At 41.5% G+C, this 72,089-nt stretch overlaps 1 protein-coding gene across 1 annotated transcript; it reads left to right on the top strand.

Annotated features, from left to right (window-relative positions):
• The first annotated feature begins 39,440 nt into the window (after positions 1-39,440).
• Positions 39,441-71,069, top strand: sema3aa (sema domain, immunoglobulin domain (Ig), short basic domain, secreted, (semaphorin) 3Aa). Its single transcript, XM_020652987.3, has 17 exons — positions 39,441-40,029; positions 52,975-53,135; positions 54,269-54,331; positions 57,685-57,804; positions 58,581-58,671; positions 58,769-58,888; positions 60,937-61,079; positions 61,239-61,353; positions 61,448-61,517; positions 63,657-63,801; positions 63,892-64,111; positions 64,390-64,481; positions 64,593-64,634; positions 64,868-65,025; positions 66,580-66,647; positions 66,741-66,889; positions 67,228-71,069. Exons 1-17 carry the CDS (start codon positions 39,924-39,926, stop codon positions 67,960-67,962), a joined length of 2,598 nt encoding a protein of 865 aa, XP_020508643.1. The 5' UTR covers positions 39,441-39,923; the 3' UTR covers positions 67,963-71,069.
• Positions 71,070-72,089: the final 1,020 nt, after the last annotated feature.

Raw genomic sequence — 72,089 nt, 5'->3', positions numbered from 1 at the left:
AAATCTGGTATGCTGAGGCTGAGACATCCAACAGTTGATTTCATACCCCTTGTGTGATTTAACAAACACAGTCAGTGATGAGCCATGGGAAAAGTAAACATTGTTACTTCTATGAGCCAAACTTTTGGATGGTTTCCTCCTGTCAGGTTGTGTTTAATCAAACTCAAAGCACAAGTTATTTAGACATTGTGATTCATTTATGTGAGCTCAAAAGTGAACCTTTTACAGGTTCAGGCTGTTGCTATATTTACACTGCAAAATATGCACAGAACTCATATTCTGACTTCTTTTTAAAAGCGTAAATTGGAAGTAACAAGAACTAAGAAGCTGGTTAAAAAAACATCAACCTGTAATTATTGCTAAATATCTCAGTCAAACTCTCAAAACAACATGGATCTTTATTTTGAATTAATTTGAAACAATGATTCTGGTTATCAAATATAATAACATGCTGTCTTCTTCTGCTGGTTCATTACTCTTAGCAGAGGGAAGCCCAAATCACAGCTGGAATTGATACACTTTTAGAAGGAATGCTACGCATGAATAGATAATTATGCTCCATAATTACTCTTCAGCACGTGGTTCTAGTTCTGCGAGGGTTGGTGTTAAGATGAGCTGATAATGCCTGCAGAGTCACCGCGAGCTGTGAAACCAAAGTAGTTTACAGACCGAAAATATGAGGAGGGTCTGCTGAGGTGAGGAAACTGTCATCTACCACATTGTGGAGTCAAAGCAACACTGAGAGAACATTTAAATGAAAATGTTCCTGGCCTCTGCGTTTGGCGTGTGGAAGCCTCTTCTCTTTGTTTTATTCTTAAGTGAAAAATTGGTGAATTCTCTTGTGACCACCCTCCATCCCCAGGCAAGGGTGATTAAGTCATAGGCAATGTGGCCTTAGTCATCAAATCTTCCCCCTTCTGTAACCAAACATGGGAGGTATATGCAACTTTTTTGCGATCAGTGGTCAACGCCATGCATCTGTTTCATTTAACACATAACAAGCCAAGAGAATGTCAGCTTAAAACACTGGTCTGATTCCTCTCAGTGTTTTCATGATGCAACCCACCAACCAGAGCATGACGGCCAAGTGCAACCGCAGAGTCCATTACGGGAGAGGAGAGGCTGATTTTAAGACATGGCTCTGCAGTGCATTGATGAAAAACAACCTTTTAGAAGCCATGCGTGTTATCCTTTGGGACCCACTCCACGCCCCCATTGTGTGTGAGCTGGATATTGTTAGGAACAAGAATCAAAGCTCAATTTTGTGCTTGAATTGTTTTGCTTCAGCAGAGCCAGAGTCTTTCCTGTAGGTACATGGGCTCACTCTCCAGCAACAGAGGCCTTTGTGTGTCGTGGACCAACAGCACTATAGCAGATCTCCTTTGGGACACTGATTGAGTTTGAAATAGGGCAGAGGTATCTGAACAGGTTTAATGGACCTGCAGTAGTCCCTTGAGTGTGACGCCGGCTAGTAGAGGCCACAGCGGGGTCATGTTTATGCAGTGAATCTCGGAGTGTGCCCAAAACCACGTGGGCCCTCCTCGTCTCCTTTAGTCCGTTCATCTATCCCCTGCCTCCAGCCCTGACTGACCGAAAGCTTGGCTCAGGACACATGTGGTTGCAATTCCCCTTTAAGCTGATGCTGAAAAAATTCAGCTGAAATCCTTCAGGCAGAGGGAAGTGAGGAGATTTTAATATAACCAAAATGGAACGGAAGACGGAATTGTAAAATGAGGCTGCTATTTTATGTATTTATTTATTTTATCAGCAGACCATGGCGTCTGTCAGCCTTAAATGATTGCTCTTACTGCGGGTTGTCAAATGTGTATGAATTTAGACAAATGTGGCATATTTATATGGATATTCGTAGCCTTGTGGAATTATGGGGATGGAGCACAGTTTTTTATGCTGGGCATGTTTAAAATGAGCCGTCACATTTCATTTAAATCCAACCAGATTTTGGAAGTACCTGCCAATACTTAACTACACTCTCTGTGAATGATGCAATGGAGGAAGCAGAGCACATGTGACAAGCAAAATATGGCAGTGAATGGATGTATGTTGGACTAAACCAGGGCTTACCTACAATAGAAGCAGTGTAAGGTCTTCAGAGAAAGGCTTGGCAATCGTCAAAGCCAACCTCAGTCTATTATACTGTTAACTGTTGCTTAGCTGGTAGAGAAATAGGCTCAAAAAGGGAAATGTGTTCATCATTAAAATGTTAAATACTCCTCAAAGTTAGCTGTAACCTGAAGCTTGGCTTACAGTTTCTCAATGAAATATTTTCCTTGACACAAGCTTGTCTTAAAAGCAGAAATATAATTGATGAAACTCTCGAGGTATAAATAAAACTCACATTTCATTTTCAACTACTGCTAAAAGAACAATGTAGAGTAAGTCGCAAGTAATGTTGCATATTTCAAGGATAGTATGTTGGCTTCAATAACGCTGTGGGCATAGATAGTGCATAGCAACATTTACATACTGTATGCACTGCACAAGTCCATCAAATTCCTGACAAGACAAAGAAACTCCCTCCGAAAATAAGCATATTCTATTTTTTACATTATTCACAAGTCATGCCATTTCTCCAGTTCAATAATTGCCCCATCTTTTACCTGTTTTAAAGCCAATTAGCTGTAGAGAAAGTTACCATATGTATTGGAAGGGTGCTGGTCTATCAGAAAGTTAATTTGAATATTTAAGTTTTGCACATTTTGTCCAAATTAAGCTTTTTTCCCCCATTTGTAGTTTCTCTTGTTGGCAAATATTATTTTAAATGACCAATGTTACAAGGCTGGATTCTCAGAAAGATTTATTAAGAATTATCTTATTAAGTCGTTATTTTGAGCTCCCAATAGGTCTAATATTTAACCAGTCCTTCAGAAGTCTATGTGCTGCTCAGTTGGCGCACACAGACTTGGAGTTAAATTGCTTTTGAAAGCTGTTCATTTGCATTGATGGCCTGTGAACTTCCTTTCACCCTCGGACTGGAGAGCTGAAGAATGTAACTTCCATTGACTTCAAACAGAGGTATCAACTTAAGGTGAAAATCCCTCTAACATGGAAAAGAATATGTGCTGACACCTGTCATGTCCTGTAACACTTTAATGTGTGTGTGTTCACAGATGCTGTCTCCTAAAAATGGTGTCGATTGTTCCTCAGGCACTCTAATGTCAATATGTGTGTGTTTTGCGTCCGTAGTTGTGCACTTGTGCGTGTGTATAATTCAGGAAGATCAATGGTCAAACCTCAGTGGTCTGCTGGGATTTGCGAGGTATCAAATTCTGGTTTTGTGATCCGGCGTAAGACGCTGACTGACCCGCTAAGACAGAAGGAAAACCAAATCCAGCTGGGAGACGTCACTCACTGTTTACTGATATTTATCTGTGACTCACATTGATTACATGAAAACTATCAAGGAATCGTGAGCTGCTGACAGAGAACGAGGCAGCAAGGTAGGGGGAAAAAAATCTGCCAGAAAAGATATTGTGAAATCAACGGTGAGGGAAAAGGACATTTTCAAAGCAAGAGAGAGTTCAGAAGAGAGTGACTAAGAGATTATAGAGTTTATACGGTCCCTTCATCCTAATTAGCCGTGTAGTTTTGGTTTTATCTGCTGATATTTTGAGATTTTTTCCTTGGGGTTGGTTTATTTGTGGTTCTCAGGATTTTAATGTCTCCTTATGAATAGTGCAGACAGTGTGGTCTGTAGATTCTTAGAAATAAGAAAGACTCATGGCTATTAAAATTTAAAGGAGTGTTCAAAATGCTATTAGAACCACAAACATCAATTTGGATTAATTTGTTCAGGTTTGCAGACAAATCCCAGCAGAGAAAACTGTTAGTATCTTTTCTGTAATGAGGAGAAACAAGAGGCCACATTATATATAAAAGTAAAAGCATGAAGTTCAGAGTTTCAACATAACGTTTTGCCACAAAAATCACTCTTTAGACGCCAAATATGAAATGTAGGTTGCCTGCATGTTTTGGATATCATACCACAAATCTTCACCAACACACTGCCACAGTTCAACCTACCTCTTGCTTCTTTTTAAGTTAGCAACAGAAAAGATTCATTCTGGCTCCTATAGAGCAAAAAGTGAATAAGACAAAAGTTATATGGATTCTAAATTAAATAAAATAGCTGATTTTTTTCCAAATCTTTTAGCTAAACATTGACTTTTGCAGCTATACCACATACCTTTAGTCAGGAAGCATCATAGAGCTGAGGTTGCAAGCTGGGAACCACACGCCTCCTCAGCCTCACTGTCTCATCAGATCATGGGGCAGCGAGGTCAGGGGTCTAGTATCACAAATCCCCCTTCCTCCTCCTCCTCCTCCTCCTCCTCCTTTCCTGTTTTGTCCAGACCTCAGCATTATCAGCTCTGTCAGATCCACAGACAGCCGAGGTCTGGGACCCTCTTCCTGACCTGAACATCAGCTCCCAGAGGAATCCCACCTAATGAGACGGTATGGGGAACAGATGCAGAGAGGGCAGCCTGGGCAAAAACAACCTGCCACAGTCACTTAATGATCACACACATGGTTATGTCATACACCGAGGCTCTCAGCACGGCTTGTTTGTGTGTGTTGTGTATACATGCGAACACAATGAAGCAGTTATCGCTGTGTTTTTGTGAATCTTCTCGCCATGTGTGCTAACCATACTTACTCATTCAAAATGTGAGTTTTTCTTCTTTTTGATAACAAATCCTTATTGTTTCTACTCTTTTGCATGTCATTTCCTCACATTTGATTCACCATGTGTCCAGCCATTGATACACCTTTCATCTGTACTTTCATTACTACTGGCTTTCCTTTCTGCACATACATGGCAGGCGAGATGCCCTCAGAATCTGGTGTGTAATTTCAGGAATAAACCACTCTATCCATCCTTTCCGGAGAGATGAAAAGTTTTGTTATTACACTCTGGAAGGAATAACAGATGCGATGTGTCCACACGCCAAGACTAATGCCTCGAACATGCCTTGAATCACACATGGTCACTCGGGTTTTCATTCACTCCGCCTGCCTTTGGGAAACGGCTCTCGGTCTGACTCTCCAGGGTCTCCGGGCCTTGACTTCAATCAGGGCTGTAAATGTTAGGAAATGTTTGTGTTTGTGCAAGATCCTGATGTACACGTCAATGCCCTGTGTTGTTTTCATCAATTTTGGTCAGAAAGGATTAACGGGCCAGTTTATAAAAACAAAAAAAGTCTGCCAAGAGCAAACAAAAGCATGAAAGGAGGGGCATCCAAGTACTCGCAGACAGCAAGGAGTCTTTAGAGAAGTTATGTAATTAGCTTCGCTTAGCTTTATTTCTGTCTTCTTGATCAGTATCTTCTGTAATGAAGACTGACTGCACTGATATCAAATGTGTTTTCTTGTTTAGATTGGATTACTGTGTAAGAAGGGGAAGGTGGAGGAGGAGGAGAAGGCGGCGTATCCGCTCCAGATGTGTGTTGACACGCCGTCAGGTTGTTTGATCAGGTACCGTGAGGCCTGGCCAGGCTTTTCTGTCTGCCTCTTTTTGTCTCACACTTGCCCCCTCTCTCTCCTTCTTAACTGTTACTCTCCTTACCCGCTCCACTTTAAATTCTTGCTCTCCATCTTCTCCCACTGTGAAACTTTACACGTCCACCTTATAAGCCCCGCTTTTCTTCTCTTACCGCACATCCAACAGAGAAAGACGATCCAGACAATAGAAATAAGCACACACCAGCTGTTGGTGGCGATCAGCTCACGCTTACCTCAGTCCCAGATCGGAGCACAGATTAAATACAAAACAGGGACTGGTGCTTACTGCATCTGGATGCTGATTCCATCTCATGAGAATCCAAATCGCTTTTGGCACAACATCAGCAGAGGCCCCTCTTTCATGTACATATGGAGATTTATGAAGTTCCAGCACATGATAAAAGCTGATTTATAGACTTCGTCAGGTACACTATGTGAAATGCAGAACATGGCTGGCTTCAAATATGTAAAGATTCTGTTGTCTTTAAATGTTCCTTCCTGTTCTTCCCTGCATCTATTTTTAACAGGGCAGGGCTGAAATTGAAGGAAACACAGTTGCTTTTTATGACACAGATTATTCTTATTAAGCACACAAAATGTTATAGCGCTCTAAATCGTATCAGGTTTAATTTTACTCTCTATTTCCACAGCTTATCTTTACGGTTTATGTGTCTAGACACATTTATAATTGTTCGCAGTACCTTCCATTACAACTAGCCTTAGCACTTTCCTGGCAGGAAACAGGAGCTGAAATGCCAACTCAACAGTGTGGCGCAATGAAAACTGCCCAAAACAACTGGGCCCACCCAAATCTAAACACTTTAACAATGTGACAATAGGAATGGAACACAGAAAGTGCTCTGTAGCTCCAGCGTTGCTAAGTGCTAAAGGTCTTTAAATGTCTCAGGGGAAAACAGAAGCTGGCCTGAAGTAGGGAGGCCAGCTTCTGTCTCCCTAGAAGCTGGCCTCCCTGCTCAATAGGAGCTCAATAAATCCAGTGACTGTGGTTGAACTTGCACAAACACGACAAGTTGCCCCTGATTAGCTTCCTGCAAAATCCCTGAACGTTTAGCGAGTGAGACTTCAATGACTGACAGCCTTCTCAGGCTGCCCGATCAGCACAATTGAATTGGAACCTGGCAAGTCTTAACAGATTTTTCACAACCCTGTAATCATATTGATCGGCCTCCAGGTCTGAGGGTCTCCATTGATTGAGTCATAAATAAGAGGTTCGTCTTCATGAGAGGGACTGTACAACAAACAGCCCATGGATTTGAGCGTTTGAAGAGGTCCGGTGAATGTGCCGTGAACTCTGTGGAAGATTGACCTGAGGGGTTGAAGCTGACTGACTTTAAAACTATAATCTCCGCACCAAGGGGCCGCTGGGGTTGCCTCCTTGATTGAATAATCGAAGTTGCTCCAGGAGGAAATGAGAGAATCAGTTTGGAACGATTGGGTTATCTAAGTAGAAAATTACACTATTGATTTTCATTAAAAGATGGGAGAGAGAATTCTTTAAGAGGAATTCTTTGGGTCCGTCGTCGGTTTCCTTCTGCACACTGTCTGTTCCTCTTGTTGCTGCTCTGTTTGTTTTTCAAGTGGTTTGGTTCAGCAAGTTAGCAAAGACGCACATAGAAACACTTCACTGACTGGCAAATGATTTATTCCTCAGTTAAATGCTAAAGAAAATGGTTTATAGTATTGATACATTTTAAAATATCCTTTTAAAATAATGAAAATGAAATAAAGCACTTTATTCCATAATATATGTCAGAAAAAAAAATCTGTTGATAAAAGCAGCGTACATTTTAGGGGTTCAAGTGGACAAATTCTGATCCCAATATTCAGTCAAGTCCAAAACTGTGTTTACTTAAAACTGTCTACGTAAAGTTAAGTCTCAAAATCAAAATGAAAACTCGAAAGAAGCTCATATAGTTTGCAGTGCTCCTGAGTAAGAAGAAAGGATACTTCAGTTTCTAATCTTAAAGTCTAACCTTGCATTCCTGTGTGTTTTTGAAGAATATTTCATCCTTGCAAACATTCCCACCTCTGTCCGGTTTCATGTTTCCTCTATTATGAAACCTCCCTCGTCGCTGAACATGACTGACGGCGAGACAGTGCCGGTGTGAGGTTGCTCATACTGAAACTGCGCTGGAGAAGGCAGATCAGATCTCACCATGTCATAGAGGGGACATATTACAACACTGAAATGTATTCATTGTACAGTTGGACAGATGATTATCAAAGACTCATAAGATGAAGAGCTTTTACAAATACAATGTGCCCTCTATGTTCTCACCTGCTTGGAAAGATTCACTTTTAAGCTGATATCAGTTTCACAGCAGGTTCACTTTGCATGCTTCGGATTCAGTGCTAGAAATGAAGGTTATGAGGTGCTTTTTAGTGAAACTGATCTTCCTGCCAAGTAGATTTCTTTGACATAGATTTTGTTTTTTGGCAGAAAAACAAAAGCTTTTATGTGTTTTACCTCTAACCCCTGTGAACCTTCCGCAAAGTGTTTCCTCTTAAGCCTTCGAAAACCAATAATTGAACTTAAGTCAAAGTGATAGACCTCTTAAGCGGAATGATGAAACGGCACCTTCTGACCTATGGGATTGTCCTGTTTTAGCAGAGCAGCAGGGTGTAAGTCATATTGTCAGCTTCCCTAAGCCGGCATTCATGTATCTTCCTCCAGACGTGAGCCTTCCCCTCTCAAACCCGTTGACCTACGCAGTACTAGTATAGCTTCGGTTGTAGGTATTGGTAAGAGAGCAAAGCAAACAGAAAAGTGCTTGGCTGGGGCAGGGGAATCAATGGGTTGGTGGACAGAAGGCCAATGCAATCAGGGAGCTGAATGAAGCAGAGTCAAAGCCTGCTGAGCCAGCACCCATGCACACACAGGGAGTCATTTGGATCTGTGCGCCTTTTACTTGTCCTCTGGGCTGCGAACATAACAAAAGCTACGAGCATTACAAGCAGCACTACAAGCATGACATTTTCTAACACAGTTCATCCCCCTTCCTGCACATACACTTTAATGCAACATGCTCTCAAACCATAGCCTGGCTGTTTTTATTAATAAGAGCTCGTGAGACAGAGATGGATGAACTCCATTTTGATTTCGATGCAGTTTTATTTGAGGGTCCCGCAGAAGGAAAGGATCACATTTTTTAATAAATTACGCGTTCATAGAACTGCTGGTGAAGGAGAAAACCTTGATATATTGCAGGTTGAGGTCACTTGGACTTTTGTGCAATGTCGTCATTTCTGTCCTTTCAGATACGGGTTTAGCTGCGTGTTAGTTTGCATGCTGTTTGCGTACATTTTTGTGCATGTTTATGTGTTTGAATATTGTGGAGCGCTCTGCAGAGGCTTGTTAAAAGTTGTGACAGCGCTCTGCTGAATTTTCAGGGTCATACATATAAACATCAGAAACACGGATGTTCTGCAGCTGCCTTTATACAAAAAATGGTGTATCAATATGGGAATTCTTAACACAGGCCCCTGATGGGAGGATTTGTTTCCTATGTGGCCTCAAACTCTGACACTTTGATTTTCCTTTGGAGTTTTCACTTAAGGGTGGTCTTTGTTGAATGCAGTGAGGTCACTTCTTTCATTCATCTCCAATGAAAGCATGGTGGTGTGGTTATTGTGGACCACGAACAGTAGTAGTTACTGTAAAATCAGCCAAAGATAAAACAGTTCTTGCTGCAGAAACAGGCGAAATGGCCAACATGGGCTCCTCGGGTTGGAATAACACAAGGCTGTTTTCATTGTGAGAGCTCTGCTGAATGGCTTATGGGCTGGCACGCTGTTTTCCTGTTCTATCTCGGCTGAGGTCTCTGTCCTCTGGCTCTGTTGTATACTCAGCTTCATCTGTGAGCACAGTGGGAGTTTTTCATAAGCTGTGCACTGTGTTTAGAGAAGTTATGTGCACTGCAGAGAGTACGTGTGCACGAGTACATGGCCTTAAAAATTTGCATGCACAAGGAGAACTATATATTTGTGAGAATTGCACTGTAGACCAAAGGCTGACCCTGTGCAGGAAGAGCCATTGTTGTTTTGACATTTTCTGCGGAAATTGGAATTTATGAGAAAAAGTTTGAAGTGAGATAACCTATAATGATTCAGATAATATGGACCAAATTTAACCTGAATAACGTTTTCCTGACAATGTCACTTGACACTTTGACACAGGAAATTCTGCATGTTTTTATTTAACATTTTTATTTTTATGCTTTTTGTAATCCTGTTACCATCACCCCTCCTAGCAGGATATTGCAAAAAGCACAGACTCAGAAAAGTCATAAGATTTAGTTCTTCCTTAAATCTGGAACCGTTGTTCTTATAGAGTGTTAACATATTATTTCGTCTAAAAATAAAACTTAAAATTGACTTCTGAAAACAATATTTATTGAAAGTTAAACTGCAAAAAGAATTAAGCAATTTAAAGCCCTTACATTAGCTTGTCAAATATAACTATCCACCTGCATTTTTTATTTAAATCTCAATAAAAACTCCAACGTCAATGTATTTACTATTTTAAGCTAATTTGTTATTTGACCACTACATTACTGATACACAATTAATTAAATATTGTAAAGGTAACTGAACCCATTTTACTTATAATTGAGATCAACTTCGACATTATTTACTAAAATAATGCTAAAATACTTAATAATGAATAACTTCTCAGTGAAGGTTTTTGTAAGAGGAGCTTAAACTGTGTCAGCCTAGTTTCATTTGTCTTGTGTGTAAGAGAAAGTGCTTGTGTGTGTGTGTGTGTGTGTGTGTGTGTGTGTGTGTGTGTGTGTGTGTGTGTGTGTGTGTGTGTGTGTGTGTGTGTGTGTGTGTGTGTGTGTGTGTGTGTGTGTGTGTGTGTGTGTGTGTGTGTGCGTGCGTGCGTGCAGGGTTGGATGACCGACTGGGCAGTGTTAAAGCACATTGTGGTAACTCTACTCAGGTCAAACTCTCTCCAGGGACGGTGAGTGGAAAGTAAATGCTGCCAGTTTGGACATCGGGCTATGACAACAGCTCTCAGCAGCATCTCAACTGATGGACCTATTAGCAATGATGCCAACACACATGCTCAGAAACGGCTAACAGAAACACACGAGTAAAGAGAAGCCATGTTTTAAGGCGACTTTGAAGTCTGTGCATGACTCACCAGACACACAGTGGGTATATACAGTAAGAACACCAACAGGCAGTAAAGAGCACATTTCATATTATGTGTCCTTAAACACATCACAAATCTTGAACCACAGGGTGAGAGACATTTGTGTTTCATTTCCGTTCACCTACTATTTGCCAACAGCCACATCATCCCCACAAAGAGGAAATTGAAACACGGAACCCCTGCGATTATTCAGAATTTAATTATTTGCAATTGATGTACAAAAACGAGATTGGTTACTCTTGGTTGAGGTGCAATTGGGTTTCATGAAAACTGAATAAATTAGGACGTATCCTGTTACACTCTTCTAAATAGCTGGCAACTTAGTGCAGTAGGTGAAATTGCCCGTGGCACATAGAAATCTTTTACCTAAAACACTTCCTTCCTTTAACATGGCAGAAGCGTTGGAAACTAGCCGAGGATTAGACAATTGCTGGCACTTTTGATTGTTTTACATGGGCGTCCCTCCAATGACCTCAATCAAATACTGTGCTGTCAAAGCTAGGAAGAACCCAGTGTCCCATTTAAATAATTTACAGCCCAGAGAAGAGATTGAGAGAGGGAAGGAGTGTCATTTGGAACTACAGTCATAGATTAAATGATGCAAGCAGTGTGTAGATTGCATTTCAAAGTGACTTGATTGTGTTTGTGTTTTGTGCTCTTTAATGTCTCCCCATGTGTTGCATACAGTCACTTTTGTTAATATAAAGTTCTGTGTGGGTTACAGTTTGATCTTGGATATTTATACATCCTTCCAGATGTTTATACAATGTTTACTGTTAAGAATTTGATTAATTTGTTAATATATATAATTCATATTTTGTTTCTTATGTGTCTTTGATGGTCTGTCTCAGGTTTCCTTTCTGCCCCCAACCATTCAGCCTTTCTTGGACGTTTTTTTCCGTAGTTCAGGACTGTTTGATCAGAGGTTTTGATTTGTGCCGCCTCACTTTCAATCATCCTCTCTGGCTTTGATTCGCTTGGCTGACGTCGTTGCTCAGACATCCAGGTGTTTCTCATCAGTTCCGAAAGAGGGAGTTTACTGCTCACCTAAACCTTTCCATACGCAGAGGTGCCCTTTTTCGTCTGCTCGGGTTTCAGCTCACTGGCACTGATGCTCTGCTCGCTCTGACCTGGAGTTTGTTAAAGCTTTAAAAATACATCCAAGATAGAAGCAGAAGCTGTTGAGAGTTGTTGTGTTCTGTTGGTTTGTAATGAGTCCTCCACTCACTGACTTTGTTGTAGTCTCTTACACAGCTGCTGTTATATGGTTCACTGATACTGCAAAACTCTACTGTTGCTTACTGCAGCAGTCACTATATATTTGTGAGAAATGAGCCATGATTGATGTACCACTAATTTCTTCTTCTTAAATTAATGTCTTGTATTCTGATTTCCGTAAAATTGTACAAGACCAATTTGAAATTGCCATGTGTTATTATATGCAACAGACAAGTGTCGATATAACACCCCCTAGCTAAAGGCAACCTGCACAGGGGCCACTGGTCAGTGCTTTAAGCCATTACAAAGCCTGGCTGAATTCACGCCTCTCTGTTTAACAGCTCTTGGCCCCACTTTTAGGAAATTGGCCCGTAGTTTTCATTGGTGCACCTGGAACAATTTTATTTGGCGTGCCTGGAAATATTCAAGGTGGAAGCAGAGAGGACGTTTGTGAAGCAATGGTTGTATGAGTCGCTTGGCTTTTACTGTCCTGATCATTGCCAGAGTCCCTTTTCTATCACTTCCCCGAACAGAATTTTTTAGATAATCATTAAGAGAACTGTTTTTTTGCAATCCTTCCCGGGTTGAATTTTCTTCTATCTATTTCATGAATGGGAGTTTAGGGTAACAAGTTTTGACGTAATCTCTTCCTTCAATTTAATCAGTTTTTGCTGAGTCAAAGCATTCTTAGACGCATTCTGTTCATAAAATCCTAGTCCCTTTCCCTTCCAAAATCACATCAAAACCTCAAGCCATGTCTTACAAGTTTCTTTCTCTACTGTGTTACTCATTTTATTCTCTCCTTTAATTGTACCAAGCATACTTCTTCCAAAAACCACCAACTCTTAAAAATCACCGGCCAAGAAATGGCATGGCCAGCAGTCTTGAAACAAGCACTCAATTTGCACACAAACTGACACTCCCCCAAAAAACACACTCACGCACACATCTGGTTTCAGTTTCAAATGCCTTTCCTTATATATTTTTCCCGTTCATCCTCAGACACACAATAGACTTTTTATCCCTTCTAATCTGTCCCTGCTTGACCACAGCCACCGCGTCCAAACGGGTCAATGAACAGCAGCATGTCATCAGCTTAAGTAAACCATTTCGGACAGAGAGCTGAATGTGTCATGCCTTACATCTGATGCTTACCATTTCCTCTTATAGATCAGGTAAAGTATTTTAGCTGCCTTTTATGAAAGGCAGGGAGTCTTCAGTGGCCGTGGCATTTTAGAAAAGGCAATTACCATCAATCATGCTGAATTCTGTGTCAAGGTGGCCTGGAGTTGATTCCTGTGCCGTGGGGACAGAGTTTTGACAATGATATAGGATCCTCTATTGGCTACAAGCAGGAATGTAGAAGATGAAAGATCCTATTGGGCCTAATGGGGGCCACGGTCTGAAATGTAATGCACGGTCATTGACTGTCATTACGTCCTTGAAAAGCCAATAAACTGCTGTAGGACACAGACCATTATATGTCATTGGAAACTGGATCATAGCCTTCATCCAAACACGTGAAATTATAATGTAACCCTTTGGTAACTCGTGCAGACTCTTTGGAAACAGAGGGTTGCTTGTACTTCAATTAAGGCTAAATTTAGCATATGACTTCATTCAGGCAGGACAGGAGATTTACATACATACAGTAAGTTTTTACTTATGTCGATGATGTTGCACTAAATGTTTTCCTGTCAACATTACCTCAACTTGCTCTCTTCCCAGACCATTTCTGGCTTATCGTCTTATCATTTTCCACTCGACTCTTGGTGCCACTGCTGTCGTGACTGCACACAAATAATGATCAGCTGCTTCCAAGTATCTTCCTGTGAGTGTTAACAGTCCTAGTGAAGGGAATTGACAGATCCCACTTCTGTTTTTTCCGCCCTCTGCGCAGGGCATTCCACTGCCCCGCAGAGGTGTTTGCTAATTAGTCACCTGACCTTTGGGGTCAAAGGCGGCTGGCGCACCCAGCCTCAGGGGGACCCGTTGATATTTTAAGGAGTTTTGACTGGGGATACTTAAAACAGAAGAAACACCCTGAAGGCTCAGCAGGCCGCTTTAAGTGCATTACCTGGGTCATACAGTGACAGCTGATGGGTATCAAGATGGAGCTGTTGCATTTCAAGAGAAAGGAGGCTGTAGTTGGTGATGCAAAGAGAAAGGGGCAGTCCATCAAAAGATGACCTGAAATAGCTGCTTCTGACTGGGGTTGGGAATTCCCTGCCTTGACTGGAGAGGCCCAAGGGACATGGAAAAATACCTTTATATCCCAATCACTGCCTTTTTACAAAAGAACTAAAAATTAAAAGTTTATTTCAGAGTAAAAGCAGTATCTTGACTGTGAATTTATGTGAATAATTAAGTGTGAAAACAGAAAAAGTTCACAACAAATGTGTAAAAATCAATACCAGAAATGCTTCTGAGAAACACTCAGGGTCCTGGAGTTCATGAAGAGATCTCGCCACAGAAGGCCGTAACATACACAGTCAGTTATAGAGTGAGAGAGAAAACAGGTGTGAGTGATTGAGGGAAAAAAAGAGCCATAACCCACAAACATGGAAACCTCATTTACAAGCCCTGGCCTCTTCATTATAGATCTCTACCTGTATATCATCCCCACTTTTTGACAGGGGATACCTGACATGCATAAATCCATAACATTCCTTCCCACTGATCTCCCACTGTATCTTTTACTACTCGCCACCCAGGTGGAATACTTAGCTGTACATACTGCAGCTCTTCGATTGAGCTCTCACACTCTTCTTATCCCTAAGGGTGTTAGAACAAAGTGCAGATGACCCGCCATCCCATAAGTCACAAAGTCTTTACAAGCCACGTTCAGGTGCACTGTGCCAAACTTATGATTTACTCCGGCCTGCCCAAGTTCATCCGGCGTTTTGGGTGTTAACTGTGTCATTCCAATAATTTAGTTATTTGCCAAGACCTTTGGCTATGTTGCATAATACTTGAAAGATTGATGCGCCTATGTAGAGTAGAAACCCAGGCTGACTTCTCTCTCTGCAAGGTAACAGCTCATGGTTTGCAGCTTTTGTGGTATTTTGAGGGAGAAACAAAAAGTCCTGAATGTCTTTGCAGTGCTGTCGCATCCTTGATAAGTGTCCTTGTGTTGTTTTTGCAGCTACAGTCTTTCTGTGGTGGCCGCAGTGCAGAGCATTGCTTTGTTGTCCTTTGGTTGCAGAATGGGTTCGACCAGCATCCCTTCAGTTAATTAATCCACCGACATTAAAAAGAAAATGAGAAAAAAGGGAAATAATTGCGACCAAAACATTCAGACTAAAAATACTTATTATGCAATTCATTGTCTCCTACATTATTAATGATTCTTTAATTATTCAATGTGCTCCTGCACCTTTAAGAACATCACCAGTGACTATTATCACTATCAACCATAAATTAGTTTTACCCCCGCTCTGGACTGTAACCCTTGGGTTTGCCTCCCACTGTTTCTAAATCCATGTTTTAGTCACTGGTGTTTTTGCACAGTGAGCAGCAGCAGGAGGTTTACTGAGTGTGTAAAGTATTAGGAGGCCACACGCACTGTAATGAGCCAGCTCCACCCTGACTGATAGGTCCACTTTATTAGGACAGCCCCTCGAGGGACACATACCTATCTGCATGATGGATGAAGATTTTTGTTGCAACCGAAACCACTGTTTGCTTTAGGGGGGGAGAAAGTTTCTCAGATTTTAGCAAGAAGTGCTTTTAAAAAGAGTTGTTTGGCTGTTGTGTGAAAAATGAAAGTGCAGTTGAAAAGTCGAGAGTTCAAGCCGATAAGATTTTGAGGATTTGGTGGAGACAGGTTTAGCAGGGTTATTTGTTTCCTCTCCGTCTGCAGAGGATTCAGGTGAATGAGCTTCACTGTGCGCGGAGGCCGAGGCCAGTTAGGAAGTTTGGAAAGTGTGAAAGGAAGTTGAAGGTGCTAAGTTGTCAACCAGACATCAGGCAGCGGGGTGGATGTAATGAGCTCTGTGTGTGTTTGTGTGTGTTTCTATGTGTGCATGTGAGAAAGAAGGAAAGTGATATTTCTGATTTCTTTTCCTTTTCTCCTTCTCTTATCTTCTCTACCTTTTTATATCCTTCACCCACACACAAACACAAAAAGGTCACAGAGCAAAATAGCTCCAAACGCTGCAGATGTATCCATCCTTGCTACTTTACAGGTGCTCTTTCAGCTCGCTAATCCCTGCAAATAAAGGATCAATGAACACAATTACAAGTCATACTGAACATAATTTCCTTCATGTTGACAGTGGCCTACCACATAGCAACACATCAATACCAGAAAGGCCATGGTTCTATAGAGGTGGGTCTTTGTTATGATTGTTTTTGAGGTCCTTGAATGGAGGTCACTGCTGGTGTCCGAGCACAGCTTTGCATATTGACTCCAGAGAAATGTTTGAAAACATGACTTATCGATTCATATTGGGTCGTTAGGTTTATAAAAGTCCGGCCCTGATGGATGGCTGTGCTTGTGCTCAAAAACATGTCAGGCTGCCTGATGGATGTTTGGCCTGGGTAACATGTCAGTATTGATAGGCAGCGTTGGAGGGATTGTGCACTAAAACATGCGTGCGTATCGATTGGTGGATGCAGATGAACCCTGTGTGAGGGTCAGAGCGGGCCCCCGGGGGATGTGGATGTGTTGGTTTGAATGTCAACCAAGGTTGGATTCAGTCATTCTGCAACATGTGTGTGTAGGAAAGGGCTGAGGAATGTGTGTGAGTATGACTGTAGCATTGCTCATTAAACTTTAGTACACACTCATCGGAGTTTGTCTCTTCTTATTTGAGTGTTTCTGTGAATAATATCTTTAAACATTTTCTACCACAAACTGCATGAGGACTGAACATTCTTCAGCAAACACGCACAGCGAATGCACTTGCATTCCTATCAGTCCAACGGCAAACAGCCATACCAAGATAGATTTGTGGACAGATTTTTTTCAGGCTGTTTCATACATCGTATTTCAAATGTGATCTAAATTGAACCACTAAAACCAATCTAAAGTTCAATTCTTCTCTGAGTTTACAGATTGTCAGGAAAGTGGTAAGCCTCACAATTTTCAAACCAATGTTTCTCACTTTGCTTATGTTAGGGGAAAAACACAAAACGCTATGGCTAGAGGTCAATATGATAGAAGCTGACAGAGAAACTAAATAAGAAAAGGAATAAAACATGATTAGAGTGGAAGTTTCGTTTAAGAGCTTTGCAAAGTCGAGGTACTTTTCCCTGACTTTTGCAGATGTGTGGATTGTTTTATGGTTTGTGAGTGCGGCAAGTTAGAAAGGACAAGACTGTTGTCATGAGGACGGTTGACATATTCATATTGTAAAATAAATAGACTGATGTTTTACCATGGGAACTCAACTTTTGTTGACACAGGGAATGATGAAAACATGCCAAACTAGGCTCAAAAGATTGTATCAGTTTGACACTAGCAAATGGGTTTTAGTAGGGAGAGAAAAACTCAATGTTAGTGAGAGGTGCTTGTCGTAAGATCTAAAAAGTTGTTTGGCTATTTGGAAGTAATTTGTGTCGTTGAAAAAGTCATTTCACCAACATAAAAACTGAACAGTCAAATCAAAAGGTGTGAAGCTACAGTCATTAGACAGCAGAAGATTCCATTGAGAAACGCATCTTTGGAATTGTTCTTTTTTTGATGTCATTACATTAGTGAGGTGTGAACTGACTTCAAAGGCAAATCTCCTTTAAAAACGAGGTACACCTATTGTGCCTTGTGCCAAATTAAAATCATTTACCTCTCTTGGCTCTTTGTTTGAAAAAGCTGAGTCACTGGGAACATTTCTGGTATAGTGTCAGATCGAAAGGTGATGAGTTGTGGTATGTTGAGTCAGAATGCTTGTTGCATTTTACACATACATTTGCTTAAATGGCTAAAGTTCCTTTTTTGTAGTCTGTTAAAAGCATGTTGCTTTGATGCAACACATTCAAGTGAATCCATATTCTGACTACATTCTTCCCATACAACTAAATGTATTTGCCAGTTTTGAATCATGTATTTTACAGCATTTAAAACACTTGTTTAAAGGGTTTTTGAGTGTGGTTCTTTACACCTCTAATGACCTTGGAGGATCGAACACCTGTCCCAGCCCTCCATCACTATCAGACTCAGAAGATCTGGAGTGTGGTGTAGATTTCCTCTGATATTTGTTCAGTAATTGCTAACAGGGTGATATATGTTGCTAATGTTACGGTTATTGTGTTAGTTTTGTTACTATATGGCAATTAATCTTATCTGGACAATCCTCCAGACGACGCGCTGTCAGATAGGGTCATTTAATCCTGATGATCTCACACTCTGGCCTGTCGTCACCCGAGTTTCAAAGGTTAATACTCTGTCCAATGAATACAGTTCCTGTTTGGATAGGATGTTCCAACACGCCCTGGTGCTTCGGATAATATTGTGAAAGTCTGTGTGTGTGAAACTACCCAGACTGGATTGATTATTTTTCCCCTGCATGCTCACTTTTGTCTTTAAAAACTTTCAATTCCATTGAGCCCCCCAGAGTGAGCATTTCTGGCCTACAAACATGGACCGAGTTATATTTAATGCATCTGGTTGCCATGGTTATAAACCCCTCAACTAGGCTCCTGTCTCTGTGTTTGCTTACTATTTCATTCCCCAAAGAAGGAGAGGGAGGGAGAATGTGCATTTAGGTGTACCTCTCTCATCCTCACACCTGCACCGGCTGTTGGGAAGGAAAGAAGGGAGGGGTGGAAAGAAGCAGCCGTGGATCACATGTCTTCATGGCTGCCCGACAGTAAATTAAAGCGAGGAGCAATTTCCGGAGGCCCAATTAGCAGAAAATTGGTCCTGTCTGTTGGAGTGACTCCCCTGAGAGGAGGGGGAGGAAATGGGGGGATATTACTGAGAGACAGATAGAGAGAGAAGGTAAACTCTGCACAGATTGTCATATACAGTAGGTGAAGTATAAATAGTACCAGATGGTTAATCATGTTAAAATTTGCATGTGAAAAGTTCTATTAGTAAGAAAATACTTGTTGTTTTCCCATATTTACCTGACCACGAAAAAGCAACAGTTGGTTTACACCCCTGTTCCATCACCTCCAGCTCTGCATTTGATTGAGTTAGGAATCCAGGTTTTGGCTATATGGCCATTTGAAATAGTAAGTCTAGACTTTTACAGCAGATCTACTGACCACAGCACCATCACTGTGTCAAATCACTTGTACTATTTTGTTTCCAATTGGCAAGTTGTTTGTCCTCACTAATTATTAAAGCTGGTGTTTTTGAAAAACAGCCCAGGCTAAAATTTATTTTTATTCAACCAGGTGAAAACTCAGTGCGGACACGAGGAACAGTTTAAAAACATCACAGGAACTCAAGGCATAGTGGTACCTGGATCTTTTTAAATGTTTGAAATTGGGGTTGACTTTTTGAAATTTCAACAAAGGCAATCATCTTTCCTAAAACTTTTTGTATTATTATTGAATAACTGTTAATAGTTCAAAAGTTAAAAGTTCCAGTTGATGATGATTAGATGATAGCAATAGATACTGCATTGCAAGATTGTAACTTGAGAAGTTGCCCGTCAGCGTTTTGTGATTTTTATGGCAAGCTCAATCTGACTACCTCACATTTCTATCAAATTGTATTTGCTGTTCTGACTTATTTGCACATGAACATAACTTGTATGTAGAAGACAACGTTAGCAAAGTATGTAGAATTATAGAAAGGAATTAAAGAAGTGAAAGAATGCAGGACAAGCTTGATTTATTTTTACTCTCAAACCAACAATCTCTCGAGCACCTCTTCCAGTCAATGTTTTACTCTTATGTGAGAGAAAAGTCACATTAAGTTTTCAGTCAAATTAAAGAAAAAACAAATATGTAATGGCCAAATGTATAACTCAGAATCTGCTGACCTTTTTGTTTAACCAGAATGGAGAATTGATAACAGAGGCAGTAGAGTGATGGATGTGGGCTTTTGGATGAGGTTCAGTGCCTCCAAAATTAAAACTCTGCTTGTGTACTCCATTATCGATTCACACACATTTTACCCCCAGGGGCTTTGGCTATTAATGACAGTGATGATGGACTTGGGCAGACAAGGGAGTCATGCAGGGAGAGAACTGGGTCAATGTCAGTCCTGGTTCAGGATCGACCCGTCTCGGGTACCTGTCGCTCAGTGTTAATGAAAGATCCTTATCGATCCTTTTGCATAATCCTGTCCCTGCAACAGAACTAATCAGACCGGCTAAAGCCATTGATTATAAATGGAATTATTGTTCCTGCACTGGTAAGTAAGTTAACATTAATTTAAGGATTGAAAGGATGAAGATCTGGGCATTGGTTTTCATCATAAATCTTACTCTGCAACTTTTTCCATGTGGTATATTTTGTCAGCAAATAGATTGAACAACATCTTTTATAGTTTCACATAATTACGTATGACCTAATCCAAGATGAATGACTAAAACTGCCTTCTGGCCAACATCTAACAATACTGATTGGATGAAGTTAAGTTGTATTCACGCCAAAACAGTATAAATAACTTTCATTAATGATTACGGTACATGTTGAGTAATCTTTTTGAATCTCCACTCCAAAATCTGTGAACCATTACGTCCATTTCAGCAAAACTGAGATGAAAAAGACAACATAATACATTTGATCCAATCAAACAAAGGTTTAGTGCTGTGAACCCTGTGTCCAATGCCTTGTTAGTTTTCAAGAGAATAAACCAATCTCCTACAAGTTTTAAGAGACAAGAATAGCTTCTGCAGCGAGGACCTGAATCAACCTCTCGGTTCATTCATCCTCTTTCCTTTAAATTAAATAAGTGATGGCCTGTCGCTGTTAATGAAATTCATCTGATCAAAAAATTATGCCAATCCTCTCTGCTCTGAATTTCATATTCTCACAGAATCAGAGCTGGTTCATTTGCCTGAGAAAGCTCCACATATGTAATCACAGAATCCATTTAAAACTCAGTGTTTCGTTGGTGTTTAAGTACTGTACAGGATTAAAAAACTGCATTTTTCTAGTCACATGTAAAAAGTAGGATAAGCTCTCGTGATGTTTTGCTCGTAAACCCAAATACTGGTTCCAAAGAAACACTTCTAAAGCGATCCAAAACTAATTGCACACATACTAAACCCATTTGTTTTTCTGTCCCTCTGGTGAAGATTTTCCTGTTTTTTTTTTTCTTTTCACATTGTGAATGTAGGACAAAAACTTCTAATGAGCTTGTGCCTCTGTGGATCCAACAAAGAGACTAGGACATGGCGATCCAGCATTGTCTGCCTCCCTGTTGTTCCTCGCTGATAAGATTCAGCTCTTTGTCGACTCATCCATCTAATTATCTGTCTACCTGCCTGCCTATGTCCATCGCCACCCTCCTCTATTGTTATTCACCCCAGGCAGCACAAACATGACTCGCTGACCTCTCGGCCATTAGAGGCCTTTCAAGCAGAAAGAAAACTGTGAGCCTTTTTTTTTACCTGTAGCGTGTGGGGTCATTGAACGCCACTGTTTTAATACAAAAAATGCCATTCACTGCATTGACAGGGTTGCCATTCTCCTGTGACTTTGGGAAGCTGAACTCTCGGGGGGGGGATGCTCTCTCTGCTCTGAGGTTGTTGAAAGTAGATTTTCACATAGTTTATTCAAAGGTATGTAGATAAAACTGGAGACCTAGAAAGCTCAATAATGGCAGCAGTAGCTTGCTGTGACACATCCGGTAACTTCTGTAAGCTACTAGCTACCACCAGAACCTACAAGAACCACCGTAGTATTTCTGGTAACTTGATGCAGCACTTAAAATATCTACCAGGAGCTGCAATGGTAGCTTCCGTAGCTCTGCAAAAATGAATGGCTTACTATCAAACTAGAAATGGTTTGGCATCTACCAGAGCTGCCACAGCAGGTCTTGAAAGCTGTGTTTGTACCGGACCTACAGTGGCAGCTCTAGTCGCTATCAATGTGCCGTTATTGAGTTTGTCCTTGCTGTAAAGTTGTGTAAGAGAACGTTTCCCCAATGAGAGCTATCAGGCTACTTAGTCAGCATACTTGTTCTTAATGTTCAAATGAATTCGTTCGTGGTTTATTGTTGACACCAATGTATTACTTTGTCGTGTGGGGCCTCTATGGGGTTAGCGTTTTTTTACATGCAAGAAGGAGCTGGCTCCGAGGAAAATGGTTGGGAACCACTGTCCTAGATTAGAGTAATGTTAGTTTGCTAACCATAATGGTAACAGTAATGCTGGCTAGGATTTGGATGAATGCTACTTTGGCAGGGTTTTTCCTGCATATAAATTTATATGGCGTCTGCGTAAGCCAAATCTTTTATTGCCCCTGGCAAGTCTGACAGATGTTTTCATGAAGAACACAGCACTTCGTGAATATCATCAATTCTAGCTGCAACCATGGCATTATGCTGATGCTGTATTGTAGTATGTCCCGTGCTCCAGAAATGGTGCTGCCTTAACTACCAAAGAGGAAGAAAAGTGAAAGGAGAAGAAAGAAAATATTTCCCCTGGAGAAAGTATGTATTTTATTATGCTACAATCCATTCATCCATCCATGACATGCTGTCGTATTAGAAAAGATTTATAGACAAATATGTGCTAATATTAAAGGTTACAAACATATTAAAAACTTGATAATCCAATGAATCACAGTTACTGAGCCAGAGACGAATAAGTTCTGAGCACGATATCAAATGACTCCAGTATGAATATGGAGAACATATTTGACACTGGGAGAAAGGCAGTTTGCTTTTGCCAAGTTTCATAGCCCAAACCCAACTCCAATTAGGCTTCTAAGAAGACAAAAGCAAGATAACCTCCACTGAAACCCAATGAAAACTTCCCCTCTTTAAACATCTCTGAACAGAGCTTCTCCTGCACTTGAGGGTTAATATATAATCACACACTCAAGAGTTTCTTCTGAGATCTCAAAGACACAGAGGGGGCTTGACCTGGATTTCTCTAAAGCTCTAACTCCCGGCGACAGACGTACTATTCAGGGATATCAAGTCTTATCATCTTCTCTTTTTTTTTTTCTAAGTAGGATCGCTTACTTTCTCGAAAGCTCTGGCTTGTAACAATAGGCCTTAGTCTCTGGGTGATTGAGGTGCGGCTTTACGCTACTGCCCCTTGATGCATAGGAAGGTAATTTCATGGCTCCTTCCTGCAGACACGAATCACACACAGCGCTCTATTATCAAGCCTTGGATATAAGGGCTCCTAGGTAGGGGATACTAAGCCTCAAAGTGTGTGTATATATGTGTGTGTGAGAGTTGCAGACTGAGCCAGGGAGAACATGTGTATATGTGGTCGTCATCGGGGGGGGTTTGAGCGGTCCTGTGTATGATGTATCACATTACCGAATGTGTGGCTGCTCCTGTCACATCAAAGAACAAAGGGGTGTTTATGTCAAGCCTGACTGATTTAGTTTTTATTAATATCTTACCTCCCTTTCTCCCCCACAACCATCCACATCCACCCTTCCCCCATTATATTACCTCCAAACAACGCTTTGGAGACCACACTGATTTCTTTTTTGCATTTGTCTCCCACTCTTCCAAACACACACACACACACACACACACACACACTGTGCAGGGGTTCTTGGGGCCTCCCTGAAACGTGCCATGTATTTCTCCCGGAGTGGATGGCAGACATTCACTCCCACTTGAGTTCCTCTCTTTCTCCCCCTCGAGGTGTTTCCACAGTGGAAAAGGTTAATTGCTTGAAACACGGGCAGTGTTATTTCAGCTGATTTCAGAAGCATTTCATTTGATATTAAACAGACACGAGATTACTGCGGTGATAGCAAACTGTGTGCTGATGGATTATTTGCACATGCCAATGGGCTACGCTCTAATTCTTTGGATAAATTACAGAGATAGACATGGATAATACTGCTAAGCCTGTTTTCTTTACACAAAGGGAGCCATGGTACAGTAGGGGCACATACATTAATGGAGAAAGAGAGATCTGAAGTAGTTAAATCATTTTCAGCTGAATCTTCCTTTACTCTCAGCTGTCCTCACCCATGAGTGATGGCTCCATGTGCAGAGAGCCCCACTAATCCCTTATGACCACATCATGGACAGAATCGCCACCCCCTGAAGACCATTAGCATCGTAGCTGTGGGTGATGGGTTCGTCTGTTTGTCTGGGTCAGCGCTGCATTTGCTTTAGGAAGCCCAGAAGAAACAAAATGTGGATCAAAGTACGGATTTCACAGAAGACAGACGGACAGACAGACAGACAGACAGAGACAGAGAGGGATTAACTGAAAGATACATTTGGCTCAAAGTAAGCGGAAATAACGCTAAACTTTTGTTAGACTGTGACGGGCTGACCTAAGACCCCCGAGGGAGGTCCAGAAACATGGTCCCAAAGGAAGAGAGTTTGTATGATTAAAAGTTAAAAGGGGCAAAAATTATAAGCTTGATCTAAATATCAACAACAACAAAAACATATAGTGCTATTGCTCTCAAACATTACAACAGGTACAAACGTTACCATGTTCCTCATCTTGCTAAAGTCTGTTAGCATTCTTACTTTGCTAATTAGACACAAAGTGGAGCAGCTGCTGTAGGTAATGTTTTATGCTTAAAAAAGGTCTGCAGATCACCAAAGGTAGTCGTGGTCATCGCCTTGAATTTCAGTTACAAAAAGTGCATATAGCAGTCCATATAGCAGCCTAACATCTTGATGCAATGAAAAATCGAATGCGGAACCAGCTTCATGCATTAAACAACATCCCAATGACAGGGTATAATTAATCCTCTAAATAATAACCTTTTTTATTCATATTTATCAAAGCCTTTGAGTATCTGCAACTTATCATTATGTCAAATAAAACTAGATTGTGATTGCAGGCAAACTGCCCACTGCCTCTCGCCCTGGATTAATTTTCCTTTGCTTTCAGCTCAATCAGTAGTAAATTGAATTTAAAACGGTTTCTGTGAATGTGTGTTATATTGGTACATGGATGTGCGCGTGCAATTCTGTCGATGCTAAAAACACATTAGTTGTAAGTGGCGTCGGAGAGGCGAGCATCGTCAAACAAATTACACAAAGAAGAAGGCAGCCTGTGCACTCAAACATGTTAAAGCGATGGAGCCTGAGAGGTTGAGTGTGGCATTCTTTAAACACACCGTGTTTTTTGAAGAAGTGGCGTATTCAAACACTCGGATAAGAGAGATGGGGTCGTGTAGCAAAATGCATTACTGAGTCGGAGAGGTTGAGGGAGTGCAACATTTCTAAACACATTATGCTGGAGCGGCAACAGCAAGCTTAAAGTGTTGATGGAGAGCAGTGAGAGAAAGGGAGGGAGTCAGGAGAGTTTCTGTTTTATTTCCACAAGGTGTGTGTGCTTTGTCTGCCATTGAGTGCTGACGGAGTTTTGACATCAGCTCAACCTGGGTACACAAACTAAGCAGAAAAATCCATCTCATCTGAAGAACTCTCCAGAGTTTATTGGCAGACATACACGAGTGAACTAACACATACACACATGTTCATGGACCCTTATGTGAATACAATCACATATTGACATGCACACTTAGTTCGTCTTGGTTTTTGAGGCGTTCAATAAGACCAGCATGCAGAATCACTCCCAGAACTCCACTCCTGACCCTGCAATAAAGCCCGTCATGAAAGATTAAGCTCACATCCAACAAAACACTTCAAGACATGTTCCCCCATACTTTATCTTGGCACTGTGTCCAGCCCAATTAACCTTACAAGCAGGCCCTTTTTCACATTGCCAACTCTGAAGCAGCAGGGGCACCTCATCCCTGGCATTTGTCTTCGCTTGGCAACTGAACACCTGGAACAATGCAGAGAAAAACACAAAAATGTGCTCTTCCACTCCTCTGCTCCTGTGGCTGGTCAAATATTTTCAATTAGCCAGGTTGACTTTGCAAGGCTAATTAAGTCCTCATCCTTGATGAGCTGTCTGACTTCTCCTCCAAGCCTCTTACTGGGGGCTTACAGCCCCGCAGGGGCCACCGGCCAGACGGATTGTTGTCCAGCTGGAATGGGATTAGCAGCCCGCCAGGGGCCTGAGGCCCACAGCCCCTCAGCTTTTGTTTGAATCTGAAGTGTAGAGCTGGAAAGGGTGAAGCAAGGAGAGGATTGAGGTAATCCCCTCCTCGTCAGGACTGCTCCCAAGAGGAGCGAAACTCCAGTAAACCACTGAACACAGCAGACCACCAACCACCACCAGAGCAACTGTTTACCTTTTACAACCCAGCAGTAAGGGGGCTCCCCCGCCCTACCATGAATTAATATATGTTCTGAGGGGTAACGTTCAATAGCTGTGATCAAAACATGTAGTTGCCTGACCAACATATGGAATAAGAGTTGGCTGGTAGGATTAGAGGCTTCACACTGAGAGGCAGCAGGTTGTGAAACCCACCTAGTTCACTGGGATTATGTTTGTCCCACCCGGTACAACAAGATTATTTATGTAATCAACCAACTGCCAACTTTATCATTTTATCAACATTAATCAGCACACCCAAACAACGCCACCCCCCCCCCCCCCCAAAAAAAAAAAAAAAGACAAAATGAAAAATATGATTTCATGACTTTATTTAGTTTTTTAAACCTTCTTTGCACGTGTTGATTGAAAGTTACATGCATATAGAGTCAATCTAAGAAATCACTGACTAGGGTTGAGGAAGAAGTATGTGATTCTTGTTCTGAAAAGCACTCAAACACACCTGTTCTTTGCGGGTGTTTGAATACATATTCTTGCTGTGGCGTATACAGAATGAATTTCCAGTGTTTGTATAGATAATAAGAGATGAGTCAAAAGGCAGGTATTTTTTTCAAAGGACATGTCTTGTTTTGTGATGTCGTTTTTGCTGAATATTTTCCCCTGACGGCTGTTGTTTTAAGGTAATCCTGCGTATAGAAAATGAAGAGATGTTATAGATCTGTGGAGGCTAAACTTGTCAGGTTTGTAAAATCATACGACCCAGAATACAGTGAGTGGTTTGTTTTAAAAAGCTCCACCCGTTTTAAGGGATTAAGGGAGTGGTAAAAAGCAGATTTCTGTAAATTGTCAGGTTAGCCGCTCTAAAATAAGGTTTTACAAGTCCAAACCAGTAGTATATGTACTACTGCCTGAGGCTGCATGAGATGTTTGTTGGTAGGAAAATCCATATTAGCGATCTTATTTGTTTCTTGGATGAACGTGGATGTAAATGCACTTTAAGGCCCAGCGTATCATGTCACCTCTCCTCCCTCACGGTGCACCTGTGTCTGTGACTCAGCCACAGCATCGAGCCAATACCAACAGACTGTCTTTCATCGCAGTGTGACAGAAGCCTGCGAGATTAGAGCAGAATCCACCAAAAACAAACCACGCTGAGCTGACGGATAATCCAGAGCCCAAACATCAGAGGGAAACAGGAGGACACTGCTTCATCCAGCAAGAATCCACCCCGAAGGAAAACACGGGAACGAGATGCGCTGCTATTGTCCTACCTCGCTGCCACTGGAAAAACTGGATGTGATGACTGAGGTTACGAGTGAACAGCTGTCACTAACTTTGAAACCTGAGATGTTATGGTATCAAGCTTTGGCTGCATTTCTCCTCACATATTACTTCTCTTTTTGTATTTGCTTCAGTTTGAAGCAGACACATGTAAAAAAAAAAAAACGTGGTAGGAATGCAGCAATTAGAATTTCTGAACAGACGTTTGGCTTCAGGGCACTTTTTTTTTAAAGCTGCAGAAAAGGCTGCTAATTTGAACAATGTGCCATTATGCAGCATTCACTGCTCAGGTGACTGATGTGGTTTCCTATGTTTCAGTTATCGACATCAAAAAGGTTTTCATTCAAAGGCCTGATTCAATACCAGAACACCTGAAATACAGCTGTTTGAGACACGCTATCCATCAGTATCATCTTAATCTTGTCTTTTATCATCTGTATAGTATCTTGTTGACTCTCCTTATTGAAATGCGAGCTGGCTAGAGTACAGTGACTCTCTATGTCATAGATTCATGTGATGGAGTGTGTGTTTAAGAATGCGTATTGCGATCTTTGCCCAGTTCTCACCAGCGGGACCAGAGGCTGTTTTTGTAGCTGCGTCAGTTCTCTGGGACATCAGGAATGACGGGTCAGAGAAAGAGAGCCTTCGACTGGAGAGAAACGAGTCTGATCCTCTGCCAGACAGCCTCAGCTGGGGGGCCACCATCCAAATAATTTTTCCAATAAGTCCCCACCTCCTGAACAAGAAAAAACGACTCTTCAGCAGTCCACCCACTGTCCACCCCTCCCTGGATTCATTTCTGGACGGGCACTGATAACAACATTTCTGGGGAACTGTCCAAACAAACTGGTCTGTGTTGCAATGTGTGCGAAGACATTGCACAAATTGGGATTACTCCATTAGATGGGTATCAAGCCTCCGCATTGTCAGCATTACAACAAGGAAAAGAAAGTTGTGGCATCCAGAAATGGAACAAACTACAACTCCATATTTGCCCTATAGAATTTCTATCCTCTTGCCTCAATTGCAGAATAAAAGGCTATTGAATCATTGTTTTTAGCTCCAGGCCCCAGATGGACTGTGCTGTCCTGGTCAAACAAGAGCATACAAATGACACACTGACTTATTTATTTCAACAAAAGCTTGTAGTACAGACACTAAACACTGACATTTATATTCTGCCCCTCCTCTTTTTCAAATCCTCTTGTTCTCTCCGGTCAAAGGAAGAGTCCCCAAATGTCACATCACGGTCCTTCCTTCTAATCTCCGGACTGTCTTTTTTTTTTCTAACTCATGGGGACATTCTTTAAAGACATTTATTATAAGACTTTAAAGAGTAATGGGGTGTTTCATTTGACATAATGAAACCTAATCACCCCATGGACAGTGCTTTGAATCCATCTGTCCGCTGGTTTAATAGTCTGAGTTGAGCCACTGAAGGCCTGCAGGCTGTCAGGGAAAGCACTTGAAGCAAGGGATTCCTTTACATATTAAAGCATTCAAGTGTGTGCGAGATGATGAGATGAGTTGTTGGAAGTCCAGCTTTTTTTTCCCCCTCGGGACAAAGAGACATTCTGACAGATGTTGGTGCATCCTTTAAGATCATTCTCAGTGGGATTTGTTCTGAGGAATCTATTTTCCAGTAGCTGTACTGTGGCGATAAACTACCGTCCAATGTTTCCTTGAAAGCCTCATTAAACAATCAGCTAAATGAGTAGTGGACGCAAGGTGAATCCAAACTCATTTTTCAGCTGAACTTTGATGAATCTAACCTCAGAATTGGCCAACAAGCTAACCATGTTGACATGGCTGTACTTTTTAATGAACAGAGAGTGGGTTAGTCAAAAACAACGGAAGCTATTTGAGCTTATTAGCTGCGTTGCATCATTAACGTCAATTTATTATCTATGTTGCACCATTTGCTTGATCTATGTTACTCCTCCCTCGTGTGTTGTATTGCTCAACAAAAGAGCAGAAAGTGAAAAGATGTTAAGTAAAAGATTAAACCAACTATTCGTGGATTATTTATTGCTAATGGACAGCTATTCGGCTTGAACATATTTTCACAATCCTACCCTTGGGGGTAGAAGTGTAAAAGTATTTAATAGAAGAGCAGGGATGATGTGCTGTGTCATTTAGAATTTATTCCTAGCTAACTCAATAACATCCCAGTACAGAAAAGATTAAATACACTGACAAAGCTACAATAACCAACATTTGCATATTCCTGGGAGGCTAATGTATTAACTGTAAGATGTCAGTTTGAGAACTAGCCCTGTGTCCCTGGACTGTCTTAACCACAGTTAAATATCTACAGGAGTACAGTTTGAATGAAACCTACATGTATGAAGATGATACAAGAACGCACTAAACTCTACTTTTTGTTGACGATTGCTTGCTAATGGACAGCTAATGGATCTCAAACCAGTACTAAGCAAACTCCCAGATCAGAGACAATAAAAAAAAAGCTTGACATGCTATAATAACCCGTATTGGTGTATTCCTTGGAGGCTAATGAGTTAGCCGTTTGCTTGTAAGCTCCATTAGCTTGAGTTTAATTCATGTTGGGATGCAGTCTGGTCTACATAAATGAAGATGATGAATGCGCATGAATGTCTCTAAAGGATTGTTGGAAAGAGAGGGAGAAATATTGTCCATAGATACCAAAAATCCACATTTATTTTTGTAGCTCTTCTTTTCCAAACAGCACATTAATCTTGCTCGTCTGTAGTGTACATTCAAAGTTTTCTGTTTAGTGTCTGCCTGTCTGTGTTATTCACCAAGCGAGTGTGAAAGATAATTGGTCACCTAGGAGCTTTTTTTTAATGGGGCTGCTTTGATGGAGTCATTTAGTTGCACTGCTTTGCGTTTCATCACTTCTGTCTGTCAATTATACTTGATTTACAAGGTATCTAAGGGACAGCCAATGTGAAGCATCAATTTGTGTGTGGGTGATTGCACTAGAGAAGAGGAGATGGCAGGGTATATCATTCATTAACATGGCAGGATGTCCTTCAATTATCCTTTGACGGATTAGAGTAAGTCATTTTAGTCATTACTCTTATGCGGAACGATGGTACTGCAGGTATAAGCTGAGAGACTGCATGAGTTTATATAAAAGAAAACTATCTCAGACTTTTCCAGAGGTATTGTGCTCTCGTACAGGTGGGACTCATCGCTCACCATAGCGGCCTGTCAGAAGTCTGTGTTTGCACAGATGGTTTGTATTCGCCCAGGGCCCTATATGAATGCTGTAAAGCTAGCTGTATACGAGGACTTTGTCTGCATTGAGTAATGAATAGAGTGTACATGACAGTTTTGTTCACAGGGTTACATGACACGGGCTCTCATAAAAAGTTAAAGGAGACAGACAAGAACCACTTTCCCCAGACAGACGGGGGCACAGAGGTTGTTCGCAAAGGTCGCATTATGAGCTCTGATAAATTTGAACTGATAATATTGTGCTAATGGCTTCAGGAGAGGGCTGGGATAATAAATAAAAGAAGGTTAATTATGGTGTAAAAAAATGGGGTCCATAACTCTGTTAGGGTAGAGGGTCTTTTATCTGGAGGAGAAACAGGGTCCACTAATGAAAGGTGATGAAGGTTGGTGCCGGTGGAGCCTGACCGCCGCGTATCTGCGATGAGTTTTCTTCTCGTGATAAAGCCCAGAAATGTTTTCCCAAGGTGTGGAAGTGTTGGTCTGTTCACACAGCTGGGGCAAATCACCGTGAAGAAATATGCGAGTCACCCACACGCCAAAGCACATCAACGATATTGAGAGGAGACATTCACCAACAAGGCAAAACTATACAATTTAACTTTCCGATATAGCTTTTCTTTGGCTCATATGGTTATGATCATGCTGGGCTCGCTTCTCAAAAATATATATTGTTCGCATTCATCATTTCAGAAGGAATATTATCACTTTTTACTCCCTGGAGGAAGTGATTTATAGTACTTTATGCAGGTATTTTCAGTTATATGTTTCAAATTGGCAACTGCTTCTTCTCCTGCTCCTAAAAATGAGGACAACACGGCTCCGACTGCGCACAATCAGACATAAAATGAATTGTTACAGTGCAGCAATCAAGTTATAAATTGTTGAATAAAAAGAGTGGGAATACTGCCACAACTACAATATAAGAGAGGCAAAGTATCTCTTTACTCATTAATGCGCCATATGTGAGGGGAAGCCGCTATGATCATTTAGGCGACGTCATTTTCATGTTTTTTGCATAAATAATCCATACATCTTCAAGCACATGACTAAACATGAGATTGTTTTTGCTGTAATATAATTGTTGGAAATTAAAAAGTAATTTGTCATTCTTCTCGACATTCTAAGATTGTAATTATATTAACAAATTATTTGTTTCACAACCCCAAAATAGGAGCATCATTTGCAGTCTTTCCTTTGAGTTATAGTTGTTGCATTTTGAATGATTATTCTGTGAAAACCAAGAAAAAAAAGGAACTGATGGTGGTAGCAGAAACACTCCAGCTACAGTCCTTTTCTGCGCATTTCTGTCAAACCAGTCAAATATGCATTAACCTAAATGGGTTGAGATGTTTTATAGAGAGATGTTTCCTCATGTGAGATGTCCGAGTTCCTTTTTTGACGCAAAAAAACGACACAAACCCAACATAAAAAGTTCCCAATAGACCATTAGACATGTGCACAGCAGTCTGAAAACAGTTGGATCCATTTATCTCTCTCAATGTCCGTCTGTCTGTCTTCCTCTCCTTATTTTACACACATATTCTTGGAAGCGAATGTGAGCCGTATTAAATCTGACTCCTCTGCCCAGCGGTAATGCGAGCGTCGGCGGTTAGTTTTATACGTTTCACGAGCGTGTAAATATTTAATAGAAGAGCGGGGATGTAGTGCTGTGTCACTGTTCCTGCCCTGTCAGCCGTACAGACACACAGAGAGAGACATACTGAGAGGATTTCTTCCTGACAGGAGACATTTATGGATCGGCAAGAAGATTCATGCACAAGTCTTATTCTTAACCGTATTTCTGCTCGCTGGGATTCTCGGCTCGTGTGACACAGACATGGATATACAAGCTGTTTACGGTTGCAGAAGGTGTTAGTTGGTGTAGATGTTTGTTCCTAACTTGATACTAACAGCATTCCAAACTTGGGTTGTGTGTTTGGGGGCTCTGTGAGGTATATTGTTACTGGATACCATATGCTTACAGAGCCTGGTAAAAGTTCAGATGCATCTTTGATCTTTTTCCATTCATTTTTTTTTAAACCTTCAGATCTGTCAATCAATTCAATTTAGTACGGTTTCAATCCCATTTGAGATACTTTGCCTCAAAACTCTTATTAGTCTAAGGCTGCATGACGGAGCATTTACACTGATGACAAACTTTCCTGATTAATGTTCTTGAGTTGTTTTGGTGGGTGGGTTTGGAGATTTATAACACAGTTTATAACATCTAATTTTGATGTTGATAATTTGAGTCCTTAGCTGCACCTTGCTTTGTTGTCGCTCCCTTTCCTCATGTCCTTGTCTCTTTTTGTCTGTTATACATGCAAAAATTTAAATTGCAATCCTTAAAGAAACAATTATTTAGATCAGTTTCTTACTTATTCAAATGACTGCCTGCAGCTTCTTAATTTTAAGAGAAAAATAAATCTAGGTTTTCAAATCTCATGTTTTATTAAACTGGACAATTTTTGGACATAATGCGTGTTGGGCAGAAAAAGCTATTTGGCAATTGTGGAATTTTTGATTTGCAATTTAGTCCTTTTATGAACCAAATAATTACTTAAATGTAATGCTGTATATTGAAAGAAAAATCAACTTATGGATACTTCTTTAATGTTTGCATTACAATAAAATGCTCTAGCCGTCAACATTAATTAACTGGTGTTAGAAGTATTGAAGGTGTTTATTAATCCTCATCTGGGAAAGGAGAAAGAAATAGAAAACATATATGTATCTATTTTACCATAACAATAATGAAATAATAATAATAATAATAATAAATAATGATTGAATAATGAAAAACATGGATTGACTTTTAATCAAACTTCTTTTGAAAAAGAACAAGGTCACAATGCATCAGTTAGGTTACACTTTAATTACAAGTAAGTAAGTAAAGTTTATTTACAACTTTACAACAACTTATACGAGCTAATGCCTGATCTGAGAGGCCTTATTCCCTTTGACTGCGGGTAAGGATGGGAGGCAGGCGTGAGGGTAAGGCCTCTAAGCTTCCTGATTTGTCCTCATAGAAAGAATAATGAGCTCCTCCGCTGTTGTCTCAGCCCAACTCTGAACTTAAGTCCTCCCCCAACAAACCTCCATTCACAAAAGGTATGTTTAGCATTTACATATACATACGAGCTAAAGGAATCCTTCAGGTCTTGGATTAGTCCACACCCCCTTCGCTTAAAGATTTCCATGGTCCTTTCCGCGTCACTGGTGCCTCATGATGAGCTTCTTTGGAAACAAAACGAGTTTTTAAGTCTTTGATCCTGGAGTCGGAACCCGCTCAGTCGTTCAGTTCTGACTTTAAAAAGCATGTTAGTTTACAAGTTGTGTACATTCCTATAATTAACTTTATAGTAGAGGAGATTACACCTCTTCTCTGGACATGGTTCAGTTTTTTTTCTCAACAAGTGCACGCCAAATGATGTCACACAAAACAGCTCCTCCACCTTCCTCCCCCACGCAAGCGTCAGCAGCCAGTCTCTGCTGGAAATGATCCGATTTTATGAATCAGTGTTACGTTTCAGTCAAATTTCCTGGCTTCCTGTAAACGCTTCCTGATCTGCCTCGTACCACCGTCATCCCCTGCGCAGAGCGGACACATCTGTGGAGTCAGAGCTCCACTGGAGACTTCCGTCAGCAGAAGATGGATGGAAATGTATCAGCAAAGAATAAATACACCCAACAACTTCCCTTCATCCCTCCCTCATTGCAACAGATGTTACAGCTTGGTAGTGCTTTCTCTCCCATGGTGCAATGTGGTCCCACTTTTGTTTATTTATCCCTCTTATTCCCGTACTTGTCTTGAGTGGATGCGGATGCGGAAACTCGCATGTACACACATGGATCTGAATATGAGTAAGGCCTTGCTTTAAGAGATTACCCGAGCTCCGTCATGCACACGATGGGGTTGCGTGACCCCTTTGTAAACCTGGAGCCTGACCTCTGACATTTTGAGGAGCGATGTAATGGAGGGAAACCTCCCATTTCCCTCCGCCAGGTCTCAGAGGCTTTTCTAGTGCAGAGAGAGAGCATTGTGTGTGAGCTCTACAATGGGTTTTTAATGCAACGGCCACTTTGTTTGAAGAGGAAGAGTCAGGGCAAAAAGAGCAGAAACAGGTGTCTGCACTTGACTATGTGATGAAATAGGGGGGATGATTTTGTATTTCTTATAACTCAGGCTTTTCTTAAGAAATAGTCTGCTATTGAGACAAACATTCTTTATATTACACTTCCCATCAAGGTTATCATTAATCAAAGCGAACACAATACCAACAACCAGATTGTCTAAACGATGATCGTGAACTGAAATAAAAACGAGGCTTCACTTACTAATGGAAACTTTACATAATTAACTCAAATAAATTAAAACTACATATGTCTTAATTTTTCAATTTATTGATTTATTCTGTAGATATTTAGATTATTTTTGGTTTTGAATTGTATGTTTTAATTTTTTGCTACATGTTCTTTTTCAAGCCTTTTTGGGTCTCACACCTGGCAGGGATCCTATTTAACAAAAATAATAAAACCCAACACTCAAATTAATCAAAACTGAACTAAAACTAAGCATTAAAAAAGAAAGTTAGCTAAAAAATAGCCTTGGAGTTATTGAAACTAAAATTAAGTCAAAACAAAATTAAAAACTGATGAAGAATTCAAAGCTAGTTAACTTTTCTCCAGATGTCTTTTGTGTTCAAATGATTTCTTCCTGGATTTTGGAATATTAGAAACCAACCCGACACTTTCACACGCTAACAGAGACGTCCTTTCAGGCTTCATATACTCTGATATATAGCTCATTGTGTAGCTCTCACAGACACAGACAGGTTTACAGACTATTACAGTAATGATTGCATACACAGATGGGTTTTACTCATGTCTGCACATTCACATGAATGTAACTGTGACAAAACACTTTGCACAAGCATGATATATGTGGTGATCTTCCCTTTTTTCACAGTCTGATGTGTAAGAGGAAAAAGTCCAGAGTCACACAATTATCTCTTTAACTTATGTGCCTCCTCTAATCCTCCCTTTTGCAATAAAATTCCTCTGTAAAACTCGCCCATGTGGTCTGTTTTACGGTTTCAATTTCCTCACTTTTCATGTGTTACTGCATCTTTTACGAGGTCATGATCGTGGGTACCTGTGCACGCTGAAACAAACTCCCTTCTTTCTTTTTTCCAGCCTGTCAGATGAGCAGCTTTTGTATCGCTGTTTAAACTAACGGAAATGTCGCCACCGTCACTCCGCCCATGTTTCCTGACTATTTCCCACCTTTTCCTCATCCTTATTTCCTGCGTATTTCATTTGCTGAGTAAGAATGTGCTCTATGACCTCCCATGTTGGGAGCAGGGTGTGACAAAGGAACATGAACTCCAGTGGCCTAAAGGAAGTGACGACAGTTTATACCTTGAACTTCATTTGTCAGTTATCAAAACGGTAATAATTGTATCTTTGCTGGCTGTGGCAATAGCTTAGAGAACATTTGGTCGGTTAGGAAATGGGCAGGATGGTTTGTAGGCGTGTGCTATAGAACGGGAAAGGTCAAAAGATCAGTGCGCTTGAAGTTCAGGGTGGGACATTTCTGATGTTCTCTGTAAAATAGACATCTGGGGTCATGTTTCCTTAATCATTTTCTCCCGCATACGCAGAACATTAACTTCCCATACCAACCGGATGAAGATACACCATCATATCAGTAACAGCACATTGACACTCGTTACACACACACACACACACACACACACACACACACACACACACACACACACACACACGTTTGACGCCTCTCCCCCATCCGCTGCGTCCTCATAAGCAGGGTGTCCCGTGTCCGCTTCTATTTTTACCGGCAGGCGCTGAAAGCCTCTGGAAGCTCCTTGTCAATGGGCATCTCATTCTACGGCCAATAGCGTGTCACCATTTATTAAGTCATCATTACTCAGGGCTGCTCCGGCTCCGGGCGTCTCAAATAGATCGACATGGATAGGTCACACTGTTGCTGCACTCCCTAAAGGGCGAGCCATAAAGGCGTGTTCCAGCACATCTCACTCCACCCTACCGAGGATCGATGCAGGTAGCTCGGGCGCCCATTAGTTTGCCTAATGCAGATAAATGGGAGGAAGGTGATGATCGGGGCAGAGGACAGAGGCAGAGGTCGATGCAGAGAGGAGAGGGTGCTTTCATGTGTCTGTCTACACGTCTGTTTGTTGTGGGTAAACAGCTAAAAAGGCTGTTTGGACTAAAGGGGTGATGAGATACGAGGACGTGGGCGCCACGGTGGTGGGAGTGAATGCAAGACGACATGGATGCATGTCGGCAACCCATCAAGAGTCATTCAAAACAACTGGGGCATAGTGAGAAGGCGTATTTACTTAATGTACACACAATGTTAAAATGCTTTACTTGTTAAAATCTCAAAGGGGAGCTCAATTTTTTAACCAATAGTTGGCTCCAGAAACAACCTGCATGATATTTGATAACTTGCCTTACTGAGTGGAATGCGATTAACCGGCTCAGAAATCCACCAAAGAGAGAAATAAGACACTCAAAAAGTTTTAAACAAGTCGAGTTAGATAATAAAAACCATTTTAAATGGAGGTTAGTGTGAAATACATCCCATCTGAAATATCAATTTAATTCCTCCTTACACATTTAAACTGGGTTATCTCAACCATCTTGTGGATGGTTAGGGTAATCATTTTATATTTGCCCTCACTTTCTCTGCCGTCTAACTTTGGTAAAACTAGAGGTTTAAGAGGTTTAATGTCGTTTTCTCTCCCATGTTAAACAGTTTGAAAATGACTCTCCTACCAGATCTCAGAAGCATCTCAGGGAGTGCTCAATGTATTTTCTTTTCTAAGTTGGAATAAACTCGAATTAGCGTTAAGAGATGGACTTCCTCCCAGTAGACATGTATACATGTTTTCTTTAAGGAAAGTTAAGGACATAAACAGCCATGTCTGAAAACACTTATAACTCCATTTTATAGAACACACAAACTTATAAAAAAAAAACAAGAACAAGATCCAACATGCTGTACAATACATCAACAAAAGTTTCACTCTAGTGGGAGTGCTACAATATGAGGGTACCCTTATAACACACACAAACACACACACACACACCACTCACTTTATACCAGTGCAATTCTCAGGTTGTTTTCTTTTAGTGTGTTGAGGTATGCGAGTTGACACATCAGCACTCGTGTTTATCAAAGCTTTTATCACCTCACCACTGCTCTGTCACCCTGTAAGAGGAAGCAGGAGGTTCACACACACACACACACACACACACACACACACACACACACACACACACACACACACACACACACACACACTCACACACTCACACACACAAACACCTGCAGGGCCTAGCAGGGGTTTAATGGAGGGGGGGGAGAGTGCTGTTGACCTGCCTTGCTGATGTGAATGACTTAACCAGATACAGGATCTGTCTCAGACTACACAAGTTAACTACCAGCATGTGTTCCCCTAAACTTACAGGCTTCATCTGGATAAGTCCTAAACATATTGAAAAGCTATACTCTCTGCGGGAAAACTGAGGCTTAATTTATGTACGATAATCCGCAAAATGCTCCTAAAATATGTACATTAATATTCTGCACTGAAGAAAAATGAAAGTCTCATGCAAACTCTTGTTAATGTTTTTTTTTTTAATCTTCCCACAAGATAAACAAGATAGGGAGAAATTAGAAACTGTTGTTCTGTCTCGCCTGCTCCTGATTTATTTCTCTTAACTTTTCCCAGGGCCGAGACTGTTTTTCTTCATCCGTGTCATCCAGCTGGTTTCTTATTAACTCCCCAACTCACGACAATCCCACTTTCAACCAAAACATCCTGAAAAAGTCATAAATGTGATCAGAAGTTCATTTAAAATTTAAAGAGCAGCCTTGTTCAGACCTAACCACTTTTTGGGGAAACAGAATATTTTCCCTATAGTCCCTGAAATGTATTTGAGCAAACACATCGGGACCTGATGTAAAAGCTGCAGGGCATGAAGAGGAACGACACAGGCTGAAAAAAGCTGTTAGACATCACATCCTTCTTTTGAAAACTGTAGTTTTTTTTTGTTTTTTAAATGTGGTGTCCTGAAAGAAAAAGGAATAAAAGACAACAAGAAATCCTTACATTGCTCCAAAGTTGAATATCTCAATTTCCATAACAACTGGGCAAAGTCTCCTTATGAAGACTGTGAGGTATGATAAGGTTCAAAACTTCTTCCAAGGACCTTGGGATGAGATATTTTTGGTTGTTGTCTCAAAGATCACGACAGAAAACCTGGTGATTTTTTTTTTTTTGTTCCATCAAAACATAGATGACAAGTATCAGGATTCAGACAAAATCTGTTGACCATTTATGTGAAGTCACGTTGTTTCATTTATTACATTTTTATGGAAACAACCAGTTCATTGTGTCAACCTTTTTTTTTCCTCTTCTGACAGTTGACCTGCCAATCTACTGACAGGGACGGAGATTGTAGATGTAAAAAAAAAAAAAAAGGAAAACTGATGACTAATAGAACAGGAAATCAAAGCGGAAAAGACAAAACTATATAAACCTTGTGATCCACCATAATTCTACTCCACTTTACTTGTTTTCTTGTCATCCCGCCCCCCTCCTCTCTCTCTTGCGCTCTCTCAGCTGCTCTCCCTCCCCTCCCCTCTCTTCCCGTGGATGGTGTAGCTCTCTGTCTCTCTCTCTCTCTCTCTCTCTCTCTCTGGCTCTCTCTCTCTCTCTCTGGCAGTCTGGTGGAGCCGCACACAAGGATTAGAGGGTTTGCTGTGAGTGTCTGCTCAAAGAGAAGAAGCCAGAAACAGACAAAAAATATACTCTCTAGAAAAGGATAGTCTCACTATTGTGGATAAGGGATCTGATTTTCCTTTTTACACAGACACTCATCTTAATCACGGCAAGCTGAAGCCCTGCTGAGCCTTCACCTGGGTGAGAGAAGAGATAAACCAAAAGGACTATAAAGCCTGGACCTCCACACGGGGAGCCATGTGAGCAGCACTCTCCCTCACACTACAGAGAAGTCCCCCCTAAAGGAGCAAGGTTTTGTTTTTTTTTTTCTTTCTCCCCTCTCTCCTGGAACCTCCACTTTCAGGGGACGCTCCAGGCTTTGCGTACCCCAGCAGGAGACGCTCATCTTTGGGGCACTGGTCAGGGTGTGAGTGCCCCCCTGGTCTGGAGGTTGGCCAGCAGCAGCACTCCAGCACCATGGATTACCTGTTTGGGATTGTAGTGCTGCTGTGTGGGGCGGTGCAGCCTGGAAGAGGTGATGAGCCCAAGCACAACGTACCCAGGCTAAAGCTCTCATACAAGGGTAAGCGCACTCTCAGATCTCCCTGTGACTCCAGGTTATACGAGACCACTGTGGTTGCTTTTAAATGGCTTGTCTAGTTTCTTGCCGACGGGTGCTCTTTTATGCCATTCTTTTCTTCTATTTTTCTGATTCTATTTCTGCCTGTGTGTCTCTTTCATTCAGTCTTTCTCCTTCTTGGTCAGCACACACTGCATCTTACTCCCTGCTGCCTAACCTCCCGTATTCTTTTCTCTTTCATTAACTCACTCCTTCCCTCTCAGAATCCACTATTCTTCTTACAAATAGTTAGATTGGTTCCATATGCTGACGAAAAGGCTCTTGCTTTGAGTTAAATGTATATTTTGGCCACTGAACCAATTTTCCCCTTCTTATAGCACTGTACAGCTCTGTTAAGTGCTCAGAAGCGACGTTAGAGTCTCTGTTTTCATGGCTTCTGTCCCAAAAAGTCTGCTTCAGTCATGACACAGAGTCTTTCTTCAAGGGACCATGCAGGTTTCACAACTTCCCTTTACTCGAAACCAAATGGATCCAACAGTTGTACAGTTTTATTTATTTAAATGGAAACTATAAATGCGTGCTGATTTAATATGTATGCTTTACATTTTATTTTTTCAGTAGAAGGCATTAGTAGAAAACGAGAGGGAGTTTCTGGTGTCTTTTTATATCGTGCACGTGTAAGTTTTTGACTTATACAAGCAAACATATTATTCCCTCTCCTGTGTTATTTTGAGGGGAGACTGCGGAGCGCCGGCTCTTCCTCTCCTCCTCCTCCTCCTCCTCCCCGCTCTCTCTCTCTCTCTCTCTCTCTCTCTCTCTCTCTCTCTCTCTCTCTCTCTCTCTCTGCCTTGACTCCTCTCTCACACCCTACACTAAATCAGGATCTTCATTTTAGCACTTTTCATCTATGCTAGAAATAACTGGCAACATTTTTGGCATATTTAGGGAAGCTGTTTTTCCCTCTGTAATGTCAGTGATGGTAGACTATTGTGGTTCTTTGTCCTAAAACATGACCCAAAGTATACGGCTGAGAGTGTGGTCCCTCGATTTTTTATTTTAGTACAGCCTCTCTCGTAAAACATGCTCTCTGAAAACGGGTTGATTTGCCTTCGTTTTGCAGCCGAAAAACACGAGTGTGTGGTTGACTGTCACCCAAAGCTTTTGGCTCCTCTGACAATTTCAATCTATCTTGAGAGAAAATCTGATTCTTTACTTTTTGAAGGGAGCGATATGACATTTGTCACTTACATTTATTTTCTATCTTTAGCTGAGACGTTTGGCGTAACTTGTGTTTAGAGGCCTGCTATATCACATGCCTTATATTTTAGCTGGAGTGCAGGTTGTAATTGTGGTGTAGTATATTTTCTTTTATCACCCGTTCAATTTCAAAGTGTTTATGGTGATTGTTTATATTTTAGATCTAGAGTCAAAATGCATCTGACTTTAAGTTTTGAGCTTTAAGCTTTCATTATGAGGCATTTCTAGTGATGACTCTGGATTTTTGTGCTCCTCATATCCCCATGTAACATTTTAAAAAGTGTCGACATACATTTACCATCACATCGAAAAATATCTGGAATGAATCACTGTTGAACTTACCTGCTTGAAGTCAAACATCGCATGGGCTCCATTATATCATTTCACACCGAACGGGAGCTTCTAGGCATGATGGGTAAATGTCATCCCTCCTTTACGCGGCCATCTGTTAAAAGAATGAAAATATACTTCCCTCCTGCCCCCTTTTGTGATCGTCTGCTGTTCAGTCTGACAAGAGAACACGTTGCCGACAACAACACTCGACAAGAGATATGTCATCGAGCATCAAAGTCTGTATTGAGCGACTGTACAAGTGATGGATGTGGATCGTCCAAACCAGCAGGGCAGTTCTGCTGCGAAACTGGCTGTCATGAAAGATGTACTTTTGAGGATGTACAGTTATTTTTGCTAAAAGTACATCAAAGCCTTGTTGTTTGTGTATGTGTGTGTGCGTGCGTGTGTGTATGTTCTTACCACGTCTGGGTGTGAGGACTCAACACCATCTCTTGCGATTCCCTCTCCTTAGACTGTAAGTGGTGTCTCTGTGTGTTGGGCTTGTGTGGTTTAGTGAGGCAAGAATGTGTCAGGTTTGGCTTTGCACTCATATAATTAGACACCTGGTTTGTGCGTGGGGCAGTGCCTGGCGGCATGAACTCACAAAATCTGCATATTTTATTGTGCTGTTCAGGAATCAGGGCTGAATCAGGGTTTATATATTTGTATGATCACTACCTGCTGTTAGACTGTGCTGTTGTTTCTTAATCCAGTTACATCAGTCTTGAACTTTGAAATACGTACTTCTGTGATAATGTGTCACCCACTGCTGTAAGCTCGTGCTATTATTGAGTGTCTATCTGTATCATATGGCTGATATCAGTTTGATCTTTTATCATTATCAGTAGCACTAATGATGTTGGACCCAGATAATGCCACAAATTATTGCATAAATGATTGTGCTCTTGTAGTTTTCTGTGATCAATAACTGTTGTTAGCTTGCACAGTTGTATCAACTTTGTGTCCTTTTGCACATGGGGTAGTGTAGTGGTGGTCTGATACTTATACTGACACTGGTAAAGTAAACCAGTACCGACAATGTTATAAAATAATTTATATAAATTATGTGTGGCCAATAATATTTGAATCGATACCAGTATAGATATTAATATCCTTGTTGTTACCAGTATGCGGGTCAATGTACAGGTCTAGATCCATAACCAGTAACCACCCAAAACAATATTTTAATTTTAACTTTTTTTAATTTAAAATTATCATGTGAGAATTACAAAAATAACAGTGAGGTCATAACAGAGAGTTTAATGCAGTTAAAGCTTCAAAAGGTCAGCAATCCTGTTTTTCTACCAAGACTATGTGTAATGTAGTATTAAAGGGATACACCTCATTGACCGATACGTAAGCTTAGATTTTGGTATCAATATTCCCTTATTTCCCTTTTTTATAAGGGAGGACTTTGTATTTGAACATCTCTAGTGTAGAGGCATCAGAGTGTATTGTTTGCTCTTAGTGTGCTCCACTAGTATCCTCTGCCTGCGCTTGTGTCGCGTGCCCACAGGTGTTTGATGGTTTTCTTGATACCTGTCAGGGGGACAAGTCTCAGTCAACACCCATGATGAAAGGGATGGCGATACGGTGGGGGCGTCTACTCAGGGGGGAGGAGAATTTATTTTAATGAAGGAAAAGCTGGCAGACATACAGCAGACGGAAGGGAGGCAGGTCGTTAAGGGAAGTGTCGCTCATCCCCTCTCCCTCTGCAAAGCCGCCATGGTAATTTAGTCAAATAAACCACAAGGAGGAATCCTCCTGGGAAGGACAGTCAAACAAGCATGGAGCCCTTGAGTGAGTCGATCACCAGAGACTTAATCCAGGTGTATGACAGTTCCAAAACAAGGAGGGCCTGGGGTTTGGGAAAGTCAAATAAACACTAAGCATCTGAGCTGCAAGAACCTTAAATGAGCGCTGATGACACGCATCAAGGGACAGTTAGTCAGGAAATAAAATGTGATCTTCTTCTGCTGGAAAGGACAGTCAAACGATTGCAGAGTGAGCACTTTGAAAGGTAGAACGACTGAGAAATGGCGGCAGGTAGAGAAAATGACCCCTCATGGGAATGGCTGGCGCAGCAAGTGAAGAGTAAATGATTTCCCTCTGGGGTCAGTTAGACAGTCAGTTAAAAGGATCCGGCTTCATGGGGACAGAAGTATGATCACTGAAGTTAATGATTTTCTCTTCTCCTTGAGACTAGAATAGCTCTTACTGCCCTCCACAAGTCACATAAGGAGAGGGAGACATAAGACATGTTCGAACACAAAGTTGGACAAGTAACAGAAACCAGATTTCAAACTAAAAATGACTCATTATCTTCTTCCAGAGAACATCTGCCAACACACTGAAATCTTAGAGTGAGTTGCTTTATGTTGCACAACTGAAACTTTTCAATGCGGCTGCTTCACTTGTCCAATACTGCAACCATATACAAGGATATACCGATGATAAACTCCCATGGATCAGAGCATACTTGCACACAAATCAGATTCCTGAAAACAAACTGTGCCGCAATCTCTCGCACTGCAATGATTCATCAGGAGAAACACTGACCCCCTTAGGTCAATCGATGCACCTACACCACACATTGACTACTAAGAGTTAGATCAATTAAACTGGCTAAACTTAACCCTATTGTGATGCAAAAGAAGTAGCCAGCATGTGGCTCTTTAAAACTTAAAAGGACTCGATAAACAACCTGATAATTACCCTTTGCATGGCTAATTATGGAGCCTGCTGTATGACCTCTTAATGCCACGGCAGCCGCCCCATGCAGGCTGGCTGGATGGGTGGAACTAGGGAGGGAAGATGCAGGGAGCAAGACTGAGACAGAGACAGGGAATCTAGAATTGGCTTACAACCATTCAAAATAGACACTTGGTGTGGAACCGCACTCCACACAGTCTGGACTCGGCCCCATAATGAGCCCTACTATGTGAGTGTGTGCATGTGTGCTTGTGTGTGGGCGTAAACATCCCTTTTTGCGGCTGTTTGCATGTGTGTGTTGGTTTATCAGTGTGTCCTATTCATTCTTTATAAGTGAATGAGCTTTGAGTCTCCCTCTCTTCTTCTCTGTGTTGTACTCTGCGGGCTCTGGCCGACAGAGCGGATGTAGATAATTACAAGGTGTTCTCCCAACGCGCCAACTTTGGAGATGTCTGCCTCCGTCTCCTCTGTTTCTCATCGTTCTTCTCTACCCCCCCCCCTTTCCTCCCTCTTCTGTGGCTTGGTCGCATCTCAAGGAACCACAACACCGCAGACCCTAAGTACAATCTTCATGTAGGTTGTCTGTGTGTGCTTCTTTTCTGTATGCTGGTCTCCTTTTCCTGTCTCTTTGATTGCAGTTGATACAAATCTTTTTGGCTATTTCAGCTCTATTTGAACGAACACACACACACACACACACACACACACACACACACACACACACACACACACACACACACACACACATGGACTGAACTACCCTCATCTTTTCCAAATTCCACATTCCAATAGTATAAGCCACTGTTTTGCAGTGGTTTTTGCCTTCTACTATGCCCCCAAGAATGTTACATTTCCTTACCCTGACTCACAAACCTGAGTGACCACACTTTTCTGTATGCTCACAAGCCATCACACATGTCCACAAGTTGAAAGCTGGTATAATGAAATGTGTGCTTGTAAGTGATTGTGTCAACACTCATGGCCCTGAAGATAATTGTTCAGTGAGCCAAACATACTTGCTAAACAAAAAGCCATTCATCATTGCACAGAGAAATCTGTCTCTTCTTTCACTGTGTGTATCTTAGAGAGTGTAGTGCTAATCTTTCTTATCTTATTGCATGCAATTTAAGCTAATATAGGAATGTGAGAGGAGCAATTAGAATGTATTATCCATGTGGTAAAATAGGGTAGTAGTAGCGATTCTTATGACCTTTCAGTGGCATGAATTTGTAATTTGATTTCCAAATATGTGCATGTTTTGGAACATACCCAGTGTTTATAAAATGTTCCCTTAAGTCCAATTTGCTCAAGAAGGTTTTATTCAAAGGAAAATGATTTTCAAAAACAGTCTGGATGCGTGCTGCTCTAAGCCAAAATAAGATGTAGTGTCAGCGGAGTATGTTTGCTCAAAGATTAATGAGTCTGCACACAGCATTTGCAGTGTACATTTTTCCCCGTGTGTACATAAGCACTGTACGGACATGCATGCAGGGAAAAATATCCTGTTTCCTTGCATCTGTGTTCGGGATAGAGGCTTGGGTTACAGCGTTGCGCAGATTGCTGGAGCGCGAGTCTGAATGGGACCCGCCACCTGCTAAGTCTTGTCAGTCAGATGGAGAAAGGATGCACCATTCAGTCTGAGCAGAGTCGTGTTACAAATGAGGGGGACATCTCTGCAGAAAGACGGACTAAAGGACTGATAGACTGCAAACAGACAAAGACAGGGGAGTGGCAGCACAACATTAGTGTGGATTTGGTAATGGTTCCTTGTGCAGGATTGATGTTATAATGATTTGCAGAGATGTATTATGATTATAGATGCTGTCTGCGATTTTAATCCACCCTTCTTCAAGATTTTAATTTCTAAATTTAAGGCCCACTTGCAGTACAAGTCCCTCAAAAATTTCAGTAATTTAACACTTAGTTTGCTCCCTCTTCCTTGTTATTCCCTCACCCTCCGTCTCCCTCCCATAAACGTCAGAAGCAGTGTAATGAGTAAGATTTTGTAAACACTTGAGCTCTGATGTCGTAATTTACATTGCAACATCAGGAAATGTGGGGGAAAAAAAAAACATAAATCCTCCCCTTATTTTTATTACTTTGGGTTTTAATGATTATAATCTTGCAGCATTTTCGAGCAATGCCATAAAATCCTGACACGGTTTATTTATGACATGAAGCCTTGTTTTCTAACACTCGGTTTGTAAATAATGGTCTGCCGAGCTGGAATGTGCATCGGCTGCTGTGGATTTGTGTTCCTGGTCTCTGTCGCATCAGTTTGCCCGAGACACGTTCAGATCTGTAGCCCTGCCTCATTAATTTCTAATACATTGGCAGGGCTGACATTCAGCTACACGGTACAAGCTGACAGGCTGCACTAACAGGCAGTGGCTCCAGACACGACCACGCTAACCACAGCCTGGTTCCTCTCAGAGTCCATCCATCAAACCGCCTCTCATAGCACCGTCTCTGTCTCTCTGCACAGCTTTGCAGAGGAGTGAAACTGTGATTTGTGCCACGTTTTGCCTGCTTGTACATATTCAAACAAGTCTGTGTCTGACTTTATTTGCATGCAAAAGTGATTGTTAGTATTTGTGTATTTCCTTTCTTCAAAAGTAATATGAACAGAGGGAGGCAGAGCCGCCTGATTGCACTGTGAGCGTGGTGTGTCTGTGCAGTGAGCATGGCCGGGCCTCTAGCCGTCTGTGGTCATAAACCACTCTCTGTGGTCCAGCCGCGCCATGACAGTCAGAGACGCACACTAATGAAATGTTTCCACATTGAACCACTTTTGTCTCTGCATTTAGTGCATTATTTCTTTTCTCATGGGCTCATGTGTCCACTTTCTTTTGCTCCCATTATCCTTGATTTTTGTTTTGTGCGTCTACTTTTACTTTCATTATCTTGCTTTCTCTAGTTTTTTTCTCCCGTGTCCTCTCTCTCTGTGTTTCTTCTTTCGAGGGAAAAACAGGAATGCCCTGTGGTGATGAGGAAGTCTAGCATTTTGGTTGAGAGAAATGAATGGTGCTGCATGAAATTCAACACATACTTAGACTACACATATAGATTCTGTGTGGTTTTTGGATGTGGTTAGGTCTTCCTTGTTACTCCCTATGATACATATCCTATGGTTTAGCATTCTCATATTCACAGGACAGAATATGGTATTTAAATGCCCCATAAGACACGGTACTTGACTGTATATTATAGCTATGAGTCAGTTTGGGTTAGAAATAGAAAATTAAGTTTCTATTTCAACTTCAGTGGTATTTTGAAGAGCTGGAATCAAAGAAAACACACTCATCTTTATGGCTTAAACAGCAAACTTCTCACATAGTGTTGTAATAAAAAATCAATCATCACACACTTTGATGTAGCTCCTCTTAATTGTAGACTGTAAAGCGCTCTGTTTAAAGCAGCATATCTCCTGTCAGAGCTGTCACTAAACTACACCTGAATGGTGCCCAGGTTGTGTTATACAGATGGTCACCATGGAAACCAACCCACACCTGCTACTGTGCTTAGAAAGGGAGAGAAAGGGAGCGAGAGAGGTGAACTTTTGAGGCATGTGTGGATATCCTTGAGCTTAGGATAATATTTGAACACTTTGTTAAGCAAAGCTCTCTGCAAATTTCCACAGGACGGCTCTGCAGTCTCTGCTTCTCCTCTTTTTTTTCCTTCTTCTTCTCCCCTGACACCTGTGTTCTGTGGCCGAGGCGGTCATGAGAGCAGCAAAAAAACGATTGCCGTGCCACACACGTAGAGAAAAGAAAGCATTTGAAGGCAGGGTTGAGAAAGACAGAGAGACTGACGTGCCAAAACCAAACCTCTGGAGATATTACCGTACTGTGTGTCTTTGGTTTTCTGAAGCTGTCCCTGTATTTAAAAGATAAACATGTGTAATTCTCAGCACCAGCTTCTTTTGAGCTGCCATTTTTCTTTTCAAAAACATCTTTTTTTTTTCTGCCTCTGCTCGTCAACAGAGTAGCTCTTTAGTAAAACCCAGACAGACTCATACACTCTGGCAAACCACAGAAGCACACCTGGAGGGTCTAAGTCACGCACCTTTTGCCAACAGCGGAAATAAAAGAAAGCTGTGTCAACAAAAGGAAATTAACAAGCAAAATGTGTTATTCAGACCCATTTTTTACATGTTGAAAAACCCCTTCCCCTCTTGTTAAGCCTTTGCTGTATATCTGAAACAAGATAAACACTGGAAATCTGCAGCTCTGATTTAATAGAATATTACCCATATGTAGAATCTCAGTCAAGTGTTTTCCTCTGTCAGGCTTTTATCTTTCATGTCAGTCACACAGTGGTGAGGACACACATTCAGATAAACATAATTTAATGCCCTGTCGCCTTTCTTTCACGCAGTTTCATTATTCCACTATTGCATGGCGTGTAGGCGTCTAAAACGCCCGCCTGTTCAGAGGATGGGGGAGTGAAGAGTACTCCACAGACAATTGCACTTGAATTTTCAATGTGGCTCCGGGTTTTTTTTTTCTTTTTTTCCAGGGCTTTTTAAGACAAGAGGCAGGTTATTTTCCACAGCAGAGTACGGCAAATGATAATTTATTTGAATGAAATGCTTGTTTTTGTCTGTTTCAAGGGCTGTCCTTGATTATACAGGGTGTATGTTTGTGCATGGATACGTGAAAACAAATGTGTTATTACTTCAATTTGATACAGATTAACATAAATAACATGATAAAACTTCCAAAATTGAATCAAGGCAGTGATTTCACTGTATCTTTTCATGCACATATGCACACGTGTGTCTGCATATTTGCATTTGTGTGTGTGTGTGTGCGCGTGTGTTTCTGTGTTTGCACAGGCCGCAGTGTATGAGTGTGTGTATTTGAATGTGCAAGAGGCAGAATGTGTGAGTGAAAAAGAGCAGACATAGGATGTGTAACAAGAGAAAGTGGGATGAAAGTAGCTAGCATTGACTGAATAGAGTGTGTGTGTGTGTTTATACCACATGTGTGTGTGAAGCGAGAGGAATGTAATGCACACACAAGTTTTTGTGTTTAAATGTATCCAGTGGCTCATGTGTGATGTGGAGGGCGCTCGCCTTGTGTACGCACACACACATGCACAGGAAAGGAAAGGTTTATGTGTGTCCCCGTGTCTGCTGAAAGGTCCGGGGCCGAGGAGTGTGTTAGAGGTGGAAGCTGCTGAGTTTGCTCACTGTTCCACTAGTTTATGCTGCATAAGCAGAAATACTGATTGGATTACAAGTTAGTCGGGGAAGAAGTATGTGCAAGCGTGCGTATGTGTGTTTGTGTGTTTGTGTGTGTGCTCAGGCAGAATTGATGCCGTGTAAACATGTAGGTCAATATGAATATAATATGCATGTCAGTTATAGGGTGTGTCCTTGTTTGCATTTTTAAAGCAGAGTGCGGTGTATTCAAGTTGAACCTGCTTTGTATTTGTTTGCGTGTGTTATTGTGTTCACATGTTCACTGAATGTGTTGCTGTATTTTGTATGAGCTGTGCTGCGCTGTGCGTCGTATCTGCCCATGCTCTCCTTTCCAAACGACCATGTCTGTGTTTGGGTTGGAGGTCCTTAAGGTGCTCACGCCCAGTTCCTGCAATTCTCCAAACCGCAGTAGATCCCAGCTCAGATAAAACCTCTGTGTGTGTGCGTGTGTGTGTGTGTGTGTATATTTGCATGTGCTCGGGCCCACCTTGTCTTCGTCAGAGGCCGCCACGTGTTGAAATATGCGCGTGTGTTTTTTCTTCTCTGGCCCATCTGGGGTAAACCTTTCGTGACGGACCCTGAAGGCTGTGACTTTTGGAGCACATTCCTTGCCTCCTTGCTTTGTTTCAGATTGTACAGGTTTGTTGAATATGAATCCATGATGCTGAAGAGGAGTTCCCTTTGTTTCCTACTTTCTTGTTATGTTTGTCATTTGCTGTTTGTTTTCTTTTCCTCAAAACATTCTCTCTCTATTTATTTTTAAAATCTTTCAGATTCCCAGTCTGGGATTTTCTCAGTATCCATTTCTTCTCCTTTCTTTTCCATGACTTCATCGTTGAAACTTAAGAAGACCTCTTCTGGCATTTTATCGACTGGAAATCGCATTTCCTTTATCCCCTCTAGTTATTTCCTGAACTTGTAAAACCGTGCCTGATTTGTTAAGATAAAAGTGGCTATTTGATTGGCTACCGCTTTCTTACTTCAACATTTGTTGTGTTGTCACCGTAGTTGGAGTAATGTGGCATCTTTTTTTTTGTTGTAGCAGACTTACGAGTGTGCATCGTGGAAAAAGGATACCTACACACACACACACAAACACACACACTGAAACCCTCACACATACGCTCAACCCATCTGTGGCATGCTACGAATATCTCACACAAACACACATCCACAGACCTCCATTCATGCCCACACCCACCCACCCACTCCGTTTCCTCGGCCTCAAAACCGAAATCCAACTGACGCAGATGAGCTGCAACGGTCTTTATTAGGTGCTGACTGCTCCCTCTCACGGTTCCTCATCCACCCCACTGGTACTCGATACACAGACGCGGTTGACACACCACTTCCTCCATCAATCCCCTCTTTTATGTAGACACAGATGTCCAAGATCTTACACAGTGTGAGTGGGCGCAGATGGCTCCTATAGCAGCCCGTCAATCAGAGCTCTGTGGGGAGAGCAGAGAGATCACAATACACCGGACTGTGTGCATGTGCGTGTGTACAAATATATATAAAAATACACAGTATGAAAGCACGGGTTAGCCTCTGCTGGTTTCTACATTGTGTGTCTGTTCTCTATACGGTGACAGTGATGATGATGGATGAAGCAGTGTGATGGTGAGGCTGATGCATTAGAGACGTGTACCTGTGGTACAAATAAAAAACACATGGCATGTATCAAGTTGACAAACCACAAGCCAGATGGTTGAGGGGTTAATTAATTTATGTTCAAATCAAATCAACATGTATTGTAATTTTTTCTAAGCAGTGGTTGTGCAGGGTAAAATGAGGAAGTGTTCTCCAGGGAATCTTTAATCACTAATGATCACTAATATGACTTTTATAAAACCCATTATAAAAACACTATTCAATCCCTAAACTCAAATAATATAGTCAGAAACAGTCCAAACAATGATGACCAATGCATGATTATGTTTTCAAGTGTCATAATATTTTAGAGAAAAACCTCCACAGTTAAAACGGGCCATGTTTGATTGACATATTAGACATTTATTGTGGAAGAATCTTTTTAATTTACTATCAATGATTACTTTGTTAAATTGTTCATAATGGTGACAGAAAGATATTTGTAAAGGCATTTGTTCATCGTGTGCTCTCCTTCATAGAAATATGTGTGAATTAGATGACTAATGTTTTCACAAACAGACGTCATAATGGAGATTTTAATGCTGTTTTAATTAGTGCTAATGCTTCATGCTTCATTTATCTTATCTTTCTACAATTACTTGATTCACTTCTGTAATTAGTACCACAATATAAAAATCTAGTTATTCAAAAATGTTGTATAAATGCTAAAAAATAAAACGAATCCTCAGATTTTCAGAACTTGAACTAGAGAAGCATTTTGACTATCAGGAGCAATTAATCTCTAAAATGGTTTTAAAAATGTTCAAAATGATCATTTGAGCTCCTGTTGAAAACAGAGCTCTGGATTCTGTAAGGCTGTATGCAAATGAAAGTCAATTCATTTTTTGAGTTATTGGTTCATTTAACGTTTAAGCTTCTCTGGTTACACTATAAACAAAGTGACCGACCTGAGTGTGCCTTGTCTAGTTTTGTCTGAAACAAACATCCATCATGGGGTTAACTCGGTCATGCTTCAGTTCTTTGTTAATGCAACACTACTGTTATTGTAACAGATTATGTCAGAGTTGAAGAAACTCATCTTCAGTGATCAAACGTTAACTTCCTGAGTGTCCAGGCTTCAGCCCTGATGGAAAATCCTGCGCTGCTTTTCATTCAGCCTGGAGTGCATATTGTTGAATCTAAACTTCAGGACACCTGAACAGAACACAGCAAAGAAATCTATGTGCAGTCAAACAGTCTCCAAAGGTGATTTACATAATAACCCATTTAAAGCTACATGCCACACACACACCCACACTTTCTGACTTACTTACACAGTGTCTCCCCTGGCCCTGACTCCATATGAATTATTCAACCAATCACACGGCTGAACAGTCTGAACTGTGTCCCTGATTGGGACACGCTGTGTTCATTTCAAGAGCCTCACGCTATACCTGAGTGACGCAGATGTAAGTGTGTGCAAAATGTGTGTGGGAAAGCAATTAAAGAAAACATGAAAATGTCACTGATTTCATACAACAGAGCATCATGACTGTGGAGGCATGAACATTATTTTACCTTTGAGGCAAAACAAATGGTGCATTTTCATTATATTGAACCGTTTTTAATCTTTGTTAACTGAATTCATTTTAAGCTTTTAAACCAGCAGTTTTTAGACATGATAGACTCTTTCTGTGTGATACTGTCTGATATATTCTTGTTGTGAAAAATAAATACTTTAAGTGCTGTCTTTTTTTTTTAATCTATCTGTAAGTCTTGAGTCAGCCATTCAAGAACATGGTCGTCTACATATTCATCCCTAATTCTTCTTTCTCCTTCTCTTCCAGAGATGTTAGAGTCCAGTAACCTCGTCACGTTCAACGGCTTGGCCAACAGCTCCAGCTACGACACTTTCCTATTGGACGAGGAGCGAGGGAGACTACTAGTTGGAGCCGAGGACCACATCTTCTCGTTCGACCTTGTCAACATCAACAGAGACCACAAACAGGTAAACAGTTTGGCTACAGTTTGGTGCATATATGTTTGAAAGTTGAGTGCGGTCATGGTCTTTTCGCCCCAGTTGAAAGTTGTTATATGAGCTTCCCTCTTCTCCTTTCCCCCCCGCTGCTCCCTCTGGAGTCCATTACACCATCTCATTCTCCCCTCCCTTCATCCCTCCCACTGTCTGTCCTGGTCCAGACAGGCCTGTCCATAATTCCATTACCCCACCTGGACTAGGTTAACAGTCTTTTTATCTGATTGGGCCTGCTATCATAGACACACAGGACCGACACAGACTTTCCTGCAGGCTGCAGAGTGCTGAGCAGGGGAATGAAAGTGCTGAAAAATACATAGTCAATGCGGAGAGAAGGAGGGAGAGTGTCTATGAATTCTTTTGCCCTTGGCTCGGATGTTCATTTTTTCCCCCTCTTTAGCTCTTTTGTTCTGATCTTTGCATCATTATGAGATAAGGGCCAAAAAGCAGTGATTAAGCAAATCTAATGTAATTACCCTGAAATGTGCAATGCAGATTTCCTCTGAGAGGAAAACTCAGCTGATCTATGGGGGAGATAAACTCTAGGAATAGAAAGAGAATGAAGTGATGTGTTTCATGGACGCACCACAACGTGTGCATGCTTCTGCATACATTTCCTTTGTCTCTCCACATCTGTGTGGCCACCAGAGAAAAAGCAGTATGTCAAAAGTAAAAGTCAAACGTCCACACATGTGTGCACCGTGTGTTTTCATAATTCGTGTGACACCATGGGCCACAGATGGATAAGTCCAAAAGATGATACAAAGCTATCGTTTACTTCACAATGAATTGTATCTCTTCCAAAATAAAGTAGCAAAAAGCCTGTTTACTTTTCATTTTTAAAGTCTAAAACAAAACCAGTTGCAGTTATTTGGATCAGAAGTCTTCTTATTTATCACATTCATACACAGCACTGACAGGAAGTGAGTAAACCAGGATATCCCAGTTAAAACATGACAATTCCAAAAACATTCTCTGGAATTTCAAAAACATTTTCATTTTCTTTTGATTCACTTGCTTCTGACTCACTTCCTTCCCTTGTTTCATGCCATGTAAATCTCTGCTTTCCACTTCCAGCATTGAATGACTTTCTCCTTTTTGCGCAGATCGCGTGGCCTGCCACCCCCTCCAAGAGGGACGAATGCAAGTGGGCCGGGAAAGACTTTGTGGTAAGTCATGATGGCATCGTTATTTCAAGCCGTTCCCTGCACTTTTTGCATCTATTGTCACACAAATTACAGATACAGCTGTCTTTCGTAGTTCCATGTAATTCTCTGGAATGTTGTTTTGGTCTCAATAATGCCGCATGGAAGGAGCTGCTTTGATCCAGCAACAGCAGGAGTATAAGAGGCTCACAAAAATATGAGCTAAAAAAATGATAAAAAAGATACAAACTCTGATACACCACAACTCGCCCACAACTCAATATACAGTATGACAGCTTTTTGGTCACAGTAAGGTGTACACCGTGTCTAAACCGTGCAAGGACATTGGGAGTATGTTTATTTGTGCGTCCCAGAGTGTGCACATGTGCATATTTTATGTGGGAGTACATTGTTTGCGATCTCGTTATCTGCCGCTGTATGTTAGCTCACATGTGCCATTCTGCAAAAGTTTGCAGAACACACCACATGCCACCAGCCTTGTTTATGTGCAGTACAGCGTCAGTGTGTGTTATCTTTACTTTGCTGTTTGGATAGGTCCTCTCTGTGCTGTATCTGATCTTAATTTCATGGCTGGATGAGTTTGGAGTGCAGCGGCTGCAGGGTTTTAGGATTATCCGGAATTACCTTGTCCCTCCAACTCACCAGCGGCTTTTTAGGGATTCTCGCACAAACACAAAGCCACAACCACACAAGCAACACTACACCTTTCGCTCCCTCTCGCAGCAGAGAGAGAATGTGTTCTGGCAGCACAAAATCACACAGAACACAATGATGAGGTATTTGCGTGCTGTGAAAATGTTTACTCTTGAAAATGAGGCGTTGAGAGCAGAGACGGAGTGGCCTTGATTAGGACATTACTAAAATATCCAGAGATTCCGAAGTGATGCATTTCTCTTAAACCTCAATTTACGGCCACATAGAAGATTTAACAGCTGCCTCCCTCATAAATGCCTGATGACTGTATCATTCATGTTGGCAGGATGAGTGTAACTTTGCCCATGGCTGATGCATTTGATTCATTCAACAAAGATACTCTGATGGCTGGATTCAAGGTTTTGTAAAGAAAGAAAAAAATAAGTGTAATTATTTCCATCTTTTACAAATATTAAAGGAAAATAATAGGCTGGTGTATTTTTCACATTCAACTAGAGACCTCAGTATAATCTCAAAATCCCCCTCAATTTATTCAAATACATAAAAAACCACATACATCTGTTCACTCCCCATGGAAAATCATCATCAATACCCAGTCCAAGGAGAGTCATCTATTTCATCCAGTAATGATTCATTCTTCCTCTGCCGGTGTCAGGGTTTTCACATGATGACATGGTTTGTGATCAGTGAAACCATCTTTCACCTGCAGGCAACACAGAGCTGTGTGTTTTTGATTGACTAACGTCTGTCAGTATTTAGGCGAGCCTACCTACCACATAGCTAATGATTCAAAGTCAAAGACAGCCGTGTAAGATCATAAACAGAGCTGACATTTTGGGTAGGGGGGATTAGAGGAGTTGGTGAATTGCATATAATAAGGGCGTGAGAATGATGTGGGGGGGGGACTTGTGCTCCCGCTGTTCAACAGGAAGAAACACAGAGGGGAAAGTCATTAAGTTACAAAGTCGGTGCAGGGTGGAGGTGGACGTCGTGAAGGTTTAATCTGTGAACTCAAAAGTCCTGTAGCTTAAATTTAACATGAAAAAAATAAAAATACAACTACTCTCAAGTCTGTACTTTCAATATGAAGATGTGGTATGCTGTTAGTTATCAAAGCTTAGCATAAAGAATGGAAACAGGGGGACAGCTAACCTGGCTCTCAAAGGTAACACTCTGCTCCTATAACTCGATATAGTCTGTTTGATTGTTGACATTTTTTTTTTTTTAAAGATAAAGTCTAATGCTTTATTCTTATTAACTCGTAAAAGATAGATAAAAAGATAGATACCACTTTTCATTTTGCACACTCACTTTTAAACTTGAGCTCTTAGCCCATTTAGCCTAGCTTAGCAAAAAGACAGTAAAGAGCTCTCCTTTCTCACATCTCCTTTATATATATTCTTTATTGTTGCTGCGTTTCTGTGTAGCTGCTTTTGAAAAAAAAAGATTTAGTAAGACTTCGTTGAGACTTATGAGATGTACCGGTAGACAAGACGAGTCTTTGCAGAAAAGCTCATTTGTGACCTTTGGACAAACCAGCCTAGTTTTCTTTCTTATGCTGACTTATCAGGCTGCTTGTCCCTTTTTCTATTTATATACAGACAACTTTTTCTTATAAAAGTCTCAACAAGAAAGTGATTTTGCATATTTTTTCAAGATGTCTGTTCTTTAAAACAGATTACCGCGGAGGAGAAGGAGTCATAGCTAAAACACGACTTTCTGTCTTTCTGAATAATAGCGTACTGTTTTGTACTTTTTGGAGGCGGTATGCAAGCAGCGGGTGATCTCAGAGTCAGTTTGGTGTAGCGCTGAAAAATGTCATTGCTCAAACCTGATGTTAGTGCTTGTATCCATTTATGTCTCAGATGTGAGACATCATTAAATCATCAAGCTGAAATGTCAGGCAGATTGAAAAGCCTTAGGATATACATGTGTTAAAGTGAGGAAGACAGAAAGATCATTGAGTTGTCTGCATGTTTGATGTATTCACTCTGTGTTTTCAAGTCCCAAAGCAAACGTGTGCTCATTTTTTAGGTGTATATTCAGCATGTATTTATAATAAGGCAAACCCAAGGCTAATCTCTTAAACACATGTGCCCAAATCAACTCCTCGAGGCTGCTAATAACCCTCCGACATTAACCAATCCTGTTGATTAGCACTCTAATAAACAGTCTCACACCACTGGGACCATCAACACGTGCTGGAGAGCCAACCCCAATACCCCACGGTTAAATTCAAACATATGGATCATTAAAGATCTGAGCTGGATTTTTCTCCTGATTTGATTTACAGGTGGGATTTCCTTGAAGGAGACTCTTGTTTCTTACTGTAAGTCTTTTGCAAACTAACTGGAAAGTCCCCGCATTAAAGGGAAATCCAGCCGAGCTTTTCTCTCCTCCCCATTATTCTCTGCTTTCTGTTAGTCTTTACTTTCGATCAATTCACAGCAATGTTATTTTCAGAAAGGATCAAACTTAATTCAAACTTTATGATATGGGGGAGGGATTTTGCTTTTTTGCAGGTTTAGGCAAACATATGAAATCTATTTTCTAAAAGTCCCCAAAGTTTCATAAGACTGTCTAACCTTGGTAGGATTACTACATAAACAGAGAAACGTCTCCTCGCCATCTGTGTGTTTTAACGTATAAAGTCTGGCATTGTTGGGAGTTTAAATGTGCCTTCTCTTGTTTCATTTTTACAGAGGGAGTGTAATAACTTCATCCGGGTCCTCCAACCCTTCAACCAGACACACCTCTACATCTGTGGCACAGGAGCCTTCCACCCAATCTGTTCTTTTCTGGAAATGGGCAAGAGGGCAGAGGTAATCAAATGTGATTTCTTTAATCAGTTATTCATGTGCAAAAAAGTACATTTAAACCTCACTCAAGTCATGTAATGTGACACCAAACTTACCCCCCACACACACACACACACACACACACACACACACACACACACACACACACACACTTTTCAGCCAAGCACAGCAGTAATCAATGTTTCCTTTTGTGTAAAGAAGCAGAACAAAAGTTGTCACTACATAGTTAGACCTCAGCCTTTGGAAATTGAACAAGCTCCCAGCTCTCTGTATAAAAGTTTAATCCGTCATCTTGTTAAAGGCCTACAGGTTAATCAATGTAGCAGCATGGGATCTGTAGTCCAACAAAGTGGAAGGGATCGACTTTTTGCACCATGCAGGTTTCAGTGTAGAGGACCCTGCATGAGCTCACATGAGTTGTAGTGTTTTCAGTAGTTGACATGTATAAAATGATTAAGAGTGCTCTCTTGTGTGACTTTTCCTTTTATATATTTAGACTTTCCACCACTAACAACCTGTTTTATTCTCTATTTTAACTTTTTGTTGCTTAGTTACAGATAATAATATTTATCTATAACCAAAGCAGAATGAGTCAGAAGTGTAAAAAACATCTTATTACTCATAAATAGCTTAAAGTTGTCTTGTATCTCATCCCAAACTTAGAACGCTTTAATGAGAATTTTTGCGTAATTTGAAACGGGGTCTATAAATGAACCCTTAGCCAGGCTCTGCATTGCTTCCCCTGGCCTCTTTCTGAACTCTGACCCTTTCCACCACAGGACAACATCTTTCGACTGGCCTCACATTTCGAGAACGGCCGCGGGAAAAGCCCCTACGACCCCAAAATGCTCTCGGCCTCCCTTCTGATCGGTGAGTTTGATCCCTGCCTGCCTTGATTAGTTCCAGGAAGAAGACATTCACTCCAGAGCCGGTCACTTATTCCTTACTCAATGTTTCTCACTGGCAGATGGAGAGCTGTACTCTGGCACATCTGCTGATTTCATGGGAAGGGACTTTGCTATTTTCCGTACCCTGGGAGACCATCATCCAATCAGAACGGAGCAACACGATTCAAGATGGCTGAATGGTAAAAGAAAAAAATTGTGGGAAAAAAAAAAGGCTTTTATTAACGTTGACTTTAAAAAAGTTAATTTTACCCTCATAAGAATACACTTCCCTGATTAGCAGCACACAAATTGGTGTCCAGGTAAGAATAGCAACTCAACAACGGACGCGTTTCAGCACCAGGCCTTCATCAGCGTTATACAGCATCCAGAAGACTAGATCAGCTCTATAGAAGTACAATAACTTTACCATGAGTGGTTTTTATTATCTATATTTTCTTCATGAAGGTTTTACTGTTTTTATAAACTGTCACAGTATTAAACTCAAAGTTGTTTTTTTAGGTGTCCATGTTTTATCTACAAGCTAACAGTGGAAGCTAGTATTGTTCAGATTGCCACAGCTTGATAACCTTCATTCCCAAACTTAACATATTAAAGTAAAATATGTCTCTTTGGCCTACATTAACATCAACGATCATTCAGTATCAGGGGAAAATAAACTCTTTCCATTGTTCAGTTTGGGGGAAAAAATCAGAACGGACATTCAAGCCTTAAAATTCAGTCACTAGCTTCAAGTCTGCTCATTTCCATTCAGACATCAGATATCACAGCCCATTCACAAACTCACTGGATCTGCCTGTGTGAGTAAGATTAGCCCATCAGTGCGGGTTATTGACCGTTCATTGTGTGTGGCTATCTTTCGGCACCGCGGAGGACTTAGGGAGCCACAAAAGGTCAGTTTGAACCTTTTCCCTCAAGCTGTGCCATCCTCTTCTTCCCCCTCTTTCCCACAGAACTAATCCGCTCTCAGCTGTTTTCCTGTAGCGGAGTCAAATTTCTCCCACTTCCCCTCCACCCGCAGCACCATCACAAAAAAAAAGAATCACAAACAAAAGTCCTCCGCGGTGCTGAGTACTGTGACATATTAATAAAGCGCAATTTAAAAAGGAGAAGTCATTGTTAGCCCGTTAATCCCCATCGATCTTTCACCTTGTTCAAACAAATGCTCCAGGGATTGTATCCATTCTGCCCGACAAAATCCAACTCCTTCACCACAAAGGGGGGATTGTAATTGCATGGATTACTGGGATGGGGGATATTCTATTGAGCCTTTATCAACAAGGTTACATGGTACTCAAATGTAACAAGAGAGAAACTTGGGGATGAATCCTTAATAGCAGTTGGGTTCTACAAAGGATTTAAGGTTAAATGGGGGCATTGGCTTTGCTTGGCCTGATTCATGCAATTTATTTAAACATCTCTTCACCTTTTAATTCCCTCTCAGCCAACAGTTTGGATTAAATCGCTACTGGATGAAAAGAAAAAGAATCATCCGAACCCGCTGGTTTGTGGCAGCCTGCAAATGTTGAATTTAGGAATGTGTGCATTTAAGCTCTATAGAGGTATGAGGTGTGTTTTTTTGGGGCACGCATGATTCATAACAGAGGTCTCGCAGCCGCACAGCACTTATAAATCTGCTCCCCACTTAGGCCACACTCATCTTTTTCACAGCTACTCTATACCCTTTACGTCCACGGAGGCGTAACATGGCACTGCTTGTTTCTCTCCAGCTAACCCCCCGAGCTCTTTAAACCCGGGTTTGGTTTACGCGTGACGACGCCTCGGTGACTGCGGCCACTTTTCCTCGTCCCTGTGCCCCCCCTTCAAATCGAGATATATCCCGGCCCTAAGACCTCGGCTCGCCTCGTCTAGCTTTGATTTCCTCTTGCGCTTAAAGTCGAGATGCATTATTCAAGTGTTGCCCGGGACAATCAGAGCCATGTGTGTTTGTGAGGATGTGGTCCAGAGACGGGGGTTATGGGAGATTTAGACTTGGAGCGCTCACTCGGGGTAGAGTCAGATACTGTAACACAAGGGTGTTAAGTGAATGGCTGTTATTACTGAGCCGTGACTGCAGAATATCATGTGGGATTGGTTTCGGAGGTGTAAAATAAGGGTGAAAGGATTGTCATCGGGTTGAAGCAGGGGTTGGATTTAAAAAATAAAATGTGCTTGTTTTATTGCATACAATGTCCTTTAGTGCTTCATCTTTCCCTTTTTTCTCCTCTAGATCCAAGGTTTGTTGGTGTGAACTTGATCCCAGAAAGTGACAACCCTGAAGACGACAAGATCTTCCTGTTTTTCAAAGAGAACGCCATGGACGGGGAGCACACTGGCAAGGCAACCATCGCCAGGATAGGACAACTGTGTAAGGTAACAACACACACAAACAAAGAAAATCCTAGCAAAGCTCCCTCCAAAGATTGATTGTCATCTCTTATAAATGTGCTTGTTTTTTGATTGAAATAACTACATATTTATGACACAGATGCAGTTATATATTCATGTGTTTTTTGTTTGTTTGTAAAATAGAACGACATGGGAGGTCACAGGAGTCTGGTGAACAAGTGGACCACTTTCCTCAAGGCTCGGCTTATGTGTTCAGTGCCAGGGGTCAACGGCATCGATACAAACTTTGATGAGCTGCGTAAGTTTGTGTTTTTTACTTTTAAAAGACAAACTACTTGACCTTTGCATTTTCAAAGACCTCACCTTTACCCACTCTCGTGTTGTGTTTTCAGAGGACGTGTTCCTCATGAGCTCCAAGGACCCGAAGAATCCCGTTATCTACGCTGTATTCACCACATCCAGGTACAGATCCGTGCAGAGCTTCCCTCTGAAATGTGCTCTCAAATTCCAAAATTGTTTTACAGACGCTGGTTGGAGCATATATTGTTCCGGACCATCCTGGACAAGTTATTTCTTCTGTATTGAAAAAACACACACGCATCACATTTCCTTTCAAGATTTCCTCCCTTTCAAATCCTTCATTCCCTTTATCTGTAATTTCCTTACCATTTAAATGGCATTGCAGGATGAGAGCAACTAAGCGTAACCCTGTCAAATTCCCAGATGGCGCTCCCCGTCCCGTAATCCACTTACAGGTGTCTTACGGCTGCTTTCCTCCCTGCAGACGTCTCAGATTGGAGATTGCTTTTAACCGATTCCGCCGTTTACCAGCTACCTGTCCCCCCTTTTATTTTTTCCATTGAAATCTTGGCAGAGGATTGTGTGGAAATCAGATTATGGGGCAGGAGGGAGCAGGAGAAACTCGATATTCACTCAGCAGGAACGCATGTCTCTCCCGCTGGCCGTCGCCCGAGCCGTGAATGGGATTTTTTCCGAGGGCGGGTGTGGCTCTATTGAAGCATGTCAAGAGGTGAAGGCATGGTTTACATGGCACAGATGGTGGCACTTATCAAAACGATGATGATGAATTTGCATTTAGGAGGGAGGAGGGAGGAGGGAGGAGGGAGGAGGGGGGATTTTGTGAAACACTTTGAAAGGCGGACAAACACTTCACCATCAATCACCACTAACGATAAGGCTGACTGAATAGCGACCACAAGACGAGCCATTCTGACAATTTTTAAAGCAAGAGGTCGCTGCGGGGAGGTCGCTGCACACCTCCGCACCCACATACATGCCCAGACTCACACACACACACACACACACACACATACATGCATGCTTCAAAATTCAATTACAGGGCATTGAGGAATTAGAGTGGTTTAATTAGTTTTCTAAGTGGCCGGTTCTCAGAGATGAATAGAGCAGAGATGCAGAGGGACCGGCTTTTAATATCACTGCTTAATGAGGCACAAAGACGCTGCCACTGACAGATCAATGTGTGATTGTGCCCGTGTTTGTGAGTCTGTGCATTCCTGTTGGGGTTACTGAGTTTGTGTGGCTGTCCTCTATCTGCACAAACACATGTTCGCCCTTCTTCTTAAGCACAGATACCGGAGTGTCTTCTTCTCTCGCCCCTGGAGTTAATTGAATTTCTCTGTAATTAACATTTTTTTAAATGCTAATCCATTCATCTTCACTGCTTTGGTGGGTACTGTCGTGTGCTGCGAGTGTGCCAGCCTCTTCCCTAATTAGCCTGATACAACTTCCCATCGCAGTCAGCAAGACAAAGGGCGGCCCCAATCTTACTGAAGCATTCGGTTCCTGCAATGTAAGAGATTTTCTGTCCAAATTGAAATCTGTCATCTGTGAAAAGTGACAAAAAGCTGATGAATAGATGAATCTTTTCAACAAATCATGAAACAGATGCTCTTTATATACGGTCAGAGGCTTATGAAGTGCCGCCAAGTGACTTTGCACATTCTACATATGAACATTTCACGATGTATATCTTGGAATATTAGAGCAAAAAATTCCTTGAGTCACAGTTCAAATGACTCTCTTCTGGATGACCTGGGACACAGCATGAATTTAAATAAAGTCCACATCATTCCCCCTATTTTTTTTCCATAATCGATGGACCCTCCCTATTTTGGAGCTTGTTCGGCGAATGAACACACAAAAAAAAAAAGTCCACCCATCTGGCTTGAGCAAACGCTCGCAAAAGTATTGAAGGGGATTTCAAATATGCTCCAGTCCAGGTCTCCTGGTTTGTTGGTGGCGTGCCCACATTCCTGTCTGTTCTCAAGAGGCTGGAAGCAATCACAGTGAAGTTCCAATCTGTCAGTCCTGTACTTAGGTAATGACAACCCTGCTCCCCTCTGTCTTTGTGCGATGAAGGGTCATTTTGTTGTCTTTCTTCAGTATTTCACGAGCTCTTAATCCTTGTCTTGTGACTGATCGTTTATGAATCCCTTTTGTTTGTCTTTGTCATCTTACTCCACAGCCCTCCACCCTCTCCCTCCCTTTATCCTTAAAATCTCTTTGTCTTTTTGTCTCTCACCTCCTTTCTTTCTCTGTTTTTATTTTTTTACTCCACAGTAATATCTTTAAAGGCTCAGCAGTGTGTATGTACAATATGGCCGACATCAGGAGGGTGTTCCTGGGTCCATACGCACACAGAGATGGACCCAACTACCAGTGGGTGCCTTTCCAAGGGAGGGTGCCTTACCCCCGCCCTGGCACTGTGAGTGGAATTTAACTTAACACAAATGAAGAAACATGAATCATCAGCTGTCTCTTTATCTTACCGTCACTATGATGATGTCATTCTCAGTGCCCCAGTAAGACATTCGGAGGATTCGATTCCACAAAGGACCTTCCTGATGATGTCATCACCTTCGCCAGGGGTCACCCAGCCATGTACAACCCAGTGCAACCAATTGGTGGGCGTCCCATCATGGTGAGGACAGATGCAGACTACCAGTTCTCCCAACTGGTGGTGGACAGGGTGGAGGCGGAGGACGGCCAGTATGATGTCATGTTCATTGGGACAGGTACACACCTTTCTTTAACAAACAGTTGTTAGCATTTATAACGATTTTACTTCAATTTAATCTCATTTAAACTTGCATAGTTTTCTTAATGTAAGTTGTCTTGTTTCCTGCTGCAGATGACTCAATGCATCTTGTAGTTTAAATTGTCTTCTTGTTGCTGATGATGCGTACATTTTTGAACACAGGGAGGAAGCCGATGATTAGGGAATTGTATCTGACATGCATTTAAACATACTGGTATTTACATATACTACATCAAAAGTCCTCAATTCTTTCAGACATGGGCACCGTGCTGAAGGTGGTGATGATCCCTAGAGAGAGCTGGCATGACCTGGAGGAGGTGGTGCTTGAAGAGATGACGGTCTTTAGGGTACGACATTGAAAGTGTTGACAACAATTCCTGCAGCCTAAATTCTTCAAATAAAACATTCTGAATATAGATATGGCAGCTAAGCAGCTGTTTTGTATTTGTTTTGTGCAGGAGCCGACTCCCATCACTGCCATGGAGCTGTCCACCAAGCAGGTAAAAACTCCTTACACATAATAATTCATCAAATTACTGTTGACAGAGCTACAACTAAATATTAGAACTCCTGGGCCCTTAAACAAACACAGATTTCCCAAAAACAAAGATATCTAATTACCTTTAGAGACCCAAACCCACAACAAACTTCTTTTTTAACAAGAACCTTTCCAACAGAGCCACGTAGGAACATTAAAGTTTTACGTCCTCGCTCTTTTCTTTCGCTCCCACAGCAACAGCTGTACCTTGGCTCGGCTCTGGGCGTATCGCAGATGTCTCTGCATCGGTGTGAGGTGTATGGGAAAGCTTGCGCCGAGTGCTGCCTGGCCAGAGACCCTTACTGCGCGTGGGACGGCACCGAGTGCTCCAGATACTTTCCTACTGCCAAGAGGTAGGAGCATTCTCACACTACTCAGAACTCCGACCTTTATTTATCCTCTGAGGGTTTTCTGAGACTGCACACTTCTTTTCAACAACATACACATGGGAATTATCAGTGCACCTGCAGTTGCAGTTGTATTTAACAGCCTTATTTCTCTAACTTCAGACCTCCACTGGCCTATTAGAGAGTGCTGTGAAACACAAAAGTACACAGATACATGGTACATGCCAAAACATCTAAGGATGGAAGTAATCTAGAGCAGGATTATTACAAAAACACCAAACACACTCATTAAACACACACACACATCACAAGCTAAGTATGCATTCCAAAAGCTACAAACCAGCAACCTGAGTTCTAACTTTTGCCAGCAACAGTTGTTCTGGGTTGTGATCCATGACCATACTGCCAAGACGCACACAGTCTTAAAGAGACACATGTGAATCTACATCTACGAGAACACACACACACACACACACACACACACACACACACACACACACACACACACACACACTAAATTATAGCTAACGGGAGCCGTCTGACCGCTTCACCCCGCAGCCAGGAGGTATGAACATACACACCCTCAAATTACCCTCTTCTGGATCCAGCGGGATTAAGCTGACCACTGCAGCCCTCACACACACACACACACACACACACACACACACACACACACACACACACACACGCACACACACCTCATTCACCCAGAACTTCTCACACCAGCAGAAGTAGGCCAGTGGGTTTTACTCCAGCTTGGCGGGGTTACAGAAAAGGTGGCACACCCGACGGTTAAGGCCAGCTCTCCTCTACACTGCACATATTTTCCTTCCCAGAACAAGAAGCAGACAGTCGGCCTCGCACGTGCTCAGACGGCCAAAAAAGACAGGAATTCTGGGACAGGAAGCATACAGGGGTGTGTGGGAAAGAGACAGAAAGACGAGCATCCATATATGTATGAAGCGAGGAGGGAGTGGCCTTACTTTTTAGTATTCACACACACATACTTACAATTTCAATCCATCTGTTTCATTTTTCCTCTACCCAATTTTCCCCCTCACCTTTGGCTTTTCTCCTCCACCTTTGATTTTTACAGCACCCATCAGAGATTCCTTAACACAACCATGACAAAGAGGAACAGGGGGGACACTTTCACAGTACAGCCAGGCTATGAAACACCTCTAAAGCGCTTTCAACAGCCCTCTTTCATATTGAGAGGACAAAGAACGGGGCTGTTTTGCAAGGCGTTTCAAGGGCGAAACAATACAGTACATGTTTCATTATAACGGCTCATCAGAAAGCAATGAAGCATGCTGTTTCATTGCTCTGCAGGTTTAGGTTTCTTGCATTGTGCCAGGTTTTTTTTTTTTCTTTCATTAAACAGTGGCGTGAAGGTTGAATAAATACCCACTTTCTAGGTCTTAAACGTGTGTCGCTGAGTGTGATCTAGTATGAGGTAACATTGCCCCCTAGTGGTTGAAATTAAACAGTACAGAGATCTACACATTGACCTCCCTTACACTACTATCATTCACTTTTATTGTTGTTTTTTCCTCTCAGGCGAACCAGACGACAGGACATCAGAAATGGGGATCCTCTCTCCCAGTGTTCAGATCTACAGCATCATGGTACCTTAATGACTACACGCGCACACACACACATTTCACTTCTTTCTCATTCACATTACTCACTTCCCTTCTTATGTGATTGGGTTTGTGTAGAAGACACAGACGGTTTAGGTGGCAGTGTGGAGGACAGGAGCGTGTACGGCGTGGAGAACAGCAGCATGTTCCTGGAGTGCAGCCCCAAGTCTCAGAGAGCGCTCATTTACTGGCAGCTGCAGAAGCCAAATGACGACCGCAAGCATGAGGTGTTTATGTTTCTCTTATTACATCTCATTCACCTCCTCAAATCAGGCAGTATGTTTACATTACAGGTATATTATTATTTCACACTAATTAAACGGCTACAATCAAAACATTGTGTATCCATTAAAGGAAGTGCCATCCTGAACCTGCTTTTGAACTCTGACCTTTAATCTTATGACTTAGAAAAAAGGGTAGGTGTGGATGTTTGGACACTATGATGTAACCACTTTCTTCTGACTGACTTTATGCTTCAGCTGTATTTTTCTTACAGGGTGTGTGGGTTTAAGTGGAATAAAAAAAGTTAAACCCTGGAAGCTAAGTTTGATTTATTTTTTTCCAGATCAAACTGGATGACCGGGTTCTCAGTACAGACCAGGGCCTGCTTATTCGCAGTCTGACCCAGTCCGACAACGGCATCTACCACTGCCAGGCCATAGAACATGGCTTCATCCAGCCTCTGTTGCGCCTCAACCTCCAGGTCATCCCTTCTCAAAAACTAGGTGACATCTTACCTGGACTTCCCGGGGCAGCAGGTGGGGTCGGCCACTCTCCCAAGCACCGGGTGTGGTATCGTGACTTCCTTTCTCTCCTGGACCACCCAGACCTCAACAGCGTGGAGGAGTTTTGTGATCGAGTTTGGAAGAAGGAGCGCAAACAGAAGAAGGTAAAAACACCAAACGGGAATGGTCAGGGTAAGCCTGAAAGTGCAGGAGGTACCAATGTTGCACTGCGGCCTAAAGCTTCGGCTCCAAACAGCCAGAGACAACAACAAAGTCCACCACAGAGCAAACCATGGCTGCAGGCTGGAGGTCCAACAGTGGAAGAGCCTACACGGGGCCAGAACGTTCAGAAAACTCAGCCGAATCAGGGTTTGTTGAGTGGACAGGCCCCCAAAAACAACCAGAAGACACAGAATGGTCAAAAGGGGCAGGCCAGCACGGCCAGTTCTCAGGCCCCGGTTGGGGGGCCCAGAGCCAACAGCCAGCATGCGGCCAAATGGAGACGGATGCAGGAAAATAAGAAGGGACGCAACAGGAGGACCCATGAGCTCCAGAGACCCCCACGTAGCGTTTGAGAAAAAGCACAAAGATGCACAAACCAGATGAACAATCAGAAGCACAAACCAACGCATCCATGCATATACACACAAGCACATTCTATAGTTTGTGTAACAGTGACCTCGCCATAGAAATAGCAGAACAAAAAGCCCATGAAAATACACTTTAGGGTAGACATATATGAACTTCACTCGTGGTAAAACAATAAAGCTCATTCAAAAAGTCGTACACAAACACACATAACCTGTGAAGAGGACAGAGAGGACTGAAAACTGGAATGCACACTGTAAATGTGTGAGGATATGGCTGGTTGCCTGGGATACTGCCTGGCAGACACTTCAACCTCCTGTACATAAGCTACTAAAATAAGACTGGGACTAAAATGTGTAGTGAGGTGTTTGTTGGTGAGCAGATGGACTTTATATGCTCAGAGGACAATTGCAGAGACATGAATAGACACAGACGTTCAGGGTTGCAGAACCTGCTGACATAAGCATGTAAACTGCAGAAAGAAGTATCTGGAACGGATTAAAAAAGTCTTATTTGAAGAACTGTCGGAGGAGAAAATACTTTCAACTCATGCACCCTAAAACGAGGAGAGACAAGGGTTGCAATTCAACTTGAGGTGTGCTCATGTTAAAACAAATAGAAGCATCAATACATGCAAAACTTGCAGAGAACAACTCTGCAATTAAAGCATTGTGCATGTTGTTGTCAATCAATGTTTTAATAAGCTAGTTATTTTATCTAATTCTAGAGGCTTTTTTTACACCCTTCCTTAAATAAAATAAAAAAATGTTACTTTTTTTTTTTTTTATATTCATTTTTCTTTCCAGACCAGTGCTTCTTTTTAGGGGGCAAAAAAATTACAAGCAACATAGTCGTCTCATTGTGCATTCTCCCTTCAGCTCTCCAGGATTCTGTGTAAGTTATTTCCTTGTTGCTTTTTCTGGGATTTATTGAGTCAAGGGTTTATTGGGTCTGGGCTCGGATTCCAGTCGTCGGCTATGCTAAAGAGCCAGTCTGAAAATAGACTGACACTTATTTTGTGTACATATATACAACGAACTTAACTCTGTGTATATACAGTACATATACAGTACAAGAACACCACTTGATTATTATTTATTGCTCATTGTTTTGTGAAAGGGTTGCATTTATTTTTGATATTATGGTATTTTTGGCTCATCAATATATTGGAGAAACAATGGCAACAGCGACAATTTGATGGACCAAGCGGCTGAATTTATGTCGAGGAATCCCTTTTTGGGGATAAAAGGTTTGAGAGCGAGTACAGGGGTTTGTTTCATAAACTGATTCCCCCTAACGATAAGCACAATTTTGTCTCTTTTGACTGTCATAACAGATGTATGTATGTTCTTTTCTCCCAAATCCATTCGACATGTCTTTGTTCTTCCAGTATGTGTAAAATATTCCCCCAACCTGAAAAACATTAGCTGTGAATCTCTGTAAGAAAAAGTGGAGAAAAATGTAGTCTGAAGGAGAAGACACGTTATACTGCATGTGAATGCTACCTACAGTAAGTGCATCTTTTTAATCGTCTCTTTACGTGTTTTGTGTGAGAGGTGAAGTTCCCTTAAAAACAAGGTGTGAATTACTTCTGTCCTTTTGCCAAAACAGTAACAACTCGTGATACCTTGGCCAAAGCTGTTAAAGATCCACGCTCCTTAATGTTCGTCTCCTGCCCAATGAATACAAGAGTAATGTGTCAATAACGCAATAAATTAGAGCAGATAGTGTCCTTTACCAAATCTCCAAAGTTTGGTGTGTTCCTGATTCGGGTCTCTCCCTTCAGTTAGAAAAGTGAGAGAGCTGAAAGTTACGGCTGCTGTAACAACAGTTCTTTCTGGCATGCATTCGGTTGTCTAAATAAACATCTCCGTTACAAAAAGAAAAGGTCCCTTTGTTCTCATTTCAGTCAAAAACATTGTGCACATGGTAAACTCAGCCTCACATCTAAGGTGACACAGAGGACTTCAGCTTGAACAAAGTTATGTTTGCCAGTCCTATGACATGATTCAACTACAAATAGAGCCTGGTGGAGACTAATGGAGACTCCCAAAAAAACATTTTATAATACTTTTCATACAAAGGGTCGCTTCACAACATGTAAGAGTCTAAGCTATCTAACAGCCTTATAATGATGGCTGGACACTGGGATAAATGCTAGCGTCAGCATGCTAAACAAGCGATGCTGAAGTTTAGCATCATGTTTACATTTATTCATCTATAACTTGGTTAAGCACACAAGCATGCTCTCATTTACTAATTCCCATCACAACTCTACAATCAAAAGTAATGATGCAACCATTAGATTTGCATGTTACCTACGATAGAGATGCATCTACTTAATATTGGTCAAATTAGGAGTCAACAGAATTACAAGTCATCTTTAAATGTGTCAAACATCCAATAGAAGTGAAGACATTTACCTTAAAGATAAAACTCTAAACCTCGTGGTGGGACAAGTGAAGAAAGAGCCATGAAAGTCTGTACAAAATGTTTGTCTCAATCCATTAAGTTAGGACAGTGGCATCTTCATCATCACAGCAAGTTTTTCTATTGTAACCATAATTGTGGTTTGTGATAAACCTGAAAAGAGGTGCACTAAATGGCCATTTAGTTCAGCTGATATCAGGATTCTAGGGTGGAGAATGCTAGTTACTGTAATTGTCACGACTAACTGGGATGCTGTACTAGAATAGAACTTAGCCTTGGTATCCCTGTAGATGTACAGACATATAGCTCATTCATTGGCCTGACAGTGTTCACAGCTTTACTGATAGGGTTGGTCGTGATTAAGACAACCAATGTCTCCTTGTGTCGCCCCTCATACCTGGCTTGTTCAACAGACTTGGTGTCTGAGCTCCATTATCTGAAACCTCATGTTCGTATGGTGTCAAATCACAAGCTTTTAGGTAAGAAGACATTCATCTCAGTGTAGCCATATATGGTAACATGCTCCTGACTTCAGCATCTTCTTGAGGATAAATACTAAGCCTGTGGGACGCTCTGACAGAACTGACTTAACAAGACACTGTATGACATGTGTGCTGTCTGTGTCATTTCCCCCTCTGGAGTCGTATAAACAACTTCAACATAAGCCATCTGAGTCTTCCAAATCTTTCTTGTGCAAAGTCAAAGATCTACAAATTTCCTCAACAAGCCCTTGTTAACACAATTAGTTTCACCTGCCAAGGCAAACAAGCATAGACTGTAAATATTAATGGATGACACCTGAGTGATGTTGGCATTTTTGAATGGGGTGTGTGTATGTGAACTGCAGTTTTTGGTCACTTCTGCTTTGGCTTCACTTTTCAACACTGGAGGTTGCTGGAGGAGGAAGGAGAACCGCTACACATATCCAAGAACAAAACATCTGCGCACATTTGGAGCTCTCAGCTGCTCTTACCTAACTTGTCTGCCATAAATATTTAAGCTAGCTTTGGAACTAAACAAACTGCAACCTCATTTCTTTTTGCTCAGGCAGATACATCTTTCCCCCATAGACTTTTCTTCCCCAGCTGTTGAGACAGTTTGAGACCTGTGTTAGGGCGGGCCAATCATTATAATGATCTGGTATGAGGCGGGTTTCAGCACTATTGAGGCTTCAGTAAACAACCAAGATGGCTGCCAAGGATGTGGAACTTTCTGAACCTACTAAAAGTTTGTACATAAAACAAACTGGGGAAAAGTTAAAGTGTACAAATGGTAAGTGTTGGCTATTTAATGAGCTAGAAGACATTTAAATTGGAAGTATGAACTAGGCAATTAGCCCAGCAGCCACTGCTACGTCACAAGTTTCATTAGGCCTACTTAGATTGGTTGAGGCATTTTGCTCTGTGTGTGCATGCTGATATTGAAACTGAAGTTTAACTTAGTTTCAGACTTTTGCATCTGGGAAATGGTTCGGTGATTTCAGAATATATGTAAGGTGAATTATAGTTCTCTACTGTAGACATTTTATACGCTGGTAGACACAGGCAACCTGCAGCAGCCAAAACAACTTACATTGGTAAGAACATGCAGCAAATTCAGATACAGTATTAATTAAACAACAACTAAAATGAACCGCAAATTTAAGAATTAGCTGCAAAAATCTGAAAAAAAAACTGCTTAATCC

The sequence above is a fragment of the Labrus bergylta genome, chromosome 23 (genome assembly GCF_963930695.1).
Source record: "Labrus bergylta chromosome 23, fLabBer1.1, whole genome shotgun sequence".
Taxonomy (NCBI): domain Eukaryota; kingdom Metazoa; phylum Chordata; class Actinopteri; order Labriformes; family Labridae; genus Labrus; species Labrus bergylta.
Note: the sequence above shows the minus strand (reverse complement) of the source record. Positions and strands in the feature narration are given on the sequence as shown.

Coding starts and splice junctions, on each gene's coding strand:
- sema3aa (XM_020652987.3), top strand. CDS start 39,924: ATGGATTACCTGTTTGGGATTGTAGTGCTGCTGTGTGGGGCGGTGCAG. Junction 63,802..63,891: donor CTTACCCCCGCCCTGGCACT/GTGAGTGGAATT, acceptor TGTCATTCTCAG/TGCCCCAGTAAGACATTCGG. Junction 64,482..64,592: donor AAGAGATGACGGTCTTTAGG/GTACGACATTGA, acceptor TGTTTTGTGCAG/GAGCCGACTCCCATCACTGC.